This window comes from Halichoeres trimaculatus, unplaced genomic scaffold, assembly GCF_033239565.1.
Source record: "Halichoeres trimaculatus isolate MK-OKI-2021-1 unplaced genomic scaffold, fHalTri1.1 fHalTri1_scaffold_11, whole genome shotgun sequence".
Lineage (NCBI taxonomy): Eukaryota > Metazoa > Chordata > Actinopteri > Labriformes > Labridae > Halichoeres > Halichoeres trimaculatus.
In genome coordinates this window covers 8,489,486-8,550,433 of record NW_027437189.1, presented here as the reverse complement: position 1 = coordinate 8,550,433, position 60,948 = coordinate 8,489,486, and the positions used below count along the sequence as shown (strand labels likewise).

At 39.5% G+C, this 60,948-nt stretch overlaps 6 protein-coding genes and 1 long non-coding RNA gene across 8 annotated transcripts in view; 4 read left to right on the top strand and 3 right to left on the bottom strand.

The window, feature by feature from the left end:
* Positions 1 to 833: 833 nt before the first annotated feature.
* Positions 834 to 12,128, bottom strand: klhl12 (kelch-like family member 12). 2 transcript variants are annotated; one of them, XM_074682309.1, is made up of 13 exons: positions 11,803 to 12,128; positions 11,590 to 11,704; positions 10,656 to 10,882; positions 10,285 to 10,438; positions 9,076 to 9,293; positions 6,644 to 6,793; positions 6,417 to 6,531; positions 6,210 to 6,316; positions 4,955 to 5,150; positions 4,706 to 4,864; positions 3,765 to 3,863; positions 3,492 to 3,678; positions 834 to 1,796 (listed from the first exon to the last, which is right to left on the bottom strand). In XM_074682309.1, exons 2-13 carry the CDS (start codon positions 11,645 to 11,647, stop codon positions 1,670 to 1,672), a joined length of 1,797 nt encoding a protein of 598 aa, XP_074538410.1. In that variant the 5' UTR covers positions 11,648 to 11,704; positions 11,803 to 12,128; the 3' UTR covers positions 834 to 1,669. The 2 variants fall into 2 exon arrangements, with proteins under 2 accessions (XP_074538410.1, XP_074538411.1); XM_074682310.1 differs by lacking the exon at positions 11,590 to 11,704.
* Positions 12,129 to 12,852: 724 nt separating this feature from the next.
* ptpn1 (protein tyrosine phosphatase non-receptor type 1) lies at positions 12,853 to 20,731 on the top strand. The gene is made up of 10 exons (XM_074682260.1): positions 12,853 to 12,952; positions 13,082 to 13,373; positions 13,991 to 14,081; positions 15,213 to 15,313; positions 16,171 to 16,269; positions 16,371 to 16,508; positions 16,592 to 16,801; positions 16,888 to 17,049; positions 17,155 to 17,315; positions 18,863 to 20,731. The coding sequence occupies exons 2-10, from the start codon at positions 13,317 to 13,319 to the stop codon at positions 19,173 to 19,175; spliced, it is 1,332 nt and encodes a 443-aa protein (XP_074538361.1). The 5' UTR covers positions 12,853 to 12,952; positions 13,082 to 13,316; the 3' UTR covers positions 19,176 to 20,731.
* Positions 20,732 to 27,343: 6,612 nt separating this feature from the next.
* LOC141798861 (uncharacterized) lies at positions 27,344 to 41,510 on the bottom strand. The gene is made up of 3 exons (XR_012599203.1): positions 41,458 to 41,510; positions 31,923 to 31,999; positions 27,344 to 27,548 (listed from the first exon to the last, which is right to left on the bottom strand). It is a non-coding gene; the product is annotated as an uncharacterized LOC141798861 (long non-coding RNA).
* cebpb (CCAAT enhancer binding protein beta) lies at positions 36,440 to 38,539 on the bottom strand. Its single transcript, XM_074680666.1, has one exon. It carries the CDS (start codon positions 38,266 to 38,268, stop codon positions 37,396 to 37,398), a length of 873 nt encoding a protein of 290 aa, XP_074536767.1. The 5' UTR covers positions 38,269 to 38,539; the 3' UTR covers positions 36,440 to 37,395.
* A 1,004-nt stretch (positions 41,511 to 42,514) lies between the features above and the next one.
* On the top strand, positions 42,515 to 48,669 carry peds1 (plasmanylethanolamine desaturase 1). Its single transcript, XM_074681178.1, has 6 exons — positions 42,515 to 42,710; positions 43,648 to 43,767; positions 43,905 to 43,996; positions 44,136 to 44,280; positions 44,404 to 44,616; positions 45,299 to 48,669. The coding sequence occupies exons 1-6, from the start codon at positions 42,575 to 42,577 to the stop codon at positions 45,418 to 45,420; spliced, it is 828 nt and encodes a 275-aa protein (XP_074537279.1). The 5' UTR covers positions 42,515 to 42,574; the 3' UTR covers positions 45,421 to 48,669.
* Positions 48,670 to 49,703: 1,034 nt separating this feature from the next.
* On the top strand, positions 49,704 to 52,433 carry ube2v1 (ubiquitin-conjugating enzyme E2 variant 1). Its single transcript, XM_074681179.1, has 4 exons — positions 49,704 to 49,790; positions 50,811 to 50,959; positions 51,304 to 51,429; positions 52,052 to 52,433. Exons 1-4 carry the CDS (start codon positions 49,769 to 49,771, stop codon positions 52,196 to 52,198), a joined length of 444 nt encoding a protein of 147 aa, XP_074537280.1. The 5' UTR covers positions 49,704 to 49,768; the 3' UTR covers positions 52,199 to 52,433.
* Positions 52,434 to 56,192: 3,759 nt separating this feature from the next.
* Positions 56,193 to 60,948, top strand: part of slc52a3-1 (solute carrier family 52 member 3-1) — a 9,359-nt gene continuing 4,603 nt past the window's right edge. Inside the window, exons 1-2 of the mRNA XM_074681539.1 lie at positions 56,193 to 56,519; positions 59,986 to 60,948. The exon at positions 59,986 to 60,948 is cut by the window's right edge and continues 121 nt beyond it. Coding sequence (XP_074537640.1) covers positions 60,066 to 60,948 — 883 coding nt within the window. The 5' untranslated portion in view covers positions 56,193 to 56,519; positions 59,986 to 60,065. The remainder of the gene's footprint in view (positions 56,520 to 59,985) is intronic.

Below are 60,948 nucleotides of genomic sequence, written 5' to 3'. Positions count from 1 at the left end.
ACCTTGGCCCTATTTTTATTATCCATTTATATTAGATCTAAAATTTGCAAAGTTTGATATGGAAAAGGATTAAGGCCACTGAAAAAAAAACCTCATTTTTTTTGTTTTATTACCATTTTTTCCTGAGATTAAAGTCAGCATTCAGACTTCTTTTCAAGAAAAAAATAGTAACACAAAAATTGGGATTTTTTTAAAACTGATTTATTTATTTTTTAACAATGGCCCTAATCCTCCTCCGTAGCTTTAGGATTGCTGTGAAATAGATTCTTGATTTTGTCACTGAGATTGTTCTTCTAAGTGTTACTGTGTGTTTTACAAAGTCTGATTCTCTACACGTTAACTCTACAGATGTGACTGATTGAAGCCATTTTTTGCCAGGGCATCAGAGACTTATCTGAGAACTCAAGGATTAAATACTCAAAACCTGGTTCACTAAAGGATTGCATGGCCTTTGCACCCTCTAAAAGACATCTTCTGATTCAAAAGGCACATGCAAAGGGTTAACTGCACACCTCCAGGAATGGTGAGGACTTTCCTTCTTCCTGCAGCTTATCATATAATGTGTGTGGATTTCCTTTAGCACCATAAGGATGATGAGACTTTGATTGGGGGCAAAATGAAAGCAGACTGTGCAGAGCTGCAGAGCTTTGTGGGCGTATTTGTGTTGTAATACCATGAGAGGAATTTGTTTTCTGAATGAGACCTTGAGACGAAGCAGATAGAGGAGAAAAATGATGCCCCATTCTTCATGCTAGCAGCAGCCACACTAAACGGATCTCAGCGTGGATTCCTTACCTCAGTGTTTTGTTCACAGACAGACCACAGCTGAAACGTTTCAGTTCTTGGTGTGTTTATTCACTTCCCAGGCAACAGTGATGTTATGACTTCGTATCCTAACATTCATGTCCAAATCCATAAGCTGAGAAATGTGAAATCAAATCACATGCACCTCAAACTTACTACTTTGCGATTTAGCATTTGTGCTGGATGGAAGGACAAAGAATCAACTGTTACAGTTCAGTCATTTTTCTAAAACCATAATTATCTCTAAATATATATTCTGAGAGCAACAATAAGAATTGAACTTTATGATAAAGTGATTTAAATCTAAAAGCACAGTTTACAGGAAGAATTACAAAAAGGGCTGAATTACTGACCCATTAATGACCTTGCAAATGCCAAAGAGTACACTCCGTAATAAGCCAACGTCACTATCATCAATGGTTGGCAGCGTGGATGTTCAACGTAGGCCAAAGTCATAAGGCGAATAGCAGCAACCGGAGTCTACATGGGCTCCTTCTTTTACGTTCCTCAAGATGAGTAGAAATATATTGCACTTTGAAGACAAACTGAAAAAATAATCTCACAGGTAACGACAGCAACAAGTACCACCGAAGAGAGTCATGCATGTGATGATGGGCTCGTGGAAGCCTCTTTTGAGATGACATCTACCGGGGTGAAGCTGAATCTCTGTTGCAGTCTTAAAGTTGAGGTTGAACCGTCCTGCAGAGGGCGTGTCAAACTTCTGCTCTTCATTTGAGAGAACCTATTTGCATACTGTGGAGCAAACATCCCCCTCTGTGGCTCTGTTTTAGTGGCATTTCAGCAAAATCTAGCTGCCTGTTCTTCTGTCTGTGGTTCCTCTATTGGTTCTTCTTCTTGGCAAACATCACTTTTCTCGAAGGACGCACACTCCAGCGTCACACCGCTGTGTCGCCATTGATGTGACAACCTCCCAGGAGTCAATCACGGGGTCGTAACATTCGATACTGCTGAGGAGAGAGTTCCCGTCATAGCTAGGGAGAGAAACGGAGGAAGCGAGAGTTAACCACCTCAATCAGCACTGTGGTTGTGAGCTGTACACAAGTGAAATCAGCGTATCATTCAAGTTTGTAACTGATTTCAAAGTCAGCATTAATGCCCTCTGAAGTCAGCATTTTCTGAGGAAAACACGTGGTTTTCTGAGGTAATTGATTGGTTTTAGTAGCATTTACTGATCAAAAAAGACAGAGTCTCTTGGCTTTCCAAGAACAGCTCTGAAAAGTGTAAACAAAACAACAAACCAACAGTTAGCAGGGAGTAATAGACCTCTAGTTTTAAAAAAAAACAGCAGATATTTTTCTTTTAAGTTATTTTTCTTGGCTTTTTGCCTTTATTCAGACAATGGAGGACAGTGGATAGAGCAGGGGACAGGTGGGAGTGGGGAGTGATGCGGGAGACAGACCACAGGCTCAATTCAAATCCAGCAATATGTGTGGGGGCTGCGACCTAGACCACTAGGCAGAGATGTTCACAGGTCTTTTGTTGCAAGTCCAAGTCAAGTCACAGGTCTTAGGTCACAATTCCAAGACAAGTCTCAAGTCTTAGGTTACAAGTCTTTGGTCAGGAGCCCAAGTCAAGTCTCTGGACTTTGGTCACAAGATTAGGTCAAGTCCCAAGTCTTAGATCACAAGTCAAGCCAAGTCTCAAGTCTTAGATCACAAGTTCAAGCCAAGTCTCAAGTCTTAGATCACAAGTTCAAGCCAAGTCTCAAGTCTTTGGTCACAAGTTCGATTTAAGTCTCAAGTCTTTAGTCACAAGTCCAAGTAAAGCCTCAAGTATTTGGTCACAAGTCCAAGCCAAGTCCCAAGTCTTAGGTCAAGGTCCAAGCCAAGTCTCAAGTCTTTGGTCACAAGTTTGAGTCAAGTCTTTGGTCTTAATTCTTAGGTCACAAGTCCAAGTTAAGTCTTTAGTCTTTTGTCACAAGTCCAAGTCAAGTATCAAGTCTTAGGTCAAGAGTCTATGTCAAGTATCAAATCCCAAAAAATATGTCTGTTGAGTTTTTACCATCTGCTGCTTCCTGGTGTACTAAGAATACTGCACAACTATATCTATGACATTCATTCAAAGCATTCACTGTATTGTTATCACTCCTATCTATTAGCAAACACTATCAGTACTGATTAGTTGTTTGTTACATGATCCTATCCGGGTGAGTTTTGAGGTGCCTGATAAAATTTGGATCAAGTATCTTTGATCCGGATCCTGCAGACTTTGCAATCAGCTCTCCTTTTGTTGGTGCTGTCCAGTTTTTATAACCAAATGTTATGACAAATGGTACAGCAGCAGCTGCAGGTCTGCCACCAGTCGCCATTGTCGTTATCTGATGTACAAGTGAAACCACTTAATGCTGCGAGGCACACACCCAATGTGTAAAGTGGTTACCATGGTTACCGCGCAAAAAAAGGAAGGTTTCCTTAATCTTAATACGCCAAAAAAAGAAAACATGATGATTGTTCACGAGTCCCAAAACACGTGTTAGAGTCGAGTCTAAAGTCTCTGTGCGCGACTTGAGTGTGACTCGAGTTAGAGTTGCAAACTTGAGTCCCCATCTCTGCCACAAGGTCAATCCACGCTTCAACAACAGACATTTCAAGGGCAAAGATTCTGCATGAGCCTGGATCAACTTGACATGAAAACATGAACAAAGGAAATCAGGACACTTCTCTTACCCAGCGATGGCGTACAAGCGTCCTCGGAGAACTGTCGCTCCTACGTAACACCTTGGAGTGGTCATACTGGCGACAGTGGTCCAGTAGTCTGTTCTGATGTTGTAAACCTCGACTGAGTCCAGATGTGACACTCCATCAAAACCTCCCACGACGTAGATGTGATCATTGAGTAATGCCACGCCAGCTCCTGGAAACAGCAAAGAAAGGCTTCAGACAAACACAGAAACTCACACACACAAAGGTTTAACATTTGACTTCTGTTTTCTCACCTACCTGACCGCTTGGTGGCCATTGGGGTCACACTGGTCCAGTGGCCTGTGTGTGGGTCGTACCGCTCCACTGAGTTCAGGATGTTTAGTCCGTCGTATCCACCTGTGAGAAGGCGTCAAAGAAAACATGAGTGGGGGGCTGAAACAATTTTATGATGATCAGCAAGACGATTTTCAAGAAAACACAAAAATGTTCTCTATTTTCACACCTCATCTGCAACTTCTTTTATTAACAGTAAACTGAATGTGATCAGATTCTGAAATATAGACTGTGAATAAAATGAGAATTAGAAGCCATCTTCTTTCCCACAGGAATCTGTGTTTGACATTTCATGATCAAAAAGTTTAACCTCTTGATCCAAAAACCGATTATCTATCCTCGCGTCATCAGAGCTTTTTTTTTTTGACGTGGTCTCAGACTGTTTGAGCTGAGACACTCTGAGTTGTTTCAAGCTTTAATGTTGTTATCTTAGAGTGTGTCTTCAAGTCCCTTCATTATTAATTGAGAGTCTCTCAGAGTCAGCCAACCATCAAAGTGTTTAAAAAAGGAGTGATGGGTGAAGACTAGACCTAAATGGATCAGAGCTGAAGAAATGGGCTGAGGTCTGACTCATCCAGCAGATGAAAAGTGGTTCGCAAAGAAAACATTTTCCTCAGTTCTGGAGAGTATAATATTGGCTGTTCCCAGGAGGAAAAGTCACCCAGCGGGACTGATGTGATGTAGGAAAAGTTAAGTTGGAGGGGTCATTGTTTTCTCATCAGAATTGTTCAACATTTGTGCCCGTCATAAATCTGTACTTGGTTGTAAGAAACGTTACTGGTGTGTTAAGAGTTTTAGCATTTAATAAATCATTTTAGTCACTTTTAAGCTTCTTTAACCATTTGGTTTCTTGGGCTCCAGGAACTACATCATCAGAATGAGAGATCAGGATCATGTGTCCGTACCTAGACAATAAATGAGTCCGCTGGCCACCACTAAACCAGCACCTTCTCTAGCTGTCTGCATATCTCCCAGCATGCTCCACTGGTCAATGTTTGGGTCATACCGCTCCATGCTGGTGTGACGCCGACTGCCGTCAAAGCCCCCAGCGACATAAATCATGTCTATCGAGAAAACCACACAAGAAGGAAACAAATTAAAGGGTAAGTGTTTAAGTTTCAGCGGAAGAATCAAACTGCGTGAAGACCACTTACCTCCGAGTGTTGTGGCTCCCGCGAGGCCACGTCGTACATTCATAGTGGCGACTGTGTACCACACTCCGTCCTCGTCTGCTGTGTAGTCCAAACACTCCACAGAGCTGAGCCTTGAGCGACCGTCGTAGCCTCCGATCACATAAACTCGATCGTGGAGTGAGACTGTGGCAACGTAACGTCTTTTTCTCGCAATGTTCTGTTGAAGACAAAGCTCTGCTTCAGCCACACTCAGATGAACATCCATACTTTAAAGGTCCCATATTATGCAAAAATCACTTTATTGAGTCTTTTAGTGAAATTTGTGGGTCTTTGGCTTTCCTCCCAGCCCACAAAATGTGATATTTAATGACAAAACCTGTACTTAGTAGTGCTTGTGAATGTAAAATCCTGACCTAAAACCAGCTGTTTGGAATTTCCGGGATTTGCCGGCGTCAGCGATTCCCTTTTTTGACCAATCAGGAGCAAGTCTGACCTGATTGGTCCACTGGAGCAGATACCCCCGAACCCCCTCCCCACCCACTCCTCTTTGGAGAATGCCAAAGTTGAAGAGCCATCACTGCTCTGTTTTTGGCTGTAAACAGCCACATAGTTCCATGCACAAGCTTCCCATCTCGGAAGAAGACAAGACTAAGTGGCTAGAGTTCATTTATCAAGGAAATGTGCCAGCTACACTCAGTAAAACTGTGCATGTGTGTGCTAGTCACTTCACGGCCGACTGTTTTTCCAACTTTGGACAGTACAACAGAGGGCCAGCAAATATACTGGTCCTGAATCCAGGCGCATTACCAACCATACGCCAACAAACCTTGGACCCTGGAAATGTGAGTATTTTAAATGCTGTGTGCTGTGGAGCAGATGTAAGAGCTTTTCCTCAGTGTCCCCCCTGTCTCTGTGTTAGCTTCAGGATGCTAACTTTAGCTGCAGTTAGCCTGTTGTTTTAGCCTGTAATGTTACGGTAAACAAGCTTCGCTGTTTTCTAAACATTGTGCACTCGGAGCTCGTGGCGCCGCTCACAGTGACGCTGAAGAGTGGAGCAGTATCAGCGGTGGCTCATTTACATATGAAGGTCACGCCCACTAAATCAGAGCGTTCTGAACAGAGGGGCTATGAGAGCCTGGAAACAATGCTGCTGTGCTTGATTTATTGGCTTTTTGGACCAAACATGTCACTACCATTTCATGAAGACATCAATGATCCGTATTAAACTGCAGAAAAGGAGCAGAATATGGGACCTTTAAAACTGATCCATACTCACTGGAAGGAAGCTCCACTCTTGTGTTTTCGGATCGTATTTCTCGACTATATCTATTGGCGACTGTTGGCTGCCAAACCCTCCTATAACCAACAGGACTTCTTTGGCACCTGAAGGGAAATAAAAACATTTTAACTGTATGTGCTGATAACAGAGCAGAAACTGAGACATGCTTACATCTCTGCTGCAATAAAAAACAAGAACACCCACCTAATCTGGCTTGTGTGCGCGGGCCCTGCATCTCACTCCTCAGCTCGGGTCTTAAGTGGAATTTCTTGGCTTCGTCAACAAGGTCTCGGCATGGCAGGCTACACCGTATGAGGGGCTGAAACGTGTCAAAACTTGCTTAATTACTGCGGGAACAGTGATGAAAATGTCAACACGTAATCCTTCGCTGGAAACACGGCGTGTGATTAGCTGTGTGTCTTCTGGCTCACCTCGGCATCAATAACATCTGTAATGTAGCGGGGGGTCAGGAGTGGTAATCGGACAAACTCCAGCATGTCTGGCAGGTAGGGCTCCCTCTCCTTTCGGTTGTGTTTGACCCAGTTTAGCACGGCCTCAAACACAGGCTCCTCCGAGTCCACCTTCACACAGACAACACCAACAGTGAGGAGAAATACAGCTTCATTAATGAATTAAACACTCAGCTGACAACAGATGTTAGAGATATTTCACTTTTTCAATCAGAAATGTGCTGATTGAATTTGTAATTGTGCTGCCCTTGCATGTACTTTTGGGATTACAAAACATGATGTCAAAAATTCAGACTAATTTACGCTGGAAATCACAAGTTCTCATGGTAAAAATTAAAAAAAGAACACATATACTTTTACTTCGGGGAAACTATGCATGTTTATGATTAAAATGTAAGATCTGGTATTATTTCAAAAACAATAAAAACAACAGGAAGAAAGCTTGGAGAGAATTGATGATCTATAACTCTGCGTGTGATAATAACTGTGTTTTCACACAGCCAGGCGTGTGGTTGGGATGAGGAATTTCCTGAGCACAAAGGTAAACTTAAATCAAGTTTTCTTCTCTGCAATTTCATTGTCAGACCCAAATCCGCGTAAGTGAGCGGAGCCGGTGGGGGGCCACGCTGACTGAGGTTACAGCAGGCTGGTACACGCTTCTCTCTTCTCTCTGAGGCGTTTAAATCATTTTAAGAAAGCTGTGAAAGTCAGGATCAGTCTATGTTCAAGTCGCTTTAAGGCATCGTAACACCAAATCTAATCGTTATGTTTTTGACATGAAGTTCCAAGTCTAAGGACTATGGGTGATAGGAATTTCTGTCCTGCTGCCCCAAGTTTGTGGAATACTCTCCCTGACACTCTTAAGAGCAACACAATCTACTAGGGCTGGCACGATATGCTATTCTCGCGATTTGATTCTATTGTAATTTTGGGGTGCCAATTCGATTTGAAAATTGCGATTCTTTGATATTTACAATTTTTGCAATTTTTAGTTTTTTTAACAGCAGAACATGTGAAAAAGTTAAATAATGATGATAACATCTACAGACTATATCAGGAGCCATATTTTCCCATAGAATGCACATCATGGGAATCAGAGAGACCTTTCACCCTCTGCTGGAGGTAACTTTTTTCCAATCCAGTTTATAAAACAAGGACTAAAGTGAGGAATTTGAATTTGAAAAAAAAAGACAAAGCACCCCAATTTTGATTGGAAAGTGAAATAAAAAATCCTGATTTATCGATTTTCAATTTTTTCTCCCACCTGGACAATCTACTGACTGTTTTAAAAAGAGGCGAAAGACATTTCTTTTTAGCAAAGCTTTCAGCTGCTTCTGAGATTGTCTGTCACATGAAACTGTCTTTAGTTTTTTTTTTAATTGTTTTTTAACCGTTTTATTGCTCCTTTTTTATCTTTTCTAATTTCTTATTTTCTGTTTTTATGATGCTGTAGCGCTTTGAGATCTCTTGATGAAAAGGGCTTTATAATTAAAATGTTATATATTACTATTAAAAGTATTATTATTAGTAGTATTAGTGTTGTTAGGCGATTAAAAAAAATTATCTAATTAGTTACAGGGTTTGTAATTAATTAATCTAATTAATGGCATTTTAATCTCATATCTGCTTAAGGTCCCCAAATAAAGAATTTGAATTCTAGGACATTACAAAATTGTAGTGCATGACTAATTGATGAATAGAAAAAAGAAATGATTTGTAAATCCACATTTTTTAAAATCTGATTACAACCATTTACTGCATCAAAAAGTAAATTATGTTTTTCAACGGGGGGGGGGGGGGGGGGGGGGGGGGGTGTCAGGGTTTGGCAGAGCTTGTCAATCAAAATCATGCTCGTCAACTACTGTGGGTGAGAGCTGTGCGCTCTTTGGATGAGAGCTCAGCATGGATATAAGGAGAAGATGTGAGATGACAGTCATAACGCAAGTCAAAAAAGTTCAGGCAGCTCAAACTGAGGATGTGACACTGTAGTCCTGAGAGAATAAGCGGTGTGGTCGTGAGAAAAGACGACGGAGATCATGGAGGGGGTCAAAGGATGGAGAGCTGAGATGAACACAATCGAAAAAAAAGTACATTTTGTCTGTTTTTTGATCAAAAACAAGAAGAGAGACATGAAAGATGAGAATCCACTCTTCTTTGGTAGTTTTGGTGTTTACACAGTCATAGAAAACAATGTTATTTGGGTCTTGGAAGATCGTCCAAGATGCGCCGGCAGCCAATGAGTTAATCGCTTTAATTTTTATAACCCATTAATTTGCGGTGTAATTAATTAATCTAATTAACACATTACAGTGACGGCCCTTATTATTATTAATGTTATTTAGGTTTCAGGATTTCACAGGATACCCAGTCCCTACACCATGCAGCTTCCCTACCTGGATCTCATCACACTTTATGAGCTTCTCCACTTCAGTCTGGCTGAGCAGCATGAACTCTTCGTGCTGAACCACCTCAGAAAAATGCTTCTGGGAGAAGAGCTCAGCAGCCTGCATCAAGTCCAAGCAGTTGTGAGTTTCAGCGAAGTCCCGGATACCCAAACAGTTTGAGGGATCGAGCTGGCTCTCCAAAAAATCACAACACGCTCTCTTCACCCCTGAGGAGAACAACACATACATCTGTACACACACACTGGTACACATGTATCGTTTGAATAGAGATTAATCTCTGGAGACAGGATCCTCATGTCACTCAACAGCTGCTGATTAGGAAATGGAGTTGTTCATTTCTGAAGTGGTGTCATGTCGTGCCTCGGGGTGTCAGTAGAGATAATTCTTCCTGACACAGCAATGAATAAAGTTTAATACCTGACTAATGCTGGGATCACTCACAGCAGCGTATAACAATAAATCCTAATTATGTTAATTAAACTAACAGGACTTGGACTTGTGTAAACAGCATAAAAGGATGGAAGGACAAGCTTAAATTCAGAATAATTAATTCACTGAAGCTTTTAAAGCACTGTGTGCTCATTAAGAATGAGTCTTGGTTACTGTTGCTAGCATTACTAACAGTCTTTGCAGACTGTGCTGACTCAAACTCTACAAAAAAAAAGGGATACAACCCACATCCCACGCTCACAAACATCGCACTTTGAGTCAGAAGGTGTTTGATTTCTCACAACTAACGCTCGGAAATGTTCACATCTGTACAGACAGGAGAAAACACACATTGTATGGTCGTTTCTCAGAGGAACACGACAGATTCCTCTCCTGTATGTTAGTCTAAACTTTTTGGTTTCCACATCATTACATAATCAGGGTATCAAACAACAAAAAAGAAGGACGTTTTTTTCTTTGACCAGTTTTTAAAGTTAAACTAATTTGGCTTGAATCCGCTTCTGATACGACAGGGCCTCACCCTTTTTTTTTGGTAGTTTCTCTTAAAATACCAACTATTACTCATGACCCTAAACATTGAGATTTTTATTCAATCAAAACTTTAATGACGCCACATAATTCTGTTTTTTCAGATTCTGTCAACGTGTGCTCACCATGGTATCTGTTGGCCTATGCACACACTTTTTAAATCATGACACAATCAGGGCAATCACCCAAACCCTCACCCTAAGACACTCCTCAACTTACCTTTGAGCTGCAGCAGGCACGCAGCAGGAAGCAGCTCTTGTACGTTCTCCACTGTGACTAACACTGTTTCTGTGTAGACAAAGTCCAGCAGGATTTCCATCGTCGATGCAGTCAGCCCCTGGATGTCCACAAAAGATTTCCCCTTCTCTGCAAGCTACAGAAACATAAGAGGAATCCATAAGGTGGACTGATAAGACACAGATTATTGATGGACTGCAGCAACAAAGAGTAACACAAAAATCAACAAACTCTTCCTCAGAGCTCCAAAAATGGAATAAACGCATCATATTCTGCTTCGTTTCTGCACATTTTCTTGCGACAAAGGACAACAGAAACCCATTTTTCCTTTTACTCCAACATTTGAGCGTTACCTCGCTAGTGAACATAGCACAAAAGTAATCACTGCAGGCAGCTAAGACGATACGATGAGCCGGGAAATCTGTGTTCTCCACCCTCAGAGTGATATCGCAGAGCGTGTTGCTCTTGCGGAGTGAGTTCATTGCGTTGAGAATGGATTTTGCATGCGAGTTGGTCATGATGTCCTTGGGAGCCATGGCGCCTTGAGAGTCTTTCAAAGATCTCAAACTACTCCAGGAATCTAAAACAGAAAGAAAAGAAAGGCTTTGCATCAATAACCTGTTCATACTGTTCTTTGTTTAAGTAAAAACATAAGGTTAGACAGCTTTTGTGCAAATAAATGTTCAGAAAGGGAGTAAGTAAACAGGAGACTTGTTTAAGTTTTAGACAAAGATTATAGTAAAGAAGAAAAGTTAGGAAGCACTAACAAAGATGGGGAGTTAACCATGCATTCAGAAAGAATTCAGACCCTGTCTTTTTATTAACTTCTGTTATGTTACAGCCTAATGCAACAATTGTAAACATCAGCCTAAAGCCGTTTTGGGTATGATGCCACAAGATTTTCAAACCTGGACTGAGATTTTTTGGCATTTTTCTTTTCAAATCCTCTCAACTTTATTAAAACAATTTTAGCATCAGGCTGCAATATAACAAAAGTGAAGGTGGTCTAATCACTTTATGAATGCACTATGTGCATGTACCTATGCATGTTCTGGCTTGAATAGAATTATTTACATTGTTTACAGCAGACGAAATTATACCATTTACCTGTCAGCATAATAAGATGATATGCACAGCATCTGATTTTCCATTTAAAAGTAACATGACTTTTACATTAAAATACCCACTATGTGTCAATACTTTTCTGTTACTTCAGTAAAATTCTGATTTCAGCACTTTCACTTCTGATGAGGTATTTTGCATGGAGGTATTGCTAAAGTAACTTACCGTTAAATGATTTGAACACTTTTTCCACCACTGGGAGGCAATAACTATAGCTACACATTAGCAAAGCAGCAGCCAACGACAGCTGAGGGCTAACGCCAACGCCAGACAACAACAACTAGGAAAACACAGCAGTGTGAGGTGAGCTGGAGGCCAGAAGAAGACAACACATGAAGCGACACACACAGAAGAACTTGTCATGAATTTACATAATACCTGTCGCTGCTGTACGGCTGATTCAAAACGTTTAGCTTTAAGTTGCGTTGCGAGCTAACGTTAGTAGCCACAAAGTCCCTTGTCCCAGTTCTTGTTGTCAGTCACAATGCCTGAAGAAAAGCCACTGAGCCAACAGCTAATCCATCCTGATCTCAGATTATTCACACTATTCACGACCTCACGGAGGGCTAATGTCTCTGAAATGTAACAATATCATATCATCACCCTCACCGACATGGGTTTCACGACCTGATACATTCGTTGACTAACAGCAGCAGGCTTCACAGATAGGACGTAAACACAGCATTACGTTAGTGTACGTAAGAGCGTTTTTTTCTGCTTTTCGAAGAACTTTATTAGAACCAAACCAAATAACAAACAGACATAACTGAAGTGAAATCACAACCGATAATTCCTCTTAGCAGCATAAGAATGAACAAAAGTGGAATATGATTATTATTTATTAATAATCTAAAGGGACAGTGCAATATTTATGAACATTTCAGCAAAAAAAAATCGCTGTCAACATATGAATTGTATTTTCCTTTTTATTTTTTTTCTTTTCTTCTTCTTCTTCTTTTTTTTTATTTTTATTTTTTTACTATTATTCACTATTATTAACTATCTTTTGTATTCCCTCGGGGATAAATAATGTATTTTCTATTCTATTTATATGGACCTAAGGGTCTGGAATAAAGTATAACTAACTAACTAAAGCATCCGTGCATATATGCCAGAGTTAGCCATAAGGCTAATTTTCATCTGGGGTCCCCATTATACAGTTTATGGTCGTCCATGGTAGGTCAGAGCAGAGTTCATAACAGTAGAAACAGATACAACATTCAGATAGAAGTAATATATCATGACAGTATAAAAACAGGAACTCAATAAGCTTCATGCCAACTATTAAAAAAAAAAAAGTGGCAAAAATAATATAAAGTGCTATATAGTGAAATAGAACATATACTCCATTGGTTAACCTCAGCTCTTAATTTAATTCAACATATTAATGAACGGAAAGTCAGATTTGAGTTTACGCACACACGTAGTACGTGCACGCTGCCAGAGCCGGGCATGCGCACAGCGTTCCAGATTCAAGATGCCTTCCGCGCGCTCTCGCTGGTCCGTCTCCACAGCTGCTGTAGAAATGGTAAAGTGAATATGCCTATTTAATTAAACCATATCCTAACCTGACACGAATATCAAAAATCCACGTTTAATCCACTTAACCATAGTAGAGTATTTTACCCTCCAAATAATCGTTTATGCTCTCTTTTAGCCTCAGGGGTACGACAGCTACACCGTGTAGGAGGAGCCAGCGGCGTGTTTCCGCTAACACCAGGCCGAGCTGAGAGAGAGGCACCGCGGGCTGAAATCTATGCTCCCGTACTGAGAATAACAGAACAGTTACTGGGACGCTATCAAAGTAAGATTTTTTTTAGCTTGGCAGCTTTGGTTGCCGACATCAAGAGAAGGAAACAGGAGCTAAAGGAGTGGCAGCTGGACTGTCAGCAATGGAAGCCGAGTTTCGGGAAATCGATGAAAACGGGAGTTGGAGCGCCGTTTATCAGGTAAGACCTCTCGACTAAAATCAAGGTGTAGGTGGGATTACTTACAGGTTAAATGATAACTATGGTACGTTGTGTGGGTGTACTGCTGCCGTGTGCCTGCCTTTACAGTTATTACCCTTGTGTAGTCTCTGTTCCGTTTGCTCTGTGACCAAATCCGGTGATTGATGTCTGTGTCTGGGTCTCACCAAAGCAGCACATCAATCACTCATCTGAGACATTAGTATACCAGTTAATACAGAGAACTATTCATTCAGAGACTTGATACATTTATTTCTGCCTGTTAGAATTCACTTTGATTGTTCACTAGCAGCATCGTGCACAGTGTCCATTAATCACAGCCCAGCATGAATCAGCTGATATTTTAACATTGTGACAGCTTATTCAGGTTTCCCAGCTTGCACACACACTTACATGAGTTTGATTTTTTCTAATCATTTTGTCAAACAATATTCACAGAAAGAGAACAATGAGTTTTTCCACATAGTGCATTATTAGAAATAGGAGATTCTTTAGGCATACATACTCTTGGAGACAAGCCTGTGATATTCATGTTGTATTGGAGCTTAAATGTCTTGTCAGAGTTATAATATGTTACATATTTGTTTATTCTCCCACAGGAAATTCGCCAGCAGTCATGTGACCTACCTTGCAAGGTTGCCAAATCACCAGAAAACAAGACTAGGAACCGTTACAGAGATGTTAGCCCATGTGAGTGTCTCATTTATTTGCTTTAGCTTACAGAACAAAACATTTTTAAAACGTGATCATAGAGTGATAATACCCTATTCCTAAACCAGCCAGCTTTGTAGTCATAACAGTATGCAGCAAAACTGAATCATCCACAGCTGTTTAGTGCCATAAAAGTATATACTGTTGAGCTCTGATGCAACCATTCAGATGTTTATTCTAAGAAATGTTATGTTAAGGCAGAGCACAGCATGACTGAACTATTTAAGGTGCATTCCATGATGCATGCAGGTTAAGCTTGCAACATTATCACCATATTCTACAGCCTATTTGAGTACTAAAAGTACCTTTTAATATCATGATCATAAGTGATGTTGTTTTTATTTATTTTTTATTTGCAGGCTGTAAACGTAATACATAGTACATAAAAACAAAGACATCCAGTAACATACAAGTTTGTCAGGGTGCATGCAAATCCTCAGAGTTAGCGCAGAAGCTAATTTGCAAATGTATTTCAGTCACAAATACTCCACTGAATATGTTGGGAAGCATTGCAATAAGAGTAAAAGATGAAAGGATATTATGTCCTTGCAGTCTTTGGCTGTTGTTATAAAAAGGCGTCTATAAAATGCTGCAAAACGTTTGAGCTGCTTGTTAAAATCAGATCATTTCTCAGCAGAGATTAGACACATTTCCTTTTTGATTTAAAACATGCTGCCTTAGTTTCTCTCCTCACTGCACATTTTCTGCTTGAAAGAACTTTTCCTGTAAAGTAGCAATCCAACAGCTGGTTGTGTGGTTTCCTCTCTTTCTCACACTGTTACAACTATGCAAATTTTTCAGACTAGCAAGTGCAAACAGTTACTGTATATGCTTTCAAGCATGGCTCTGTCACTTTTAACAAGAAGTGAAAATCAGTAACCCGGAACTCACTTGAGCTGTTTACGACACTTAACCTGAAATAAACTTTCCAGAAAAGTTTGGTTCTTCTCAGTAATTAAGCACAAAGTTCACACCTGTGCTCTTTTTTTTTTTAAAGAAACACACTTGTCATTTGTTCTCACAGCTGTATTCCTCTGATGACTTTATTATTAGCCGTGTGTCATGACATTCTAAAAAACCAACGCACACTTCTTTTTCTCTTCCTCTCAGTTGACCACAGCAGAATATGTCTGCAGCTGGGTACAAACAACTACATCAACGCCAGCCTGATCACAGTAGAGGAGGCACAGAGGAACTATATTCTCACTCAGGTAAGCTTGGAGAAGTGTGAATGCAGTCGTCTGGGAAAGAGGCCTTTACACTAACACCCTTCCTTGTTTTTTGTGAGGTTGAGCAGTATTTTTCAGAGCATTACACACTTGGAAGTTTTAAAAGTAGATTACACTGAAAGAAAATATCCAAACATTTATTGATTCTGGGTTTATAGCAAGACTGTAGCATTAGAGTGCATTTATTTTAGCTAGGTGTGCCCTATAAACTGCTAAATGTGTGTAAACAATAAATGAAGGGCCTATAAAATATGATGATCTTGCATTAGGCTGCGATAATAACTCCTCATGTGGGCACTCATTAATGGGTTCTGGTGAATAAACAGATAACAAATGAAGTCAAATTTCTGATGGGTACATTCAGAAGCACTGATATGTTAGCTGCTTAGAGCTACATTATGATGTCTTATGAGACCGCTCTGCTTTTCTAATTCAACTTGTGTTTATGAACATGGCCTGCAGTTTTCCATGGAATATTCAGACACAACTGAATTCTTCTAAACATCCAAACATACTTCTTTCCTCGTTCCAACTTCTATGCAGCCATGCAGAGACAGAAAACATGAGCCACATCAAGTCCACAGATCTCTCACTGCTGCACACAAAGCATGAAAGTGATCCAGAGAACTGTATTGATATTTTTACTGGCTGTTTTTATCTCATAACATGTTAATCAAACAACTATAATATTTTGAAGAATGAAGAAGACACTCAATACACAAGTCTCTTCCAACGTATCTTTTCAGAGAATAACAGATCAGACGCCTTGTGGAGGTATTTCAATATGTGCTCTGTTATTGTTGAGTCAAACTAAAAATAAACTGTCTATTCTTTTTCAGGGACCCCTTCCAAATACATGTGGCCACTTCTGGGAGATGGTGTGGGAGCAGAGGACCCGTGGAGTAGTGATGCTGAACAGAGTCATAGAGAAAGGATCTGTAAGCTGTGGTTTAATCTCCGTGCTGTTTTTTCTTTGTTGGCACCTGTTGATGCTTCTTCAGTAACACCGCCGTCTCTCTCTATTCTCATTTGATTTCAGATAAAATGTGCTCAATACTGGCCACACAGAGAGGAGAGAGATGCTATCTTTGAAGATACCAATTTTAAGCTCACTCATATCTCAGAAGACATCAAATCTTACTACACAGTGCGGCAGCTGGAGCTAGAAAACCTGTCTGTAAGTCTGAGTTTCTTTTCTGATCTCTGCGTGTTAAAGGAGAATGTCTATCAGATAATATTCTCTCTAATCTTCCTTCACAGACTCAAGAGACTCGTGAGATTTTACATTTTCACTACACCACCTGGCCTGACTTTGGGGTACCAGAGTCTCCTGCCTCCTTTCTTAACTTCCTGTTCAAGGTGCGAGAGTCAGGTTGTCTAAACTCAGATCAGGGACCAGTGGTGGTGCACTGCAGCGCTGGCATTGGACGCTCTGGGACATTCTGCCTCGTGGACACCTGCCTCTTATTGGTTCGTAGACATCAGTGTCTCAGGGATCCCATATGAGAAGAGTGAAGAAGCTGAAGCTAACGTGTGTTTTTTCGTGTTTCACGCAGATGTCCAGGCGTAAGGACCCATCTTCTGTGCGTATTCGTGATGTTCTGCTGGAGATGCGACGCCATCGAATGGGTTTGATTCAGACTGCAGATCAACTTCGCTTCTCCTACCTCGCTGTCATTGAAGGTGCCAAGTACATCAAAGGAGACACATCGCTTCAGGTAAGGCACATCTGCTCACCTGGTGTTCCTTCTTGCAGGCTGTGAATTATTTATATAAAGTGTTTTTACAAATATTTAAAAAGTATTTTGTTTGTTTTTTTTAAGGAGTCATGGAAAGAGCTGTCAAATGAGGAAGATGATCCTCCAGAGTTCACCCCTCCCCCTCCTCTTCCTCCTCCCAGAGACCCTCACAATGGCAAGGTTGAGCCCTTCTTTTTCCCCGAGTATGATGAGATCTTCCAGCAGATGGAAATCCGCGGACTGGGGTAATGATGGGAATATTGTGTTTGAAAATGTGTTGGTGTATAAATTCGTTAGCTAAAAGTTTTTTGGGGTTGTTTTTGTAACGAAAGCAGGTTTAAGTTTAAGTTTATTAAAACAGGGACCATACATATTGATAAACATATAGATGTAAATATGCAAGATTATAGCCAACTAATATCCATCTTCAGTCCCTTCGGCAGGTTGATGTCAACAACAAAAGATAATGAAATCAATGAAACAACAAGTAGAACAGTTAGCCTTCATGGCCAGTAGGCAGGAGGAGCAATTACAAAGAGAGAAAATGTGTCCTTAAAAACACAATAGGACAGAAAATAAAAAAGAAAAGCAAGAATAATGAAAAGTATAGTATTCCACTAGTGTTAAATGCTTGAATTAGAAATCAAAAGGTTGATTAAAGTGCTGAAGTGTTGAAATGTTAGGTGTGTAGTTATATTAGAGATTGGCCAATCACGCAGTAAATTTAAAGTTGCTGTGCAGGTACAGGTAGCAGATGTGACATTCAACTAATATTATTACAAAAGTTCAGACTCTGTCTGGTTTGGGAGTTTTTGCATCAAATACACATCCAAGTTCTTAGGACCAGAACTACTGTCTGTTATTATTAAAATGAGCCTGAAATGTTGCCATATGTTTGACTTGGCTGCAACTCAACCTCCTGCCACTAGATGAGGCTGTAGCTTTGGGTATTGGCCACTGTCATATATACTGCAAACAATGCTCGACTACCCTGATGTAAATAAGCATGGATGACAGAAGGTATCCTGTAGCATTGACAGTATTTTGATCTTGAATAGATCAACTCAGGCATGTTAACGTTAACGTGCAAGGAGGACCAAAGGCTGGTGGTGCTAGCACTGCTAATGTTAGCCACAAATTTGACAGTTTTCAAATCTTGAAAATCTTTTTTTAAACTTCTATTTACTGTTCATTCATGCTAATTTGCTTCTTTGAACATTCTTAGTTTATAATATAAATGCAGCTACAAGTGAGGGCAAACCTTCAAATAAGGCTAATGTGTTTTGCATTCTTGTGTTATTTTTGTGAAATGCAAATGTAAGCAGTCCACATCTCATCATGTTTTGTTCTAGCCCTTCAGATAGTTTTGCAGATCTTGGCAGCTACACAGTGTGTATATTCAACATTGACAAATAGTCTTTTTGCAAGTTATGGTTTGCATAGTTTTTGTGTTGTTGGATTTTTCTGGGATTCAGAGCCGTTTATTTGGTTATGTTAAGCAGCTTGGAATGACGTTTGAGAGAATCAGTGGCGTCTCAATGAGGGGTCTTGTAGGTTTTCCATTTATCCATTTTCTCGAAGAATTCCTCCTTACACCAGTTCCTAATGATTGCCTTCTTAGTTGTCACAATTTCAACTAACATTTTCTCTGATTAAGTTTTGAAAATATAAAACAGAAACTTTTTTTTCACATGTAAAAACATAGTAATCAGGCTTTATGTTTAATCCTTCCTCAGAAACTAAAACTAAAAATCCCAGCTTTGATATAAAAGCTTCACTCTGTCTCTCTCAGGTCTTCACAAGAGTCCGATCTGCGAAGGAGGAATATTACTACACCCCACCCCCCTCCTGACGGTGCAGGCCAGCCCGACGGTGAAGTGGGAATCCAAGATCAAACCTCAAAAGCTACGACCAAACCCCAGCAGCAGCAGCAGCAGCAGCAGCAGCTCCAGTCTGGGGATCAGGAGTTGCCAGAAGCAGCAGAGCAGCCAAGGGAGGAGAGGCCTCCTGTGGCAGACGCCTGGTCCCCTCTACTAACCAACGTGTGCCTGTGCACGGCGCTGGCTCTCAGTGCTTACGTCTGTTATCGAGCCTATTTCCACTGATGTCTGTCTCTGACTCCTTCTCGTTACTGTCTCCCCACTGATGTCGCAAAGTGGACTCGGAGACTTGTTTGGACTTTTCAGCTTCACTCGTTTGTTTTACAAAAAGCAGAGCAAGAGGTCGGCTGGTTGGAGTTAGAAATCTGCCACTTAACCCTCTGTAACTGTTTTCAAGAAGTCATCTTGGACGCTCAGGGCCTTGTTTATTTTTTTCAGGTGTCACATCCCAAATATGTGTGCTGACCTAAAAAACAGACTAAACAGAAAGTATGTAATGGCAGAGAGTCTGTATCAGAGGTTTGTTTAACCATTTAAACCAGGATGAAGGGCCTGTCAGCTCTTTAAAAATGCTTTCTATCCCCGCTCTTAGTTCCAAAATGTGTTCTTCCATTTCTGCCTTCACTGAGGCGTCTGCTGGGATTTCACTTTCCTTCGCTTACACAACCACGAAACGATGGAGCCAGATTTTCAACCAGCCTGTCTGAAAATATGCCAGTAAGGGAGACACGTTTGAGAAATGGTTTGTTTTCCTCCAGAATTAATCAATAAGAAACCCATACGCAAGATGAATGACATGACGGTCCGAGGGTGGTGAGGCCGTGCCCTCTGGACAAGAGACACATGGATTCAATTGTTCCGCCCTCGCTCGCAGTCAGTGTGGGGCATTCAGTCGAGATACAGAATGTGTGTGTGTGTGTGTGTGTGTGTGTGGAATGCAGTGGAGCTCTCTAATGAAGGTTGAGTTAAATTTACTCTGTGGGAATTATGAATATAACCTTTACACTTCAGCAGATGTGTTGAAGCTTCTGGAACAGAAACAAACAAAAAACAAAGTGGTGCAGAGACGGAGCGGTGTGTCTCGTTCATAGCTCACCTGGCGTTCTCAAACTGACGTAGATTTCTGTCCAACACACTTTTTTCCTTTTCCTTTTTTTGGCGCAGTGGTTAAACGTGTGGAGGCCAAAAAGATGTGTATCATGACCTTAATGCATTGTAATGTATTGTATCATGTGTTGGGTCACACAGGAGTGCCAGCTTAATGAGACACAAAGTAGCACCCTCTTCTCGCCAGCAATACAAACACTCGTTCAGGTGTCGCCCTTTACTCCATCGAGCTCAGTTTCAACATGAATACCCGACAAAACCAAAAACCAAACACCAGCACAGGGATGGAAATAACCGAAGTGATGATCTGTTGTTTCATGATGTGGCCCTGAGCTGGAAATATTACTTTCTATGATTTGTTTTTTTTCGCATGCTGCATTCGTGATCAACAGGTTTGTCCTAAAAGAGATTAGCTGAGCTGCTAGCATTCAGTTTACCTTGGTGACTCGATGGAGAGTCTGACAGCTGTACCTTTCTTTAGAATGTATAAACGTCCTCCACAGGGACGAACTCTTACTAGATATAAATATATATTTTTTTCAAATCAGGTTTCAGTGTGCTGAGTTTTTCTTTTGTTTTCTTTAATTCAGCTTTAGCAAGGGATTAAATCTCAGCACCTGGGCAGCCATTGCACCAGGTTCACCTGTTTTTTCTATACTTATGCTGAGCTCAAAAACGTGTATTTTTTTAATTTACTTTTGTTGTTTTTCTTTTTAAATAATAAAAAAATCAACTCTCGGATTGTTGTTTTTCTTTTTATTATAACAGATTGATATCTGTAGAATGACTCAGCTGTTATTTTGATTACAAAAGGCATCAAAAGGACATCATCATCACTTAAGGAAACGCTTCAAGCATAGAGCCAGCTGTATGATATTCAATTAAGTTTCGATTGGCAGCAGATTTGTAACCAAATAAGATAGATCGATTATTCCTTTTGCAAATAAAATATGTGGAGTTACACTTTCAAACCCAGAGCAGTGTTTACAGAAATCCATTATAGAGCATGAACAACAAAAAACATTATTCAGACTATGGTTGTTCACGCTTCCTATGTTGAATACATGTCATCACATTTTTTACGTTTACAATTGAGGGACACAGCTCTGAAATTTTTGTATAAAAGGTAAAAAATTCTGGGTTTTTCTATATTTATATATATTTTTTTTACTATTGCACTTATTTTTTTTTTAAATCTATTTATTAAGTCTGGACATAAGTAGGGGTGCACCGATCACAATTTTCTGGCCGATCACCGATCACTGATCTTTAAAAAGCCTGACCTGCTAATACTGATTTGGGCCGATACCAATTTTTATTTTTTATAACTGACAGCATACCTTCAATGTTCCAATCTTATTCTATTGGAAATCATTTAACAATACCTGTGAAACAATAAAATCTTGATGTTTTAACTTTAACAACCAATAAAGTGTCCTGAGTTTTAGGTCTCAGAGCAAAAAGCAACAATGGCTGGCTGTCAGACCTTCCTGGAAGTATACAAGATCAGTTTCATACATAAGGATGGGCTGATCACTGATCACTGATCCCTGATCACTGATTACTGATCACCGATCCCCCAAAATTAAGGAAATCTGCAGCAATTGATCGGTGCATGTCCAGACATAAAGTCCATACATTTAATCAAAATAGAATAGAATATGTCTTCATTGTCTACCCAAGTGGAAAGTTGACTTTGGCTCTCCAGCACAAGAGACAGACAGCACCAAGATACAAAAAATGTCATACGTCAAAACATATATAAGACACAATATGAAAGTAGAGGTAAAACAAGATCTAGTTTAATGAATGAAAACACAGTATTAAGGTCATTTTTGTGGATTTTTCACTAAGTGGTATTTAAAATGGTGGTAGTGTTTGGTATAAAAGAGGATGGAGCTGTCTGCCAGGATTCTCTGAGCTTTACCTTCTCGTCCTGTCAGTAAGTATCAACCAGAGGCCTCCGGGGTTGTCCCACAATTTTGCCAGCCATTTTTACTATTTTGTTTAGCTTGCCCTTATAGCAGCTCAAGTGACCAAACCAAGCACTAAGTTGGAAAGACAAGATACTCTCAGTGTGAGTTGACTACACAAGCTGTATAATCTGTGGACTGACTCTTAGACAGATTAATTTCCTGAGAAGATCAAGTGGCTGTGAGCATCTTTTCAAAATAAAATCTGTGTTTTCAGAGAAGCGGCCAAGAAGTATCCCAAGATATTAAAAGGTTTCTACATTTTCAGCAAGCTGACCACCAAGTAAAACTGGCTCTGTTGACAGTTCTTGCTTTGTGTGGAAAAAATAGCTCTTTTGTTTTAGACACATTGAATTCAAGTTGGCTCTCAAGACACCAAGCTTCAAGGGCCTTAGTGTGGGCACAATAGGAGGCCTCACCAGAAGGATCAGATTTCTGTATCTGGCCAACTAAGGCCATGTCATCTGCATATGAAAAAATTTCATCATGAAGTGCAATTTGAGATATAAGGGTTGTAGCAAAACTTTTACGCAAAAGAAGACACTACAGCACGTAAAGATGTGAAGATATGCTCTTGCAGACTTGGTATAGTACAAAAGGTTGATAATAGCAAGGGCTCTTTTTTTTCAGACATCTCGCATCTTTAAAAAGTCTTCACCATCATCAGCACTTAGCTTTAGAGAAGAAGAGTGTAGTGTTTTGATGGCACCACAAGGTGTCTCTGTGGGACTGTGAAACTCTCTGATCGCTGACTACTTCTCTCTCAGAATGTGAAGCCACGACTTTTTTAACAGCCCACTCTTTCCTGTTTTCTGTATCGAACCTGGTTTTGCACAGCAATTACACTGGTATGAGCAGTGATCTGGACCCTGGAGGGCTTTTTTTTTTTTAAGCAAGTCACAAATATAGCTCTCATTTATTTGAATGTTAATTGTTTTAAGCTCAAAAAGGGATCATTTTTGTTAAAATGTTTTCACTTTCAAATCACTTCCAATACTTTCTAAGCAAACATGTAAAAACGCAGACAGAAGAAGTGTTAAGTGGGAGTTTAAAGTGTGTTTGACTACAACAGTGAGGCCGAAGAGGAGGAAGAGAACGTGTCTTGAGACACATGAGCTGCTTTTGTAAATTCCACCACACTGGTGTAGTACAGATGATTTGGCAACAGCTTTTGGCTGGGACTTCCTGTTTGGGAAACAGGGGGCCGGCGCTCGTACTTTGTGTACAGGAATGTAACTCAAACAGTGTGAGTAATAGCACTCCCTGCGAGCGCACTGATGACGTCCAACAGGCAAGATGGTACAAGCTGCTCTCAACTGTAGGAAAACTACAACCAAGGTGTGACCGGAAGTCGTCTTAAAGCCACAGTCGATCCTTTTGTTACCAAAGCTGTCTGTTTCTGACTCATGCTGTTTGGGTTAGAGTTAGAATACATGAAGAATTTTCTCTTTTTTAAGTTTTATCTTTTATCTAAGTGTGTCATTTATCATGTTGAAAGTGTGTAGATAAATTTAGAGATTTAACTGAGAAAAGCTTCTTCAGCAGCAAACATCTAAAGTGCTCAGGTCATCCTCCAGGAGCTCCTTACTCAGCCAAACAATTAACAATGCTGACTATCAACCAAAACGTCCATCTGCCCTGCCCCGCTGACTCTCCCAGCATGTGGCCGGAGTTTAGATATTAACCTGGAACTTCCCAATAGCTGGCCAGCTGTGAGAGTGGGTGGAGCAATCTGTGACTGTAAGTCTCCTCTTTTCGCAAGGATCAGGAAATTCCTAAATACTTGAGGAGTCAGATGTTTCCAAGTGACTCTGCATAAAAATCTGACTCACCTACAAACCGCACTAATACAGTTCATACCAGGAAGTGGGAGCACTCCGACAGGTGTACCATGTTTCTTCTTGTCTTTATTATTTCAAAACGTCTGAAAGCTGGGGGAGGTGATGAGGCAGAAACAGAGAGAGGGAGGAATCTCAGATTATCCACTTGAGCTCTCTTCTTAAGTAAATGTTTGAATATTATTGTTTAATTCTATATTTTTTATTATGTTTTTATCTTTTTTTTTACTTAGCTATTATTCTCTTTTACTAAATTACATAAATGTTGACTTGTGCTTTGATAAAAAAAATCAATGCTTTCTTAACATCTACAAAAACCTTTTTTGTTTCTCTCTGGTTTGGTTCAGATAGCAGCCAAGACTGAAATCCACCAATCAGAAGCTTCAGGCCTCTTCAGTTCGTACTAAGTTTCCTTATAACCCATATGGTTTTGGCACATCTGTCGTTTTGAAATTTACCCTCCTGTTAATAACTGTAAACATCTTCTTCTGCAAACTAAGATCAGCATCAGGAGAAGTCTTTTTCTACACAATTTTCCACCAATAGTTGGTTCATGTTTCACCTCCGCGTATTGAAATGCTCTCTGTGCCATGATCGAACTCTCGGTAACAGAATGAATAAGCAGTTTCCAAATGTCAAAGTGTTCTTCGGTCTTTTTCTTCCTTTTTTAGATTTTGACTTCTGTATACAAACAGTGTAAAATAAAAGATTTGTTCCATCAAATTTTGATTGATGTCTGAATAGATTTTTGATGCCCTTAATAAGTTAAAAATACAATATTTAGAAAAGAAAGAGAGAAAAAAAGTCTGAGTCAGACCTTTTAATTAACAGATTTGATCTCTCATCATGACATAGCTTCTTCTGAGAAATCTATAATCACATAACCTTTAAGTTGATGTATCATAACTAATAATCTAGTTACATGTTGAAGCATCTAAAAATAAAATAGCAATTGCAGGTAAATTTTTCAGATATTAACTGAATTTAATTGAATTTTTAAAAATATCCAGAGGGGCAATCAAGGCAAATAGAGCAGTCAACAGTGAGAACAGACAGCACAGACAGACAGTCCATAATGCACATAAATTCAAAGTCTACTGTTTAAAATGCCAAAAATGCTAACCTCCAGAAGATAAAAAAGTAAAAACAATTGCTCAGATAATAAAATAAATTGAAACTAAGACACTTAGATATTTAAGTGCCAATGAAAAACTAAAACAAACAAAAAAAGAGAGAAAAAACTATCCCAGCCTCTGCCATCAGTGTGTGAGTGATGTATGAAAAGCTGAAATGTGGAGAGGAAACAGAACCAGACTCAACAGACTGAAAGACAGAGAGAGAGAGGAGTAACTCCCAAGAAAACAGGAGAAAAGACAATTTGGAGTGTATCCTCATCATTTTGTCTCTCTTTGTTTGTATGGTACACATGATATGTTTGCATTCACGTGTTACAATTTAGGGCCTGATGAGCTGAAACAACAAACTTTACAGCTTCAACTATCTCATATGAGTGATGTGCAGCATTTCTGCTTCATATCAGGTCAAACTGAGATGAAATAATATCAGAATTCACAATACATCAGTACACCAGGCAAAATAAGAGCTGAATTATATGTATAGGAGCTGATGATCTTACCAATGGCTGATTTTAGAATATTCAAATAATTCTTCAGTAACAAAAACATCAAACAGTGCTTGTGATTTTTTTCTCATCTTTAAATGTTTTTCTCCAAGTTATTTTTTACCAGACCCTGGTTGTGATGTAAAAAAACCCCCAAAAACATGCAGATCACTTTAACAGTTCAAACAGATTTATATAAATCTTAGTCTATGTCGATACAAGACTGGGATGGAAGCAAACTTAAACTAATAAAAAATGCATGGTTTTATTGTGATACCCTTTCTTTTCTTCTGTTTTGTTTTTCTACACATCCAATCCAATTCAATCCACTTTATTTAGCACTTTTTTAAAAAAAAATTGTTTACCAAAGTGCTGCACAGTTAAAATAACATATAAGAACATCAATAAAAGAAATAAAATCAGTTAAAATAACACATAGAAACAAATAAAAAGAAAAGAAAAAAAAAGGGGGTTAAGACCATAAAAGACACAATAGGACACCGATCACACAACTGAATTAAAAGCCAAAGAATTAAGTGAGTTTTAAGATGCGATTTAAAAGTCGTTAGGGTGGGGGATGTTTATATTCCGAGTGGCAGATCATTCCACAACTTGGGAGCTACCACCAGAAAGGCTCGATCATCTCAGGTCTTTAAACTGGTTTTTGGATTGGACTGAAAAGTGTAAAGTCAGAGGGGAGTTCTGACTCTGACATGCTCTGACAACATTAAACTATAAATGTGCATAAACAAAGGAGTTGGACTAGAAAAGTTTTCCAACTTCATCCTACACCCTTTGGAACAATGTATAATGATCTGTTATTAGCGTTGTCTCTTTAATTGTTTTGTTTTTTTTTCTGTTTAAACACATAGTACATCTTATTTATCTCTGTTTTGTTTTGTTTTGTCTTTAACGTGTTCGAATAAATGAATAAATGAAATAATTAAAAATGAATAAAATCAACAGTGCTTGTTGGGCGTTAGATAACATAATGTAAGAAAGTAGAAGTTGTACAATAAATAAATAAATAAACAAAAAATGTGGGTACAAGTAAATTTTGCTCAGTAAATTAGAAATATTTATCACATCCAACCAGCCTACAAATACTTCAAGGTCACTAAACAATTCATTAAACGCTTTGTATCTGCATGGGAGCTATTTGATTAATCGACAAATAGTTAGGATTGACGATTGAGGAATACTTTTGCCTGAAATGTCCATTTCTAGTTTGGGTCATGTCAACAAACACTGTTAAAACAAGCAGGCTTTCTGAGCTCAAAGCAGACCCCAAACAATCTTTACCCAACAGACTGAATCTACATTTAGACAGACATCATTTAAGTTGAAGAGGTTAGATAGTTTAAGACTAATAGTCAAGCCCCCTCACAGATCCTCCAGACAGTTTTCCAACAAAGAGGCCGAGCAGACCAGGACTTCCTGTCAGTAATACACTTATTTTTAACCAAAACCCCCACAAATCCCTGTTTTAATATTACCAAACCATCCCTTAAAGGTCAGTCAGTGGTTTCACAACCCTTGGTAGGAAACAGAACAGGTTGCTTATTAGTAATCATCCTATCTTAAGATATTTTTGAGAATATTGGTTTTTAATATCTGACTTATCTTTACGTCACACTTCACTCTCTTTGATCTCATGTTTCAAGATATTTTCTTATCTTATTTTCATGTTTTTGCATCTTGTCATTCCTTTGATGCTCTTAATGTGATTTATTTTGTTTTTAACTCATAGAAAGAATTGCTCGATTCATGAATGGTGCTTTATTAACACACTTGCCTTATGATCACATGATTCACAGGAAGCGTTTTCTGTGAAGACAAGCACTTTGATCATTTGACGACATTTTGCTGCACCGGCACATCTGAAAGCACAACTTGTATTTGTCATAGATCCTTTGGTTATTGTGGTATTGGTGTGAAGGTAGAGGATGGGCGCTCCTGTGATGAACTTTTGGTTCGTGTCAGTTTTGGCGTCCCCAGTAGACAAAGCAGTTCTACTAATCTCTGCTGGTGTTGTCCTGTACATGTGTAGGGGTGCTATCTGTCGAAAAAAGAAACCTTCATCGCCCTTTCTTCACACAATTGAATGAATCACTGGAAATCACAGGAAATTCAAAAAGAAAAAATCAGATTTGGTTTTCTGGGTCATGAAGAAGCATCAATACCAGCTTTGATAACTTCATGATCAGATGTAAACTCCACACAGAAGCGTAAAACACACGTGACTGTAGCTTCTTTGGTTTCCTATCAACACGTCATAAGTGTTTTGAACTCATATATAAATATGTTGTTTTCATTGACTGCAGACTGTCAGGGCCTGATGTCTGCTTTACGTCTGTTGTGACATTCACCCGTGAGCAGTTCCTCTTCCTGTTCCTAACCCCCTCGGCTGCTGCTGTGGAGGACAAACCGTCAGACATCACTGTGACATACAGGCCCTTCACTGTTATAGGCTAAGTTCATGCATATAGGTCACGGCGGATAGATGCTTCGAGGTTTGAACTGGTGCTTCCCCTCATGTGCGCTTCTAAGACCCGCATCCTTCCTCTTGACAGAGGTGATGACGCTGACTACGACATAAAGTCCACATGTAAACAAAGCTTGTCAAACCGCAGCTGTCCTCACCGTGTTTTTTAAGGTTTATTGTTTATGTTTTCTTCACAGCAACCATGGAAAAGAGACGAGTGTTGCAGCATCTGATGTGTGATAGACTTCATTATGCAACACTGAATCTATTTCCAAAACACACACACGTTAGCGAGTGATCACTTTTGTTTGCTTATTAATAACCATCGTTTTGAGATTGAGGTGAAAGGTAAGATGCTGTCAACGTGAGGACTGCCACATCGCTGAGGGAGAGTGGGTGGAGGATGTTTTTTCTGCTGCTGCCATCATAAGCTTGCCTTACTTCCTATTGAGTAATCACTACCTATCATAACAGCCCACATATGAGTACTACGATGCTGTCTGGTATCTGTGATTTAGTGAGCGTACAGTCACTGTACATTGTACTGTAGTCCTTTGCAGCAGCTTGTCAGAGTGTTTACCTCCGCCAAGGAGGTGATGTTTTTCAGAGAGTTTGTCTGTGAACAACATAACTCAAAAAGTAACAAACGGATCTTGATTAAATTTTCAGGAAATGATTAAAACTGGATAAGGAAGAAGTGATTAAGTTTTGGAGGTGATCCGGATCACCGTCTGGATGCAGGATTCTTTTAAAGTATTCTTTATCATTGGGAGATAGGGCTGTTTTCACCATATGTGTATATAACTCCATGATAAATGGTTGGATTGCTTTGCAAAACAATACAAGACAAGGTCACCTTAATTTCTGATAGATGTAAAAGTACGATCCAGATCCTGGCAATATTCTAGAAACTAAGATCCAGAATATGGAATATGTTCAACACTGTCCTGTAACAAATTATGGTATAAACCTGCAACTAACACCAAATTGTAGCAGACAGTCTGCTGAAAGGGAGTATAACATTAAAGGAAGACTAAAGTGTTGGTAACAATCACAATATGCTTGGAGAAAGTCTGCGCTCTTTGAGTGCTTTTCTAGTTTTTTGCTAGTTCCAGTTTTTTACTCTCCTTGAGGCCATTTCTCATGCAGTCACATGATGAGAGAAAAAAGCCCTCACAAAGCCTAATTTATTCATCATTTGTCCATATTACATCCATCAAGTTATAAGATCAACAAGTCAGAGTGGTACATTATCATTTCTGGATAATTCATGAGTATCAAAACTTTTAATCGTGTTTCATGAATCATATTTGAACTAATGAAACATTCTCATTCCTCTCTTGTTTTTAATGATTGAACCTTGTTTTACCCTTGCAGTCTTCAGCACTGTCATCACTTTGTTTATCATGTTTACAGACCGTCTTGTGCTGTTGATTGAGTAAAAGGAGGCTGACTCACTCACTGTAAATCAAATCTACCTACAGGTATAAATACTTATGTCAGTGTATTCATTCACTTTGAATTAGGTTTAAGGACGTGTTTCAACATCACACACTCATCTGTCCTCCTGCACATAAGTCTAAATAAATACCATGTAATTAGTTTCTAAGCAGTTTTGATTGCCCATTTTTTGGTTTCCATTCCCTTTTTCCACATTTTCATTTCTGTAATATTCACCTTTCTAAGGCTTCGTTGTCAAAATAGAACAGGATGTTGGCAACATTAACAAAGTGTGTCAGAGTGTCCAGTAATCTAGGAAAGTTTTCAGAACAGAGTTTGAGGAATAGAGCAGTGAGCTGAACTTTCAGTCCGGATAGAAACTTTAAATGTTACATTGTTTTTCATTTTCATAAACAGTGTGTGATAAAGACAGTGTGTGATAAAGACAGTGTGTGATAAAGACAGTGTTAAAAAGAGAAGAGATTTGACAACTTTTATTGTTTTTTTTCCTGTGAGGTGACCCAGATGTGACTACACATCCATTAGTTTTGGAAAAATGTTTCCAGTTTATGATTTGATAAGTCTGAGAAGTGAAAAGCAAACTTTGTGGAGATAAACTGTTTTAAGTTATTTCAGTTTGTATTTACTCTCTGAATCAATATTCAACACTACAGTACTATTGCATTCACCCCTGGTCAGAAACAATATGATATTCTTATTCTATCAGATGTAGTCACTTTTTATTGACACATCATTTAATCAGTCTGTAAAATTTTGTGTTGTTATAAATTTTTGTTTCCAAGAGACAATCCTTTTTTTTTCAATCTATACTGAAATATAATGACATGTACCAAATATAGCAACCTAAATATTGATCCACTTATATAGTAATAATAAGTTGTGAGGTTCCTAGGTTGCTAGGGCGCCTAGCATCCTTTTGCAGCAGCTCTCTCTTCTCTGTCCGTTTCTTGTAATTTTTCGTCTCTTTTTCGTTATCTTTGTATTTGGAGTGGATCATTACTTTGTATGGCTCATTTGTTGGTCATGAACACCAAACTTTTTGTGGCTTCAGTGATATTTTTACTACTGTTTCTCTTGTGTTTGTCTGGAGATCCTACATGTAACCATGGCTGCATTGTTTACATGTGTACTCAGCTGTTTGCAGCCTGTAGCATGTCAATGCTAACTGGTGTAAGGCCTGATGTCTTCCCCCAAGGTGAGGAGAAGGAGGTGAGGACGACGTGCTGGTTCTCAGGTGTGAGCTAAGAAGTGACGACATGGATCTGTCCTTCCATCCATCGTTATTGGGAACGTAAGATCTATCTCCAATGAGATGGACAAGCTAACCATACTAACCCAGCAACAGAGGGAATACCAGAAGGCAGAGCAGCATCATGCTATTCACAGACATGGCTAATGGAGCTAACACTGGACATGAACGCCACATTGGAAGAACTTCACCTGCTGTGAGCAGACAGGATCCAGGAGACAGAGACTGAACAGACTGCTGAAGAAGCTCAGTCCTGGACCCTGTGGAGGTGGAGGCTGGCTGAACTGGAGGATGATGGACAAGCTGTCATCATCTATTTTCTTATGGACCTTTTTGCACTTTCTATACACTTTCTTACTTTTGTTTTCTTCATTGCTGCTGTGACTTTAATTTTGTTGTACTTGTTACAATGACAATAAAGTTCTATTCTATTCTAATAATACATTCTATTTGAAAGAGCTTGTCTTGACACTAAAAGTCAATTTACAGTCAATTAAAACGCAATTAAAAAACAATAGTATTTATAACATAACACAATAAAGTTGGTGTTTCTTCATAAACTTGATCTTAATTTGTGCTCAAATGCTGGATATTGTGTAGAAATAGTACAAACTTGCATTGTTGTATTCTTACTTTCAAATAAGCAACATATTTGTGTCTTCTGTTCAGCTTTATTCTAGGAACATGGATGTAAAACTGTTGAAAAAAAAGTTTAGCTTGATCATCTTCTAGAAGCAGGAGGCACTTTTTTGAATTTTTTTGCAAAAATAAAAATATTGAAATATATTCTTGGGGTCATCCTAGGTGACCCCCCTATAGCATACTTATTCACTGTACTGAAACTCAAATGAAAATCTCTTTTTTTAAGGCACTCCTTAAATGAGAGGACCAGAAATAGCTAGATTTAAAAAAGCAAAAAGTGAATGATAGGCTTCATGTCTAATGACACAGCCTTTTTTCTCACAATCCTTTGCATCAGGAATCAACAAAACTTTCACACACCTCAAGTGTATCGAAATGAACTCCTCATGTAAGACTACTTCTCTTACACACATTTTGCAAACTAGCCTGTTCTTTCACAAGACATGGGCCGTGATGTTTGCTGCGTAGTGACCGCAAGTCACTTCTGCACGTCAGTTTTGTGTTTTCACAGTCATCTACAGCTTGAAATTGCAGAAGTTAAAGAAATGTCGAAATCTGGGTGCACCTCAAGACAGATCATGTTCTGGTCCATTTACCGTATCTGAGGCAGCCTGGCTTCCCGTCACAACCCCATGGTCCGGATATCCGCTGTCCCTTTCACTTAGAGGAGGAACTGTAAATGAACAATCAAAAATCACAGAGTTAAATTCATCATACTGACAAATCTCAATTTTATATCTGTTTAACTGAAGCTAAAGGGAAGACACACAGTAAGCTATTTTGGACAGTTTTCTTCAAGCTTTCTAAGACCCAAGATTTCTAATCATCAGTCTGGAACTGACAAGTTTAACTTAAGTGAAAAAAAAAACTTAATATTCCTGAGGGTTTTGTCAAAAAATGGGTAATCTTTGAGATGCGAAAGGTTAACCTCTTAACCTAAAAGATTTACAATATAACAAACCTGGAAGGTTATCTATGTCTTTTTGCTTTAACACTTGAACACAAACTTTCAAGTATCTTAGCGTCCTGAATTACTCAGAAACGATTCTTAAAAATATTCCAAATGATGAAAGCGCTTTGAAAAAGAGAGCACAGATTCTGAAAAACGAAAGGAGGAGAAACAATCTCACCGAGCACCTCTTTAAATCTGTTTCACAAAATGACTGGTTGCACAATGATGTGCTATCACTTGACGATAGATTAGCTATAATAAAACAAAAACAACATTTATTTGCATTTATATGACGGTAATTTAAGACATTAAGAGAAAAACACATAATGACGTACAATTAGAAAACAATACAGGATCGAGCATTGAACCTTGAGGGACTCCTGCAGAGTTCATTATCTTTATAAACAATAACGAAGAAACTATGAGATGGATTATCAGTTTAAAATAAGTCTGCTCATCATTTTTCTAGACACTGTCAAAAAACACCATCATTATGAAATAAACTATTACTTTTTCTTCCTAACATGTTTGTTTTTATAGAGCAGCCAGATCCTGTTGTCCTGTCTAACTAACATGCTTTGTTCCCTTGTGCTCGATGAAAAACAGAGAAGTGAGCCCCCCTGATGTCACTGGTTCCTTTATCATGGTGAATATGGGAAATTTATTTTATGTTAGCCAATGCCCACAGACGCAGCTCTCCTGATAGTATTGAATCTGCCTAAATCTGTGGCTAACGATGAGGGAGGTCTGAGTTATCTCACTTTTGGTTTGAGGGTCTTAAATTTACACAGTATTATTATTGTTAACAATATGTGCTATTATATCATTTTTGGTTTACTGTGAAACTTTTGACTTAAACTTAAAGAAACATTCAGACAGCTCAGATGAGGAGCCAAAAGTAGTGTGCACTTTGTATCAAGCTGAACAAATATTACTATTAAATAAACATTTAATTTTGACCATGATTAATGACCAGGTTTTTTGTTTATGTAATTGCCCTAATAAATTCACAGTATAAAATATACCCAATTATGAAAACTAGGATTTTTATTTATTTGTTAATTTGCTTTTTTAAAGAACAGAATTGCATGCCTTACTTTTTTGATTTTTAAAATAGTTGAAGGAAACAGATTAAAAGTGTGCAAAATTTATAAAAAAGACAAAAAAACAGAGATATAGCCACAATTAGAAAAATTTCACTAGTCGGAAGCTTTGAAAGTTGTATTTGATTACTTTCCCCTTAATTATCTGACTCTACTTTGAGCTACTACCGAGACTGAGGACAGTTGGTCATCAAGAAAAAAACAAATCACAAAAACTGTCAGAGAACTATTTTAGGGCCTTTAACTCTACAGATCACTAGTGCAAGTGTCATGCCATTACATTCAAGAAATGTTTCAACATTTTTAGTTTGTACTTAACTGTTTTAAAAGAATAGAAATCAATACATGGTTAAATATCCTGCTAAATATTTTTTTTCAAATACAGCTAATTGGTGTAAAAAAAATAATCGCTTAGGAACCCTACAACGAAATTTTTCCATTAAATGCAATTTGTACTTCAGTGAAATTAAAGTATGATGGAAATACTGGGCCTTAAGGTTTTATGAAATTACTGAGATCTCTAAAGATGTGATTAATATTTTGTGACTTTTTGCAAAAACTGTATGACTTTGACTGATTAGACTCCAATGAACTTTCAATGAACTTTGGGTCGACAGAAATCTGAAGAAATGATAAGAAAGGATGGGAAGCATAAATCCACAAACAGTCCAGATAAACACACTGATGGTTTGACTTTCGAAAACATGATAAGAGCCAGCTTTAACTGATTAAGATGTGAAAAAGGAAGCACTTTAAAATGAATTTGCACTTAAACTGTCAGGCAGTGGTCCTGAAATCAACAGTAGCTTAATTTTAATTCCACATTTTTGTCATTTAAAAGTGAAAAATCAATGGAAGTCCTGCACATTGTTTAATTGGCTAAAGGACATATGATGTATTGGCAATGTTTCTGGTCTGATTAAGGTCTAGGACCAAAACGTTGACAGTAAATGGGTTTTGATTTCTTTGGCAAGTTGGAGACTGGCAGGAGTTTTGTAATTTTTTGATCCTCTTGTTATTTTCCCACACCTGCTCCATTAAAATGTGCCAAGCCCTTTCTTCACCTGTGTTATTAAAAAGTAATGCTGTATGTGTTTTAAATGTGAAATACTTTTTCTTACCGATCTTAAACTCTCATGTTTGTCAAATTTAAGATATATGCAGTTATGTAACAAAGGAAGGCATCCAGACATTTTACAGGCATGGAAGTGACTTAATTATCAAAACAGTTGCAGATAAAGGTTCAGTTGATCAACGCATCAATTAACTCTGTGTTGCAGTGTGTGTCACATGTTGCTTAATGAGCTTATGAGCAGAGATGTAACAAACCCTTAATCTTTCTGTTTTGTACTAAGTTCATGATGCAATTTCATATCAACATCCTTGTGGTATGTGGCACTATCAGGGAGAAAAACAAAAAAAGGGTCCAAGTTCAGAAAAAAAAAGGATCTTTGGAAAAGGATTTTTGATTGATCGACTCGGAAAACACAGTGTGAACAAAGATCAGTGAGGAGTGTTTTAGGGAACGAAAAACACTTCGGCAGAGAACTCTAACATGATTAATCAGTCGAGCAAACCTTCTTCCATTTCTCAACCAAGAGTACAGACAGGACATTTAAATGACAGGTGTGTGTGTGTGTGTGAGAGAGAGAGAGAGTGTGTTTGTATTGCGTTATCAGAGGAGTTTTTTAGGAGGACAGTTGGCCTGTGGAGGGGCTGTGATGCAATGAGGACTTTACGGACAGACACTGCCCATTGACGGTAAAATGTGGAGAGGGGGCTGGGCTAAACTTTGAAGAAAAGAGGTCATCCTGTGTGGGAATTTCCCTCTCTCCTGTCAGCAAGTAAGCCAGGAACAGGGAAAGACTGCGCAGGGGGGCTCCGATCGGAAACAAGGGGTCATCGAAGAAAAAAATACAGTGAATGTTTGAGTGATTCTTTGCCAAAGTTGACGGCAAGAGAAAGCTCTGTGCCTGAAAACCTGAAAATGTCTCTTTGGAGAGTCTGGTGTTAAATTACTCCCACATTGTTGGAGCCTTTACTCTTTTTCTGCAGCTGTGTTAAGAAAAAAAAATACAACTTCTAAGGAAATCATTTAAAAAACGATCATGTGTACTCTGTTTTACTTCAAACGCTTTATCCAGTAAAGCCTAAAGCCAGGCCACATCTCCTCACAGCTATTGTCTTCTACAAGATGGATAACAATGTCTTATTTAGATGTGGGTGTAGCATTCTTCAAGTGATGATGTGTTGGAAAGAGGGGACGTTGCACAACATTTTCAAAGCTTAACTGTTCCATCATTGAGTGTGTTGAAATATCCAGTATTTTTTAAATGTCATCCCCCACTGCACAGACACTTTGTATTCCTAATCTTGAGGATATAACTCGACTTCTCAGGCCTGAAAGGTTAAATTTGTCACCTGCTGAGAGGCTGGGAGGTATGTTTTGAAGCTCCGCGCCCTGAATTGTCCTGGATTACCAACACAAATCCCACCATGCCACTGTTTTTATCCTCTCTGTCTGGGGTTTTGCTTTGCTTGTGACAGATAGGTTTCATTTTGTGCACACACTAAAATGCAGTCTGAGGGCTTGGTAAATTCCACTGCAAACCAATTGTCGACTTATCTGTCATGTCTGTTGTAACCCTTTGTGTCACTCCCAGTTGTTTACTTCGACATTTTTTCCACTTGAGGGTTAAACCAGGTTTGTTGAGGACTATCTCTTGTTAGTCAGTCAGGTCTTCTTGGCTGTAGACCTGAGGTGGCGCGAGGAGGTTAGTTGCTTATTAATTTTCATGCAACCTTGAACCCCTCTGTGGGCCAGTGGACCCAGCAGACTATTGACAGAGCCGTGTGCTAAAGATAAAGCTAACATTTCTGTGCCGTGTGCTGTGTGACTTGGTCTTTTTTTCCCTTTTTGCTGCTCTCAGCAGTATCGTTTCAGTATAAATTTGGCTGAGTGTATTTTAGGATTTGCGGACTTTGGCACCAGTAAATGAGTAAACAATGAATCCAAATAGCATTAAAAATTAACACAACTTTTGTAGATAGTCCGTTTTCTTTTATTCTGGTCAAATGGTTTTGAAAAATAACCCCATCTTTTCTGTATTCTGTAGCAACAGAAACCTCATTTCACACATCCACCCTTTTTTTGGTATACTTTCCAAACAAAGGAGGTTTCTCTCACCTACAACAACTAAAGCAGCTTCTTCTGCTTTACAAAATCCTCACATGATCATTTATTGTGTTTTTATTGATGTCTTTGGGTTAACTGTGATGGTGAAATAAAAATACGTCATGGGAGGCGATGGATTTCTACAGTCTGTCGACGTCTGAATCAAAATTCACTGATCAGATGAAGACTGCAAATTGTCCTCGCTGCTGAACCAATCCTCTGCAAAATGTTGTATTTGACACATAATGTAACACACACAATGACTTTCATGTGTGAAAAATTCAAGGCAAGAATAACACACCCCTGTCTGTCTGTCTGAGCCTTCCCCTGCTTTGAAGAGCAGAAATGAAGAAATTACAGATGAAATTCTTTAGACAAAGTATAAATCTGTTTAATTCAATAAAATATCAAGTACAATTAAAGCATTTCCCTTTTTAATATTAAATAATTAGACTTATTTCATTCATTGCCAATACTATTACAAAGAGTTGCATCATTTCACTGCAGCACAACTCTTCCCTTGACAACCCCTGCTCCAGATACACAAAAATGTAGAAATTCACTCGCATGTATGTAAAACCTGCACTGAAATACTGCATACACAAAAAAATTACATCTGAGAATAAAAGCTGAGGTGACATGTGAAGAATCGTGAATGATTGCGCAATCCATGCACCCACTCCTTCAGTCCCCCACTGAAAGTGTCCTTGTAAACTGGTGGTCTTCACCTGCGAAGCGTACCGTTGCTCAGTGGATCACCTCTGGCTGTAAAGTCCATCAATGATTAGACAAGCTGGCCCGGAGATCCGCGTGGAGCCTCTCTCTCTGCGGGGGGTCTCCTAACATTGTCCGGTGGCAGAGAGCAGGTTGCGCAGGGTGGCGAGCTCTCTGGACAGCTGCTCCACGCGCTTTTGTAAACGATCGTTCTCTGCAGCCAGTTCCAGTACTTTATGTTGAGTCTCCAAGTTGCGCATTTTGGCTTTGTCCCTGCTCTTCCTCACAGCGAGGTTGTTCCTCTCCCTCCTCATCCTGTACTCTTCACTGTCCTTGTCCGGGCGTTTCTTCGCCTTCCCGCTGGACATTTTGCTGCCACTGTGCGAGGGTGACCTGCTTTTACCTGACGGGGCAGGTGTGCCGGGCGGGCTGGAGCAGGTCGAGGACGCAGTGGAGATGTTCCCCAGACTTCCGCTGGTGGACTGATAATGAAGGTAAGACCTCATGTCAAACCCCGACGACCCGTTCTCCATCTTTCCGTCTTCTTGGCTGTCGTCTCTCTCAGCAGCAGAGGCAGCAGCAACAGCTCTGTATCGGCTGAGTTCAGGGCTGAGCACACTATCAACACAGGTCTTCTCCAGCTCAGTGTAACCCAGTGCGTAGGGCTCCCTGGGGTCCCTCAAGTTGTCGCACTGACTCGTCTCCAGCTCGTTCAGCAGGGAGTAGTTCTTGTAGTTCTGCAAAGCTGCAACCCGCTTGATCTTGTTCTCTGCCAGGAATTCAGAGAAAACGTCCCCCTGCTGCTGCTGCTGCTGCGGACAGTGCAAAGCGGAGTCCAGGTAAACACTGAAGTCTATCGCTCTCTCACGCTCCTCAATGCCCAGCTCCGTCATCGAGTCCCCGAGCCTCCAGTATGATCCTCCGCTGATGGGACTGATAATGCTGTCTCTATTGTGGATAGCAAAGCTGCCCTCGTCGTAGAAGCCGGCCACTGCCATGGATCTTAACACCCGCCGGATTGCAGGAGCATGGAGGGCTGCGATGAGACGCCCCGAGTTTGTCTTTGTTTTCTTTAAGTTGACTCACTTGTGAAATGTTTCTGAAGTGTCGAGACGTTTGACTTTAAATCCCCTGTGTCACCGTCTGTGACTGACAGATACAGAGAAACTACTGAGAGGAGGCAGGCAGCATGGATAGGGAGGAATTGACAGATCTTCCTGTCTCGAGGGGTTATATTACGCGCGGGGGGCGGGGCTCAGGTGAGTGACGCGGAAAGAGGGGAACCAACTGGACAACCTGTGCTACTTCTTTAAAGACTTTACCCGCATTAAAGCGCTTGACTCGGAACATCAGAGAAAATATCTGTTTTATGTGTTTCCGCTCTGACTGTGTTACAGCAGTGAGTGGAACAGAAGGAGGAAATACAACCTGAGAAGACACTTATCATAAAAGACTAATTTGAAAACAGAAAGAAAAAGTAGAAAAAATCAAACTCATACAGAAACATTAACCTCAGCCAAATGAAACTGCCACAATAAAATGTGGTGAGTACTTATAACCAGATTCCAGTCACAGAAGTACGCCCATTTACGCCCTCTGCAGTCACTATTTCTCCACTACAGTTATGGAAAAATCCAGCTCATGCTTTGATACTCTGATATCTAAAACAGCAGCTTGGATCTTTCTTAATTTTTTTTTTGGTTGATACTCTTAGACTAATTCAAATCACTTAATTAAGAGTGTGTGTGAAGCACCAATCCCAATATTGCACATAGACGCCACAAAGTGTGTATAATTAAAAAAAAAATAAGGAGGAAGAAAAAAAAAATCACTACCCACAGAGTCTGAAGAGCCTACGTGCAGACAGGTTGTTCATCACAGTTCTCTCTGCTCTTGTGCAACTCTCTTCAGTTTGTCAATCAAGGTTGTTTGTTTGGGTTTTATGTGAGGTTTTACTGCCACCTTGTGTTGAGTTTCAGGAGCTGCATGAGCAACATTACAGCAGAAAAGGGTTTTGTGTGTCTTTCTATAAACATTTAAACTGGTTTGCAGCCAAAAGCACTTGATTTTTATTTGTGAGTGTATTCAAAACATCTCTTTCCTTTACCAGAAATGTACCAAGTTTTTCCACCACAAAACAGTAAATGTACTCCCAGCATAAGCATGTGCCGCTTTTTTCCATTTTTTAAAAAAAATTCTTTATTCTGATTAGCTGCTATCTGACTTGAGCATTAAGATTTTAAATTCATGTACTTTGTTGTCTTCAAGTTTTAAATGCAGACTACGTATTAGCTTTTCACAAAAGTGACTTCCCTTGAGAAAAACACAATCCTGAAAAAGCACAATTTCCAGCAGATTCATAACAGACTTCACATCTGAAAACAGCAGAGTCCTGATGCTCTAGGGCACACTGATAATCTCATACTACTACCTTATAATAAACCATGTTACTTAAAGGCACAAGTATGTCTAAGAACTCAAACCAAAATAAAATCGAGCAGTCAGTGTATTTTCTCATCTATGAGTAACCTTATTGACAGCCTCCAAAGAGATTTCAGTCAGACAACTCACCTTTGAATGGTTTATTTAGCAGCAAATATATTTTATGTTTGGCGTCCAGGCTCCGGCCTCATCACCCCTCACAATAAATTTACATGGTGACATTGAGGAGTGATGAGCAAGACACACAGAACATAATCCCCCCCGGAGCCTGCAGGTGGTTGCTGGGGTGGTGGTGGGGGCAAAGAAACATGCAGCATTACAAACTCAGGGCAGCCAAGGCATTGATAGGCAGAGAGGGATGAGAGACTCTCAGTTTAAATAGACCGCCCAATTGAGAGAGTGTGATTGCAAGATGGTTATGACGTGTGAGACACGTGGTATGTGCATAGCAGTGCTGCTCGAGTTGACTGCCTGAACTAGCTCGCGGGCTCGCCCCATTTGTGGCACCAGAACATTTTTTTTTATTATTTTAACAAAAACTTTCATTCTAATTCTGAGGTATTTATTAGCTTGATTCAGAAAAACAAGAATGCTTTTTTTCTGGATGACTGCAATGTTCTGATTCAGATATCCTTTATTGATCCCTGTGGGGAAATTACATTTCAGCTCCATCCTGTCCGTCCAAGAGACATAAAAACAATATGACATCTAACATGGGGAGGACCAGCACAGAAGAACAGTGGTGCAGCCAACGTGCACACCGAAACACACCTATTTCATTAGATGTTGAGAAAGAACACAAGAGGGAGGAGAATGCATTACTGAGATCACTGTTTAACTACTTTAGTAGTTTTAATCAGAAAGCCTTGTTAAGCATGTGCATATGAGACCAGACCAGAGATCAATACTTGTGCTTTGTATACAGGAGGGAATAAAATGGCCAAAAGTAAATAGTTCCTCACAGAAGCTTTGAAGGAAATTGTATTGACCCAAGTTAAACATTCTACCACGGCAAACAGTGTTGTATGAACTATTTAGACAGTGCAGGATCACACAATGTATTAGATGTTGTTACACAAACATTTGCCAGTGTGGTGTCTGCTAGCTGGATGAAATGCGAATAGTAGCTTTGCTCAAGTGGTTTAACTAAGAGCAATTTTTGGGTATACTTTTCTTATGAGTGCTAACTCTTAAGTTTTTTACATCTACCGAACTCCATTCCAGAAGGATATAACACCTATGTCAACCAAAGTTTTTCACTTGGTAGAACAGAATCATGTTTAATCAACAAGTTTTGCATATGAAAGCAAAGCTATGAGTAATAAACGCAAATAGAGGGGGCAAGATGGGCAGCGACATCATCAGAATTATCATGTAAGCAGCTCCCGTTGTGTTTAATTAAGTTACGCCCATGACACATTAAAAAGACCAAGCAATTAACACTAGTGACCCAGAACCACACCCCTCTATGCTTGGTATCCCTCCTCATCACACCCACAAATGAACAAGGAAGAGGAAAAACGGAGGGAGGGCAGAACAAGGGAAGGCAGAGCCATGGTTAGAAGCCTGTTTGGGCCAGAGCTCAGCGCTGACTGATTCATTTTCATAAGGGAAAAAAAGGAAGGGAAGGGAAAGGAAAGGAAAGGGGAGGGGAGGGAAAGGGGCAGAACCAACCCTGTTGGATCATTCCTATAGAAAACAGGAAGAAAATGTAATAGTTTACCTTTTTTTAAATAAATTTTTACCTTTGCTTTGCTCTTCATCCACATCCAGTAAGTAAACTGCCAGACACCTCCTTTGCTGCTTGTTGCAAACTGTCCTAAATCATGGTGAACATAAAGAAACATATAAATAAACATACTCTTTTACTTTGCTATTTTTGAGAGTTGTGTTATTTTGTAAATCACCATTTCTAACCATGAACAACGCTGTTCATGCAAATCACACATAGGGGCCACTCTGCCTGTTTTTTATGTCGTGCTTTTGGCAAATGTTCAAATTATAAAGAAGTTGAATGACACTTGTTCGAGTTTCTTTTGCATATATTAGTTTGTGATTTGCCTAATAGTAGCTCAAGTTAATATGGCTGGACAGAAGCAACTTAGCAACAAGTGGTGTTGAGGGATTTATGGTTAATTATATCCTACTCTCTTCTTTTCAAATCCTCTATCAAGTTACTAAAACTCAGGTGTAACATGTCAGTGAAAAAATAGAGACATGGTGAAAAAGCAGAGGAGGAGGGACACATTTTTTCTAAAGTTCAAAGGACTCCTTGACAGATAGCCAAAATAAATTTGTTTGCTAACATTAGCCACCAGCACCAAAGTTCGTCTGGAGAATCAAAAACGGGAATTCATGTATTATATGGCATAAACTGATATTTAACTGATAAGGAGCGAGTATTATCTTTTTATTTTTTGAGTGATATATTTTCATGGGTCTCTATATTAATTCACAGCTAAATTTAGCCGTTAACACCTTACTTACCGTTGTATCGTCAGGTTTCCGGGTTTGGTTTTAGCTATCAAATCCGACTGGTGACAGATGTCACCGTAACACCTGCCCTGGTTTTGAATGTGCTTCATGTCACATACACATGGCTCCATCTGCTGTACATCCAGCAGAGGGGGTAAAATACAGGACGGGTGGGGTCAGGAAATGCGGTCTTCCAAATCCGCAACTCCCATTGGACAGTTAACTGTCTGTGGACCATTACTTTATTCGGTGATTGGCTGATGCGTCCATCGACTTGCTCCTGATTGGTTGAAAACACTACGATGTCTGTGGGCTGAGAAGTTGATGATTCCGTTGGTTCCTGACTGTGAGTAGAGAGATTGAAGGGGCTGGGCCCACAGTGGAGAAATGGCGAGAATGGTGAACGAGAACGGCTGTGGAGGGGAAACACAAAGTCCAGAGCCACAGGGACCGGGTCGGGGTGCGGCTAGATGGGGTCCACAACACGCCGGTGCCCGAGAACTGGCCAATTTGTACTCACCAGGTGAGTCGATACCCTACATGGCTCCGTCTTCTGGGTTCGTTCACCCGGTTCAAGTGCCCATGAGTGGCGTGACATAACGACTGAATTGCATACCGTAGTTACAAGTAACAAACTGAGGGGAAACTACTGAAATCGCAAACAGGAAGGTTTATTTATCGTCAGATGCTACTGTTTGATGACACTGAACAATCAGCCACAGTTCTGTGTGTGCCACAGTCACACTTTTGTTGTTGCACAATAGGAATCATGTGAGATTGGGTGAATTGGTGTTAGAGTCGCCGCCGTCCTTTGACATTTCGAGCATCAGGCAGAGGTTAGAAGAATCCTCTGCTTCTGCTTTAGGCTCAGAAGCCTCATTTGGCCATAGAGCTGCTGTGACCTTTCATAACAGGGCTGTTGCTAAGTCAGCCCAGGCTCTGTGCTACTCACAGAGCCTAGTAAACCCAGAAAGTAATGGTGCAGATAGTTTTGAGATCTTGGCAAGTACTCCCACACTCATTCATGTGATTTAGACCTGAATGCACGGAGTTGTATCCCTTCACGCCCAATGTCTAAATACTTGGTGCTTTTTAGCTTTTGTTATTAGTGGAGAAGTTGACTTTGATGGTGTTGACTCTTTGGTGATCAGGCTTTTGCATACCAGAGAGTTATTTTAGACTAAATGCAGTCATTTTATGTGTAATATGCAGACTGGAATTTCAAGCCCTGCTGCTGACTTGTCATGTAACAAGCCGGCTGCAGTGGAATGCTACCTTGCAGAGTGTCACTGTTGTGAGGAAGAATCTGATAGTGAATTACGTTGACTACTTTATTGAACTTTGGACATTTCAGTTCTGATTTTACAATGTCAAAGTTCATCGTTATGGCTGACAATCTTATCAGAAAGTGTTCCAAACTGTGTTAAATAATACTAATTTTTGCTTCTTTTGTGTTTAAGGCAAAAGATGTCAAGAATGGATAAGTGTTATCCTCTGCTTCTCTCTCATGGCCTTCAATTTCATTCACCTCCTTGCCAATTTCCATCTGGGACATTTGTGGTTCATCCTGTTGAGCATTGGTGAGAACTGACAGTGGGATTATATAATGTTCTGATGATGTATTGTCACCAGTTCTGTTGTTTTTTTTTTTCGAGCTGCAGTCCAAACAAGAGTTGGTTGTTCTCTCATCATTTTTCTGTGTTGCTCTCCTTCTCAGTGGCAGGAATTCTGACCGCAGACTTTGCTTCTGGACTTGTGCACTGGGGGGCTGATACATGGGGGTCAGTGGATCTACCTATCTTTGGAAAGGTAATACATCCATGAGCCAGTTTGTTAATTTGTCCCAACTTTAATCCCTTGTTTGAGCTCTACATAATCTGGAATGATTCCCCGTGTTTACAGTCTGCTTTATTCCTTGTTTTTCCGCGCTCTCTGATCCGTCCTGCAGGCTTTTATACGACCATTTAGAGAGCACCACATCGACCCCACAGCCATCACCCGTCACGATTTCATTGAGACCAATGGTGACAACTGCATGCTGACCATAGTCCCTCTAGCAAACATGGCCTTCAACTTCCTCACCCTCTCCCCTGGTGAGTTTTATATCGACAAACCAAGCCTGACGTTTCCTTCTCTGTGAAAATCCTCCATCCTTTTCTAAGCTGTTACTTCAAAATAACAATGAATATTAATCATGTATGTCTCTTTTTCTGCAGCGGAGATTTATCATATCTACCCCTGGTACTGCTACTTGTTTGCACTAGCCATCTTCGTGACACTTACCAACCAGATTCACAAGTGGTCTCACACGTACTTCGGCCTGCCTCGCTGGGTGACGTTCCTGCAGGACTGTCACATCATCCTTCCTCGCAAGCACCACCGCGTCCACCACGTCTCTCCTCATGAGACATACTTCTGCATCACGACAGGTTTGACTCTTTTCCTACAGGGGGTTATGGACAAAAAAAACACCGCAATCCCAATTCCAGTTCTCCTCCTTGACACCACCACTTCACCTTAACATTCAGATTTTGTACGTTTTTTTAAATCATGCTTTTCAAAAATTTTTTTTTTTGAAAACTCTTGCAAAAATGTTTAAAACTTTTTGGAATATCTTTGTTTTTAATTTTTCCAATTTAACCTGTAGTTCACTAGCAGTATACCTCTTTAGATACAAAAGAGAAGTCGTAGACCGAAGTAAACATAATAAAATTGCTTATTTGTGAGGACTAATTAAAGTGTGTTCACAAACAGACAAGTGCATTCATTGGATAAAAAAATCCCAAATTCTGACAGTATAATCTTTAATGCTTCTTAAAAACCCGTAATTTACTTGTTGGTACAAACTATTCAGAAGGACAAAGCTATTCACAATTTCCTCAGAATGTTGTGTGAGAGATGCCCTCGTGGAAACTTGCAAATATTTCTATTATGCACAAGGAAATTAACATACAGGACCAGTTGTGTCCCATCCTCACAGAGTTTCACCTCAAAAGACATCAATGATTCACAGTAGGATAAGAGAAAAGGGGCAAAATGGCATTAGGTTGTAATCTCAGAGATTTTTGGATGCAGGTTTGGCAGATTTAATAGCTAGTTTTGTGTCTTCAGGATGGCTCAACTACCCTCTGGAGAAGCTGGGTTTCTGGAGGAACCTGGAGGACCTGATTCAAGGAGTGACCGGAGAGAAGCCCAGAGCGGACGACCTGAAATGGGCTCAGAAAGTCAAGTAACGCTGCAGGCTCAGTGCACCCTACCTCAGAAGACGCTGGCTCGCCCAGGCTTCTCATCCCCTTTTTTGCCTCACTTAAACTTTAATCCATAGGACAAAAAAAAAAAAAACTAACAAACCGTTTCCGATGCCATAGCTTTAAGTCTTGCACATTTTGTCTGTTTTTACAAGAGGAGGGCTGTCAATGGAATTTTTCATTTCTCACAAAGATCATCATTTCAAAATGCAATATATCCTTAACTCTTTATAAATGTCAGAGACAACTTATCATTTTTTGTTTTTAATTTACAAAGGCTTTTGTAAAGACAGTTTGGTCAGAAACACGGTTTGAAATATCTTTCCGGAGAGATTAAAGATTCCTTGTTGTCAAAAAATGTCAAACAATCCCAAAAACAAGAGTATTTGAAAGAGTTATCGTTTACTTTTTCTCCCCCCAAGAGACACGGCTGTTCCTTTGGAGTCGATTATCATGTTATTTTTAGCACTTCTTCTTTCTCTTTGGATCAGCCTTTGACTCTCCGCTCTTTCAAGTTGATGTTTCAAATAGTTAAAGAGGATGTAGGCCATGGTAAGTTTTAGAGCTGAGGTGATGCAGGATGTTTGGATGCTTTACCAATGTTGATAGCGAAGGAACAACTTGGTTTATAACTGTTACAATTTTTTGGATTCTTGCACATATGTGTTATGTTTAGGACTGTTAAAATAGGAGGGGAAAGGATATGTTGATGATTTCTGTCACAATAGTTACCCAAAACGTTGATGTTTCTTGTATGTAACATAATTAAGATAGAGCCATATCTAACAGTGAAGTCATGTCCGTTGGGGGATAATGACTGCAATTACGGTTTGAGTCAACACAAAAATATTGCCACTCTAGCATTTTGATTGCAGTTTATTTTCTAAAAGGAGATGTCTGAATTTGTATCTTTTAAAATGATGCAAACACAAAAGAACAAGAGTCATTTTCAAGCTATGTAATTCTAAAAAAAATCATAGAAAATTGTGTAACTGTAGTTGGTGTTTGTTTGAAAATCTGGTCAAGTACACATGAATGGTGCTGTCGTTTGGCTGAGTCAATCTGGCCCTGCTTAGCTTTCTTTTCACGTGATGATCATGTGTCCTCTGTGAAAAGCATTTTTCATTGTGTTTCGACTTCTTTATTTGACCGACAGTTAGCAAAAACAAGACGTTTTCAGTTTTGTCAAGCTGCCTTACACACCACAGATGCAGTACTCGTGTCTCTGTTTCTTTTGCAGCACTTTTTTGTTTCCATGTTTCATAGGATTTGTGTGTCAGTCAATCAGACGCAGATATTCTGTAGTTGTGCCAACTGTTTGTAACATTGTTCTCACTCCTCACCTCCTGCTTTTCTTTTATATCTCGGGAGGAAAAATCTGTTTTAGAGTGCAACATATCCCTTGTGTAATGTTGCCAGTGTGTACCGTCCTGGCAGAACTTGGTGATGTTACAAGGGCTTCGTAAAGACTAACGACCCAGGAACACAAGAGATTAAGAGGTTCATTTGTTGGTTGAAATTTTGTATTTGTAATTTGTAAATGTATTGTACAGCCGATTAACTATGCAGTGTAATGAGAGGCCCTTAACTCTACGTCTTAACTCATCAGATTAGGTTGAAATGCCTTTCTTTTTCTAATTGTTTACACATATTCTCTAAGGTGGACAACTGGAGCTCAAAACGTTAGCTACTTAATGAACTGCATGACAAATTTACTTTACGAAATAAGATGTCACTCACACAGACCTAAGAATGCATGCATGCATAAAGCATGTCAGCTTGTGCAAAGAAAATTTACAGGGTCACCAGCTTTCCTTCTGATTGCTTTCTGAGGATGACCCTAAACTTTGACCAAAAGGTTCCAGGTGTGAACTTCCAAAACGTTATCTTCACTCTGAAGAGATCCTGGCAGACGTTTCAGGTTTCAATCAGAAAAGATAACCTCGCTGTTCGGCCTGGGTTGACCAGGTGAAAGGCCAGATTACCATGCCTCTGGCATATAATTCAAAGCGATCAATTCAATGATAGTACTAGTTATTTTGAAACCAAATTCTTTTATTATTTTGTGTATGTATTCCAGTTTTTGAATCCTTCATACTTGATTATACACAATGATTCACCATAGGTCAGCAGCAGTAGTACACAGCAGATTGCGTAGTGCTTGTAGAGGAATGTGAGAACAGTTCAGTATGCTTTAGGTAGTGCAGTACATGCTAGTAAATGATTGCAGTTATGTGTGACTGCATTATAAGTTAAAGCCTGCTCCTGTAGTTTTCTTTTATCAGTATTAGGCTTTATATTGTTAAGGCACGGCTAACTGCAATCACTACGCTCACTTAAACTTTGACTGACAATTTGCTTTTTCAATCAGAGGTTTAACTTTTTTCATGATAAGATAAAATGACTTATGTAAGACATTTTTTCCAGTTATTTAAAACAAAACAGTAGTGAAGGATAATTAGAAATAACATGTAATAATTAGTTTGAGACTGAAAAAAAGGAAAACCTTTAAAAACATGGGTCTAACACGTTAATTCTACTTATTCTTGTTTTTTTTTTCAGATGATCTCAGGATTGTAGTCAAAGAAGTTAAAGTTCAGACCGTTACTAAAATGATAAAACTGTAAAATCTTTAATTTCTATCAAATTTGGTTGGCCAAAGATAGCCAAATGTTTCTTAATGAGGTTCTTTGCAGCCATATTTAAGTCCAGTTAACTTGGCCTCTTCTCATTGAGGTAGAACTTGTGATAAAGCTGTGTGTTTGGTTTCTCTGCTTAGTGTCAGTTGGCTTCCATCAGTGGATTTGAAGGGTATTTTGTGGCAGTGTGTTTTTGTAAAAGCAAGTGAACTTGTTGGTAAGTGGCGTGGGAAGTTGTCGTCAGTTTGTCTATCATGCTGTGTTGAAAATACTTTTTAATGATCCTTGGATTTATGAATTGAATTGCCTTATCCTCTCCCTGATTGACATTCTGTAAATCTTACCAGCGATATGGGATAAAACAAAAAAACAATTTATTGACTGACTTTAAATTGACTTTAACTTGCCTCTCACTTCTTTTGAGGTAAGACCCATATGGATGTTGTTGTAGGTTAAGTAAGCTGGTGGTGACGGAGTTTTAGATATCAGAATAATGCCTTGATGCCTTTTTGTTGTCTTCAATTTAGGAGACGTACAATGTACATAATAAACTGTATTTATAAATGAACTAAATAAACTGTTGATAATTACTCTACTTGTGTTCTCTGCTATTTTTCCAGTACATTCTGACTAGTGTTACTTTCCTCCTATCACATGTTGCAGTTTTAATCTCTTGAGACATTGTTTGGTTCCCTTACTTTAACCAAAGATTTGGCAAAACTTGTTCATGCTTTTATTTACTCTCACCCTGACCACTCCAGTTCACTTTACAGCTGTCTTAATCCAAAATCCATCCACCAGAGTTTCAAACTAACCTTTTGTTTTTATACCTTAATTTGAGCCAGAAACTGGAATTCTCTGAGAAGTCGGAAATTGATCAAAAATAACATACAACTATGAGATTTTTTTTTCAGGAATATATGAAAATAACTCATTTGTCAGTCAATAAATAACAATCTGATTTACTTTTTTCCTGTAGAACAGAAGACTTAAGAATTCATATTCTGTAAATTTAGGCAAACACCCAATACTGTGCATGGTTTTACAAATTTGTTAAGTACTGTATTTCTGGGCATTTACCCCCTATGAACCCTGGGCGCAGTCTGAGACGCTCTGGTTGCGCTCTGCTGGCTGTTCCAAGGTCAAAACTAAAACCAAAAGGTAACAGGGCTTTTGCTGACGGAGCATTTCGACTCCGAAACAGCCTGCCAGACAAAATCAGTCTTGCTCAGACAGTCCCTCCTTTTATTTCTCAACTCAAGACACACCTCTATACCTAAGTGTTTACTTTAAGATTTTTGTTCCTATTTCCAATGTCTTTATTTTTATTGACCTGTTGTCACCTGTATAGACAAGTGCTACATAAATAGAGTTTAATCAGTCTTATTGTCCATTCATGCACACACACAATATCAGTTTTATTTTATGAGTTATGTGTATCATAAGTTATGTTGTATATCCTCGTGCGACTCTAGTACTTGAATTTCCCCTGTTTTCCTGTCAGTTTGTGACAATAATGCACTGTTAAGTTTCTGTTCAGATTTCTGTTTCTTTCACTTTAGTTTTTAAGTCGCCACTTGGTTTTAATAGTTCTCAGGAAACAAACAGCAACAAAGGAAGCGCCTCGAACTCGCGCACGTACCGTTAGCCACAATGGGAAACGTGCGTGCGCGTTCCCGCTGTGTAGCGACAAGATGGCGGTCGCCGCCGGATCAGGTAAATGTTAGAGAAATGAATCACCACAACAAGCTATCATTTAACAGTCGGTTTAATTCATGTTGAACAATCGCGGTTAACATTTTTACTATGTTTTCTAATTAATCAACTGACTTTAATGCTACGTAAAAAGATTCACGCTAACGCCAAGCTCGAATATTTAAAGAGAATGAATAGGGACCGTTACTCTGAGCTAAGCTAGCGTAAGTTAAGTTAGATCATTGAGATGCAGTATGACCGCTGATAACGGGATTTCAGGTTCCGCTATATTCACGGGGAATCATTCAGCATCACTTTTTTTTCATTTATGATATTGCATTACTCATTATTTAATTTCATTGAGTAATTCAGCAAAGCCTAGCTAGGAGACCATGACACTGCCATGCAACTGTGGATCTAAAGTTCCGGCTTACATGATACAGTAAATTCCTCTAAATATATCAATTTTTACCATAGACAGATCTGATGCGTTAAAGATATGTAATAGTTGGTAGTGGATATGTAAGCAGTCTTGATGCTCTGTTAATTTTAGTTGGAACAGCATCACCAACGACGCACGTCTTCCGAGACTTAGTCATGTAAACATGATCCATGTTGTGTTCAGAGACTGTCTCTTAGGTACAGGTGAAAGGAGCTAAACTCCTGCTTCACTAGTCAGGAGTGTGACTATTTCAGTTTGCATGGATTAGTTAACAGTAATGCACCATCATATCTCACTGCAGAGGCCACATGATGCACCATTGTCCAGGCCAGATGCTAAAATTAGAGGATGTTAACATTCAGCCATCATTGATAGGCTACTGGAAGCTGGACAGGAGGAGAATTTCTCATTTTATATTCAATTTGGATGTGTCTGAGGGAGTTATGCTATGACCTGTAATACTGCAAGTCATGCTCCTGCAGGAGCTTTTGCAGATAGATAATTTTGTTATCCCATTTACACATTAAAGTCTATGCTGGGTGAGGAGGTTGCATGTGTTAGTCTCACAGTCTGGCTTTGGTTTGTGTGTCCTCGAACAGGCGTTAAAGTTCCTCGCAATTTCCGGCTCCTGGAAGAGCTGGAGGAAGGCCAGAAAGGGGTAGGAGATGGTACAGTGAGCTGGGGTCTGGAGGATGATGAGGACATGACCTTAACACGATGGAGAGGAGTGATCCTAGGGCCCCCGAGAGTAAGTGATTAATTTATTAAAACAATATAGAAGAAAGAAACAAAACAAAACAAACAAAAAAATGGGGTCAAAGGGTTCAAAGACTGTCCTGTTGTTGCACCACAGATCAACTAACTTTGGCATGAGTTGAACACTGCTGTGCATGAACACATCAGCGAAGTGAGATGAATTTACAGTGTATGTGTAGATAGAATTAATGTATTACACAAAGCTACAGGAAGCAACAGGTAGCACACCGTACAACACAGCAGTCAGACATTATATAACAAGACTTAAGCTTTGAATCATTCGTTTTGATATGGCATTAACAGTGTCTGTTTCTTCCTCCCCCTCTCTATCAACAGACAAGCTATGAAAACAGGATGTACAATCTGAAGGTTGAATGTGGGCCAGAATACCCAGAGTCACCTCCGTTTGTCAAATTTGTGACAAAGATAAACTTGAATGGTGTGCACACCTCCAACGGTGTGGTATGTATGACTTCCAAACCCAATATTATTACAACTAGACCACAGCTGGGATGCCTCAGCTGCTAGCAGTATACAGCCCCTGATGTCCTTGATGCTTTATTCCTTAATATATTGGAAAAATAGGCAGCATTTGGGTAATATTTTTTATTATAAAGGTTGATTTTAAGCTGTAATTGAAATTTTAGATTAATAACTGCTTGTTCTCAAGATGAGTGACTGCTTAATGAGTTATTATTTGTAGATGTAGTTCTATCTAGTTAAGATCATGATTTGTTGATCAACTGATTATCAGAATAGCTGATTAGTATTTTGAAAGCTCAGTGATGATTTGTCAAATTTTAGGAAAAAAAAAATCCAATATCTTATGGTACCCATTTCTGACCATTAGGGTGACTCCCCTTTTCTGATTCCAGATGTCTTTGACTGAATATTTTTCATCTACTTTATTTCACAGAGTAGTTTATAAATTAAAAAAAAGTAAAAATTTGGAATTGGATATTGAAAATAACTGGAAGTCTACCTGTGCACTACCACACACCCCTTCCTTTGAAATTGCATTTGCATTTAGAGAGGATCATGTCAGACACAGAGTCTAACATCACGTCCATCTTTACTCATGCAGGTTGACATGCATGCGGTGACTGCACTGGCCAAGTGGCAGAACTCCTACAGTATCCAGATGGTGCTGCTGGAGCTGCGACGGCTTATGACCTGCAAGGAAAACATGAAGCTCCCTCAGCCACCTGAGGGCCAGATCTACTCCAACTGAGTCCCTGCTACTTTTGCCTCCATCTTTTCTCTCCCCCTCCCTCCCTCAAACTCTTCTGTTTTCCCACTCTGTACCCATCCTGAGCCATGTGACATTCCACCTCCTGCAGACACCTCGGCTGATCACACACACACACACACACACACACACACACACACACACACACACACACACACACACACACACACACACACACACACACACACACACACACACACACACACACACACACACACACACACACAGCAGAAGACTTAGTATTCAAAACAATCAACATGCAGACACACACAGTTATGCACATACACACATTTATCTTACAACACACTTACTGAACATTCATGACAGTCATTCCAGGCACTGGCCCTCTCCCCCCTCCCATCACTGGAGTTCTGGGTGGGCTTGATGAGACGAGGCAGGCGGAGTCCTCGGTCCACACCAGATCTGATCATTCGAATACTGTACATGTTACTAATCTTTTTTTATTATTATTATTATTTGTTAAAATGCAGATTGTACAATAACATAAATAATCTTATTGAGTGTACCTTTTTGTGTGTTGCCTTTTTGTAACAGTGAAAATGGCCACTTAAGGAACTGCACATAGCTGACTGAACATGTGGTTTGTTACAAGGATAGTCCTCGTATTTCAAAGTGTACCGATGAAACAATGAACCCTGAAGACCTTTGACAATTATACAATTCTCTGTGGCCAGATCTCTGATGAAGTAGTTCGTTGACATGGGCTCACACAGAATCTTGTTTTTCCAAGCGGTCTTAAAGTAAATGCTCAACTGCTGCTTATGAAGTTACCAGGAAGTGATCACCTTAGTCACACATGGCTTTTTCTCTCTCTTCTGTGTATGAACTGTCCAAAGTGTATGTATACAGTATACATGTATACAGTATCTAAACCACTATATATCTGATCTGAATATGCATCGTAGAATAGAATGCAAATCTACTGTAGGTCTGCCCAGATAAACCATGCTTGAATATAGAAGTGAAATCAGCTACCTCTTTTGGTCCTGTGTAACGTCAGAGCAGTTATCTGACTTGTGAAACTGTCTTTGCTACTTTATGTGACAATTTGTTTGACTTTCTCCACTTCTTTCATAAATCTAAATTCCTGCATTTGTGTCGTTGTAGATCACTACTATTTCTATAACTTCAGCTTTCTAATAACGTATTGGATCTACAGGTGATGCTGGCGCTTTGAGAGGCTAACTGATTCAGATCAGCGTTTTAGGAGAAGCTAAAGTTACTGGTGGTTACAGCATAAAGACAGGAAATGAAACATCACATAGTGGCTTGATTGGAAAAGAAACAATAAAAAATATGTTCTTTTTCAAGAAAAGAAAACAGAAATTGCTTCAAATATTTGACAACCATTAAGCTTTCACTACTTCTTAGCTTCAGCTTGTGTGTAACACTTAACACACTAATGGGTTATGCTGAGACTACTTGTACAATAAAACTAAGTACAGGCATATTATCAGTGTTTCGAATTAAAAACCAGGATAGCACTATGAAGTGTGAGGGGATATCAGGAAAAACAACCGCGATTTTTTTTTTTTGTACTCAAAAAGATAAGGGAACAAACGTGACTTTTCTTGTATTACCTTGCTTGAAATAACACAACAGTTGTTGGACTCTAGACACAATAACCTGCTGCAGTTGTAAGGACGGCTTCAGCAGAGGACAAACGTTTATTTAAAGACTCTGGGCCTGAAGCAAAGGTCATAGTAATAGCCTCCCCAGGAATTATTACAAGTTATGAGAACTATGTTACGACACCAGGATGATTCAACCGGTCTGGCCAGATAATGAGGGTAAAAACAACTTGAGAGTTCACACTTAGAGGTTGTGAGCTGATTACACTCACACACACATCAAGCTTACAAGGGTGGCAGGAAGTGGTGTTAAGGTGCTGCGTTACAGTAACAGACTGCATCTAGATCCTAAACAAGTACATCTGACAATTATTTTCATTGCACCATGTGCCAAATGCTGAAAGACTGAAATGTAATACATGACACGAAGTGAACCATTCTGTGATGTTTCACAACAGTGGGTCTGCTTTTGGATTTCACCACTGTAACCTATCACTGGTTAAGAAATTTAAACCATGTGTGTCATGTAACATCACAGAGTAGATTTAGCTTTGAGACACTTTCAAGCAAACAAGATTAGCCATTATGACTGAATGCTGGCCATCAGACTTTATTGGTTGAGCACCAATTTGCAATGAAAGCCTTAGCTTAGAGATAGAAAAATGTCATTTTTAACTTTAAATGTTTCCTTTTTCCCTCAACTTTAACATGACAAATCATCTTGTTCATTTATGAGCTGTGTTTAACAGTGTGTATGAGGCACTGGCTTTTGCAGGGCTGGCATTAAGAACAGTACACACACAGGAATGGGATTATTTTGTTATTCAATCTCCTGCCTACATAGAAACACATAATTTAGGCTAGGAGGCCCTGATAATCATATTTCTGCCTCATCAAACTTTCATGGGACATTTGACAAAACTGAAAAAGAAACAAACGAAACAAAAAGGACTCTTTCCTTTTTTTATTTGACCTGTGGCAATTTGGGTGAAAGTATTTGTTTTAAGTTTGTATGACAGGGTCGCAGGCTGCCAGCAGCTTTTTTACCTTCCCTAAGGAGGTTACATCTTTGGAAGAGTTTGTCTGTGAACAACATAACTCAAAAAGTAACAAACCAATCTAGATGAAATTTTCAGGAAATGTTCAAAATGGGATAAGGAGGAGGTGATTACATTTTGGAGGTGATCCGGATCACCATCTGGATCTAGGACCTTTTTAAAGGATTCTTTATCATTGTGAGATAGGGCCATTTCCACCATATGTGTATATAACTCCACGATAAATGATCAGATTCTTTTGCAAAACAATACAAGACAAGGTCACTATAATTTCTGACAGATGTAAAAGTATGATCCAGATCCTGGCAATATTCTGGATACTAAGATCTGGAATATGAAATGTGTACCGGGTCATCATAATTTTCAACACTGTTGGGCAATAAATTATCGTACAAACCTGCAACTAACACCAAATTGTAGCAGACAGTCTGCTGAAAGGGAGTATAACATTAAAGTAGGAGTAAAGTGTTGCGTCACAATCACAATATACTTGGTGGAGGTCTGCGCTCTCTGAGTGATTTTCTAGTTTTGAATTATTTTTTAACTAAATAGCCCTCTGGCTCCATGTTGCATTTTGAACTGAGCACATTCACATTTGGTCTGGACTTCCTCATATCCATCTGGACATCCATCAGCCTTATTTTGTTTATTGTTTGCCGCTGAGGATACAACGTAAAGCAGAAGGCTGGTTTGACCAGCAGGACCAGCATCAGACCAGCACTAACAGGCGTTAGTGAAGCATTAGCAAAGAAATTCAAAAGGTGTTTGGAAAGAATGAGTTGTAATGGGATATATCTGTAATATTCTAGAAATACTGCACAATTATAAGGAACATGTTAAAAGATAAATAAATCTAAGTAGATAAACTTATCATCCTCCAACTGAGCATTCAAGGGATCTTCCTTTCCTGAAACTTGAGCAAACACACCACAGCACATGAACTCCGAGATCACTGGGTTGTAAATACCTCAAGAAGGGGGGGGGGGGTTACATAGACCCATCCCATGAACATAGTAAACGTGTGTCTACATGAAGAAACCAGCAGAGCAATTATTAATCTCATCAGTGATAAGAGCTGTTTTCCTGCCATGAAAGGCCAAAATGTCTACACCTCTGTTTTTGTCAGCTTGCTTTCCTACTAAATGGGCTGCAGATGTTGATGCCTTAACATGAGGACTGTGGTGTCTTATTTCTAAAAACACATTAATCAGAGTGTCAGACTTCTTCCCTCCTACTCTTGACACAATCTACGCATGTTAATGCCTTGTGTAAGCTGTATCTTGCACCTGTGGCCAGTAGGGTGCAGTGTAGCCTTTGACACTCAAAAACAACAACTGCAGCACATTTTGTGTTCTGCTGGAGCGAGCAAATGTAGGTGAGCAGAAATGTCACGGGCACCCTGAGGTGATTCAGCACAGACTTGACCTAATTCAGAGGTGGGTGCAGTAAAGACAGCCCAGTGGATTTAGTCACTGCCCTCTGTTATCCAGTGGTGCTCTGTATCACCGGCTGAAGTGGACTCTGACCTACCCAGGGAGCCATGTGATTCCCATCAATGCTTCTGTGTTAGAACAGCCAAAGGAGGTCTGTCACTAACCTCTAAATAAGATGACAGGGAGTCGTGTTGAGCGCCTGCAGAGACTGGAGAAACTTGTGAGTACATGTCTGTGTCTGGAACGCAGCTTCTTTGCTTGTGGACGTGTTGTTTGTGAGTAGTAAACAATGTATTTTCAGCTGTTAACACACGACAATCTGCACTAATACTTCTTTCCACTATCTCTACGTACTGTGTTATTTACAGCACATTACTCTTTAAACAAGCTGTTGTTGGACCATCTTTATGTGACCATACAGAGAGATCATTTCCTGACTTGTGAAAGTGGTTATTATCATGAGATCAGAGTTAAAAACAACAGTCAGAGAGCATGGAGAGCCATATGCTTCAGAGGTTTCCTCCACGTGTCAAAGAGTTATTTACACAGGATCAGCTGTCTCTTACTCTTTCTACCCAGAACTTGAATTACATTAACCTAACACTGACTTCCTCTGTGAAAACACTTTCTAAGGACTAACTAATGCTCCGGCACCTGAAGCTGTAAACATTTGCTGATAATGGTAAAGAAGCTCAACTGGCCTCAGCTGACATTTGCTCCGCAGTTGTATCATTTTGAAAACAGTGATGATGAGCTAAAAGGAACTGCAGTGCATGCTTCCTTTAAGTGGTTAACCTTCTGAATTACAAGTTTTGATCCTTTATACTTCTATGCTTCATTTCTGAAGGTGGTACTGGAGTGTTAATGCAGTTATTTTATCTCATGGAAAAACAGAATAAGTTGTTTTGCTGACAGAAATTCTGTGTCAACATAAATGAAATATGGCTGTACAATACGTTGTGATGTAATGTGTTGCTATAAGATATGATGTAAAACTGTGCAGTATAATACAGTTTAATACGATGAAATAAGATAGGATCCAGTATGATTTTGTAGAATAGGATACTATACGATATGCCACAAAACGATATGGTACAACTTGACATGATGCGGGACAGTACGGTACAGATATGAAAAGATACGGGTTTGTGCAATGTAATGCAGTATGACTTGGTGAAAATGCAATACATGTGATTGATTAGGGATGGGAATCGAAAACCAGCTCCTGTTGAGAATGGATAAGAAATGTTTTAATTAGGGATGCACAATATTATCAGCTCAATATCGGTATCGGCTGATAAAAGCTTAAAAACACGTTAATCGGTATTGGCAGATATGAAAATTTCTGCCGATATGCACAGCCGATAATGTGCTATTCAGTTAGGATTATTATTATTTCCCATCTGAAAAATAAGCTCCTTAAATAAAATGTAGCACTTCATTTATTTGCACTGCAGAGCTCTGTGTCTGTCACCAGGTTGTTACAGTAGCTCTAAAATAATCAAATGCAACTTGGTTATGTTTAAAAATGCATTGTACATTTAAAGTTCATGTGATCTAAAGAAATTATTTTTCTGTATTTCAATACTGAATGTCTTGAGTTTGAAAATATAATACATTTCTTATTTATGGTGAAATCAAATGTTTTTTTGTCTTGTTTTATGTGTGTTTCTTAAACAAATAAGACCGTCACAATTGGAGTAACATGTAAATTCCAGTACAGGATAGACTTAGCTTTCTTTACAGTGAAAAAAAACAAACAAACTTGTGATTATCGGTATCGGTATCGGCCAAAAGGGTTTCGATATATTGGCATATCGGATATCGGCACAAATCCAATATAGTGCATCCCTAGTTTCAATCCATCAATATCGTTAGTCTTTGTGCTTAACGATTCCTTTATCAATTCTTTACATTGTGCCGGAGACGCTGAGCCTTATGTCGACTGGTCTGCTGCAGCTATCTTAGCTTAGCAGTTAAATAATGTTTCCCAAGAAACTCTGATTCAGGATTTTCAGCTTGAAGTTTTACTGACAAACTGACTTCATAAAGAAATGTTCATTACTCTCTCAGAAGATTCATATCCAGTAGTTTCAAAATGGTATAAATCACCTTATTTACCATTTATACTTACAGTATAAACTCAATTAAATGAAAACCTGTAAAGCTACTTTTTGTACCAAGAAAATTCACAACAGGAATTGATAAGGGTATCAGTATTGACAAAATATTATCAAGTCCCATCCCTATGATTGATTGATGTGATGCTATTCAATACAATTCAATGTGTTGGGATGCGATAAGGTGTGGTGCAATGCAGTACATCATAATGTGATGCAAAGCAAGGTGATACGATGCAATAGAATATAGGACAGTACAGTGTTGTGCGATGTAATGTATCAATGTAGTAATAGGGGTGAGTATTAGCAAGAACCTCACGATATGATACACATCTGGGTCACAATACGATAATATAACGATATCACAGTATTGTAACTATTTGATTGAAAACAGGTTTTCTATTTTACTATGATGAAAGTCAGATGCAATGTTTCATACACACACTAAACTTGAAAACATAAAATGTGTCAAGTTTGTCACTTAAACTATTGTGACATTAAACTAATGCTGCAAAGAAATTATTGGTTGAAAGACTTGGTCAGCTGGTAAAATGTCACTTGGTGTAACCAATGTCACTTGTAAAAAACATTGCGCAAAACGTGACTATGATTATTATTTTATTAGTCTACTACACAGTTAAAAATTAAACTTAATATGGTTTTAAACTCACTAAAACATTGATGTTTATGGCATCAAAAATCACATCATCAAGTTTAGGAATAAATTATTTTGAATAAACTTTGAGGTTATGTTCATTGTACAGTTTATGGGCAACATAAAGCAGAGTAGCTCTTCAGCGCCATCTACCACAGTGCAGTGGAAGACGTATTGTGCTTCCAACTCACTAAAAAATGAATTTTTAATTGATATGGTTCAATACTATGAAATGCAATATGATATAATGTGATGTGATACGGTGCAAACATGTTGAAATATGATGCGATGTCATGATACACCAAGTTGTGGTAGGATACTTGATATAATGCGATAACCTAATTCTTATAATAATCATTATGTCATACTACACAGTGCTTAGATAACTGATAAGCTGCAAGTCAGTCATTCAGTAATGATACATAATGATTTCTGATTAATAGAAGAACATTTCCCGCTCCTCACGATAAGGTACAGGATTAATGTCAATAGTGCCATGATGTCATCAAGTCATGATGTAGAAATGGTGAGGCAACTTAGGCAAAGTCATTCCCAGAAACAGATTTCTCCGTGGTTTTTTCCTTCTCGCAATACACCTAAAAGCTCAGGTTTCTCTTGTGACTCTGTGGGTGGCTGACCATGAGTTCTGATTATCCAGAAATATATGACTAGCTGTCAGAGAGATAGATATATTAGCATAGAGTGTTTCTAAATGTTGAAGTGATACTTTCAAAAAGGATGTGAGTTCTTAAGCTCTGACTCTGTGTACAAGTTTTAACAACAGAACAAGAGAAGAATTATGAGTCCACAGATCAAAACTTAGTGTTTAATTTCCTTATTTATGTTTTTAAGTCTTATTCTTACCCATAGAAGGAAGGTTGAGTTTAATGCCTCTGACCTTTTCTTTCTAGGTATGACACACAGCAGAGGTTGGACAAATTAGAGTTGGCCCTCTTTGTCTCCAGACTCTTCAGACTGATTCCCCCACAGCATGGCTCTGCTCATCCACCTGCTGGCCTGTGCCTTCGGCCTGGGCTCCTGGGTGGCGGTGAACGGTCTGTGGGTAGAACTGCCCCTCATCGTCAACAAGCTTCCTGAGGGCTGGGACCTCCCGTCCTTCCTGACCGTCATCATCCAGCTCGCCAACCTGGGACCTCTTCTGGTCACACTCATGCACAAACTCTGCCCGGGTTACCTCAAAGAGCGTGTCGTCATTTACTGCATCCTCTCCATCGGCGTTGTCGCCTGCATCCTGCTCGCCTTCTTTTGGGATAAAACTACCGTAGTGGCCGGGGCACCGCGCAGCACCGCCTTCTTCATCATCACCTTCTTCCTTGCGCTGGTGGACTGTACCTCTTCGGTTACCTTCCTGCCTTTTATGATGCAGCTCCCAGCAAAATACATCACCACGTTCTTTATTGGGGAAGGCTTAAGTGGTTTCATACCTGGGGTAGTCGCTCTGGCTCAAGGCGTGGGCATTGCCAAATGTGTCAACTCCTCGTCTCCAGGAAACCACACAGGAGGCGACACATGGACGATACACACAGAGTATCTTCCTCCTAACTTCTCCCCTGAAGTGTTTTTCTTCTTCCTCGCAGCCATGATGTGTGTGAGCATGGCCGCTTTCATAGCACTAAACAGAATTCCTCGGACATTCGAGCTGTCCACTGAACACCTTGTGCCGGACACTGTGGCATCTGTCAGCTCTGGGCTGGATAACCCTGGAGCAGAGAAGGACGGGGAGGATGTCAAAGGTCAGGGTGAGGGGGAGGCCCAGAGCAGGCCTCTGCTGGCCGGGCCTAGACACTCTGTGTACCAGCTCACCTTCATCTACTTCCTGGTGGTGTGGATTAACAGTGCAACCAACGGCCTGC

What these genes read in the sequence shown, in the direction of transcription:
- klhl12 (XM_074682309.1), bottom strand. Translation starts at nt 11,647, where the DNA reads ATGTGTAGCTATAGTTATTGCCTCCCAGTGGTGGAAAAAGTGTTCAAA. An exon ending in AAGAGTGGAGCTTCCTTCCA is followed by an intron (nt 5,151 to 6,209) that starts GTGAGTATGGAT and finishes TGTCTTCAACAG; the next exon opens with AACATTGCGAGAAAAAGACG. An exon ending in AATGGCCACCAAGCGGTCAG is followed by an intron (nt 3,679 to 3,764) that starts GTAGGTGAGAAA and finishes TGCTGTTTCCAG; the next exon opens with GAGCTGGCGTGGCATTACTC.
- ptpn1 (XM_074682260.1), top strand. Translation starts at nt 13,317, where the DNA reads ATGGAAGCCGAGTTTCGGGAAATCGATGAAAACGGGAGTTGGAGCGCC. An exon ending in GTTGGAGCGCCGTTTATCAG is followed by an intron (nt 13,374 to 13,990) that starts GTAAGACCTCTC and finishes ATTCTCCCACAG; the next exon opens with GAAATTCGCCAGCAGTCATG. An exon ending in TGGACACCTGCCTCTTATTG is followed by an intron (nt 16,802 to 16,887) that starts GTTCGTAGACAT and finishes TGTTTCACGCAG; the next exon opens with ATGTCCAGGCGTAAGGACCC.
- cebpb (XM_074680666.1), bottom strand. Translation starts at nt 38,268, where the DNA reads ATGGCAGTGGCCGGCTTCTACGACGAGGGCAGCTTTGCTATCCACAAT.
- peds1 (XM_074681178.1), top strand. Translation starts at nt 42,575, where the DNA reads ATGGCGAGAATGGTGAACGAGAACGGCTGTGGAGGGGAAACACAAAGT. An exon ending in GGCCAATTTGTACTCACCAG is followed by an intron (nt 42,711 to 43,647) that starts GTGAGTCGATAC and finishes TTTGTGTTTAAG; the next exon opens with GCAAAAGATGTCAAGAATGG. An exon ending in ATACTTCTGCATCACGACAG is followed by an intron (nt 44,617 to 45,298) that starts GTTTGACTCTTT and finishes TTGTGTCTTCAG; the next exon opens with GATGGCTCAACTACCCTCTG.
- ube2v1 (XM_074681179.1), top strand. Translation starts at nt 49,769, where the DNA reads ATGGCGGTCGCCGCCGGATCAG. An exon ending in GGCGGTCGCCGCCGGATCAG is followed by an intron (nt 49,791 to 50,810) that starts GTAAATGTTAGA and finishes GTCCTCGAACAG; the next exon opens with GCGTTAAAGTTCCTCGCAAT. An exon ending in TGCACACCTCCAACGGTGTG is followed by an intron (nt 51,430 to 52,051) that starts GTATGTATGACT and finishes TTACTCATGCAG; the next exon opens with GTTGACATGCATGCGGTGAC.